This window comes from Arvicola amphibius, chromosome 1 (genome assembly GCF_903992535.2).
Source record: "Arvicola amphibius chromosome 1, mArvAmp1.2, whole genome shotgun sequence".
In the NCBI taxonomy this organism is placed as follows: Eukaryota; Metazoa; Chordata; class Mammalia; order Rodentia; family Cricetidae; genus Arvicola; species Arvicola amphibius.
In genome coordinates this window covers 68,325,816-68,395,655 of record NC_052047.1, presented here as the reverse complement: position 1 = coordinate 68,395,655, position 69,840 = coordinate 68,325,816, and the positions used below count along the sequence as shown (strand labels likewise).

The following is a 69,840-nucleotide window of genomic DNA, read 5'->3' as shown; positions in this document are numbered from 1 at the left end:
TATTTCAAAAAAAAAGGAAGAAAGGAAGGAAGGAAGGAAGGAAGGAAGGAAGGAAGGAAGGAAGGAAGGAAGGAAGGAAGGAAGTGGATTGGGGCTGGAGTGATGGCTCAGTGGTTAAGAGCATTTGGTGCTCTTGTGGAGGGTTCAGGTTCAGTCCCCGGCACCCATGTGGTGGCTCACGTAACTCCAGTTCCAGGGAATACATCATCTTCCAGCATTCAAGGGCAGCAGGTGCACAAACATACACACGGGGGAAACGCAAAACCTGTAAAATAAAACAAATCTGAAAAGAATGATAATAAAGTGGAGGAACTGGAGAGATGGCTCGGTGGTTGAAGAGTAGGAACTCCTTTGCAGAGAACCCAAGTTCATTTCCCAGAACCTAGGTCAGGTGGCTCACAGCTGCCTGTAATCCAACAACTCCTCTGGCCCTGCAGACACGTGTACTCACGTGCACATACACACATATAAAAAAATTTAAAATAGATGACAGACAGACAGACAGACAGACAGACATATAGATACAACAATCCTGCTGTTCTGGAACTTGCTCTTTGTAGACCAGGTTGGCCTCAAACTTCACAGAGATCCTCCTGCCCCTGCCAGGTCCCAAGTGCTGGGATTAATAACTGTGCCACAACCAATCCCCACAAATAATTCCTTAAAAATATTTAAAAAGGTGGATAACTGTTAAGGAAGGAAACATCCTCACACCAACCTCTGCTGTCCACACATGACCTATGCAGAAACCACACCACGCGCGCGCGCACACACACACACACACACACACGTTTAGGTGGAAGCCCTACTATCATCCATACATACCCAGAAAGGTTGGGATGTTGGGGCCTCCAGCTAGGGGCCGCACACCATGCTCTGGTCTCACTCCCCCCATTCCAAACCCTTCCCCTGAGAAGGTCCACCAAAAGTCAGCCCCTCCCTGGGAATGCTCAAGACAGCATCTACAATCTGTATAAGACTTGGAAGCCATATTTGCCATGTGATTCCTCTTCTGCCTTCCCAAGGGTCACCCACGAGTTGCTTTGCTCTGCTTAGATTAAACCTGGATTTACTAATTCAGCCTGATCTGACTTATTACATCAGTGGTGACGTTACTACCAGGGGATTTAAACTTTTTAACACACACATTTTTTTTAATCTGAGAAAGCCAGTGTGGTGGTATGCCCCTGTCATCTAGGAGAATGGTAAATTCAAGGCCAGCTGAGAATTATTGAGACCCCACATACAACAAACAAAACAAACGCAACAACCCTGAGGGAGGGCCCTTGCCTACCTGTTCAGATGCTGAGCCCATCTTCCTTCTTCCTTCCTTCCTCTCTCTCTCTCTCTCTCTCTCTCTCTCTCCCTCTTCTTTCTTAATTTCTTTCTTTCATTTTGTTTTTTATTTATTTTTTTGGTTTTTTCGAGACAGGGTTTCTCTGCAGCTTTAGAGCCTGTCCTGGAACTAGCTCTTGTAGACCAGGCTGGTCTCGAACTCACAGAGATCCGCCTGCCTCTGCCTCCCGAGTGCTAGGATTAAAGGCGTGCGCCACTACCGCCTGGCTTTCATTTGTTTTTTTGAGTCAGAGTTTCTCTGATCTGTGGACCAGGCTGGCCTCAAACTCACAGAGATCCTCCTGCCTCTGTCTCCTGAGTACTGGGATCAAAGACGGGCACCACCACTGCCTGACTAACGCCCATGTTTCTTTTCCCAGCATCCAAACAAAGACAGCTGGAACAATGAGCTCAGAAGCCCTGGGTGCTCACGTGGGCTCTGTTGTGTCCAGGATGAGTGTTCAGACTGTGGGATCATTGGAACATAAATTGCATCCACTAGGACCCCTTCTCCGACCATAGGGCCTCTTATCCCAGAGAACTTTTAAATTTTATTTTCTTACTTATTTTTAGGATATCATATATAGAGTGCTTGGTTCCCACCGCGGCCATAAGAGTGTCAGATACCCTAGAGCTGGAGTTCCAGGCTGCCGTGAGCAGCCATTGAGTACTAGGATTCCAGAGCAGCAACTGCTCTCAACAGCTGACCCTTCCTGCAGGCTCAGCTTTTAACTGTGTGAGGGATATCAATGGCTGGGTCAGCGACCAACACCCCATCCCACACACAAAAAACAAACCTCAGTTTCAAACGGGCTGGGGTCCTGTCTTCCTGGAGTACGGTGACCCCTCTGTCCCTTCACAGGACTATGGAGAGAACCTGGTTTATTTATGTAAGCCTGCTTGTGGGACCTCACACCCTGGGGCTCAGAAGCAGCTGCCTAGAGTCCTGTCTCAGCAGGTCGTCTTGAGTGTCCCTGCATGCGTCCCTGAGCTAGTGCAATCTGCACACACTACACTCTGAGAGCTGCTGCCATCAACAGGGAAGCCCCACAGTCCTTCTCTTGGGGAGACGGAGGAGATGGGGGGGTACTTGAGAGGCAGCAAGGCCATGTAAGCGGTTGGAATTGGGGGAGGGGACAGAGAGGACAGCTGCAGGGCTGTGCTGGGCCTGAGAGGAGGGGCCAGGCTGCACAAGGATGTTGTGCTTTCAATGAGAATGGTCCCATAGGCTCATATATTTGAATGCTTAGTCACCAGGGAGTGGACCTATTTGGGGAAGGATGAGGAGGCGTGGCCTTGGAAAGGGTGTGTCACTAGAGGTGGGCTTTGAGGTTTCAAAAGCCCACGCCAGGCCCCGTCTCTGCTAGCTGTCTGTGGATCAGGATGTAAAGCTCTCAGGACCATGCCTGCCTGCTTCCTACCATGATGATAAGGGACTAACTCTGGAAACATTAAGCACACCCCCAGTGAATAGAACAGCAACTAAAACAGATGTGCTGGGCCTGAGAGGTGGCTCGGCTGCCGGCAGGGACGTGTGGAATGGAAGCTTCCAGCTAGAAGGCAGGAAGGTATTGTGTATATTTTGTGAGTGGAAAAAGACATCTAATATGTGTTGAGAGAACTAGACTCTGGCTGGGGATGGGGAAAAGAGGCTGGACATGGAGCAAGATGAGGCATGAGCCCTTCAGGATGGGGGAGGGGCAGGAGCATTAGAGAAACAGTGGAGAGTTTGGGGCTGGGCTGGGATTCCACAACATTGTGGGTGGAGCAAACAGAACGCAGACAGTGGATGGGGCTGGCCAAGAAGACAGTGAACTTGATTTAAACACCTTCAGTCTTATGGCGCTGAGGAGGAGGAGGAGGAGCAGGAGCCAGCCTTGGGAGACACTGGTCGACTTGGGTGATACACCTAAGACTCTTCCACAGAGCAGGGAACATCCTCAACTACTTCCTCGGATGACTGCTGCTCCAGGCCAGAGGCAGCTCACACAGCCTCCTGTGTGCGGAACTCAGCCAGGGCGGGACAGCCACAGGCCTCCCTGCCCGGCCTCTGCAGACCAACCTCTGCCCTCTCTGTGGGCAACCTCAGCGCCTGCCGCAGCCCCGGCTCCCCTTCTGCTTCAGGAAGCTGGGGGTGCCTGTCTTTCTGTGGGTATCACCTCCCACCCACAGCTTCCCAGCAGCCCGAGCCAAGGAAAACCCCTTCTTCACTGTGGTCAGGGCAGCCGTGAGAGAGAGCCATCCTCTGATTTGGCAGACCCGGTGCTCCAGCTGAGGGGACGTTGGGATGGGTAGAGTGAATTCTCCTCCGGTGGGCTCAGGATCAGTCATCCTCGTCAGCTCTGGGCTGAGGGCGGGGCCTATCCCGAGGGCGGGGAATATCCCACCTCCTTCCCGTTTAGCTCCTTGTGTGTGTCAGACAGTGTGCTAGGCTGAGACAAAATAAAGGCATAGAGGGTGGTTCTGTCCTCTGAGGCCATAGGCCTACTGGGAAGGTAGTCAGGGATGCAAACCTCACAGAGAGAATGTTCCCACAGGAACAGTTTTTGAGAAAACGCACAGACCACTTGATCTCAGTTTTTGAGATTTAGTTTATTTTTAATTAGGTATGTGGTTCTTGAGTGCAGGTGCCTGTGGGGGCCAGAGCATTGGATCCCTCTATAGCTTGAGTTACAGGCCGTGCAAACCACCTGGCATGGTTGTTGGGAGCCAAACTTTGGCCTTCCATGAGAACAGCGTGTGCACTCTTAACCTGGGAACCATTGCTCCAGCCCTGTGCCCTTGAGAGGACAGCTGAAAACAAGGAAGGTTAACTTAGCAAAAATAAATAAATAACAAAAAGACTCCCCCAAAACAAGGAGCAGCATTCAAGATAGTGTGGCTATCACAGGCAAAGACAGCAGTATGGTAGGAGGGAGCCCCGAGGACAGCCAGCGTGGTTAGTGAACCTCCCCAACTCCATACTTGGCAAATAGGCAGCCGGCCTCCACCACTGCTGCGTGGAAGCCCTGGGCCTGGAGTTCTGGCTCTTGCCTTTGCTCAAGCGCTCTGGGAGCTTGTGCGCGGGGCTCTTCCTTCTGGAGCGCTCTGGGAGTTTGTGCACGGCTCTTCCTTCCGGAGCTCTTGGAATAAGCACATCCCTCCACTCACTCACCTCTGACCCTTAAACACCGGGGGCCTTTGCCCTAGCTGTCCCCATCACACCTGCGTCATTCAGACCACAGCGAGGACGTCACCTCTCCAGACTCTAGCCTGACCACCCACATCTCCCGATTCTCACTCTCCGTGTTACATCATCTACCGCGTTGGCCTGGTCCGTGCAATCGCAGATGCCCTCATTGGCTTCTTCGCTTGTCTGCTGTCTGTCTGCCCCTTGCCCCGGAGCTCTTTGTCTCTAGGGACTCTTGCGATTGTCAGCCAAGCTGCAGAGGCAGGAGAAAGGCTCAGAAAGATGCCCCTGCCTCGGGGCCCAGTGGGCCTGAATGCTAACCATGCCGCCCACAGCTACTTGCTGGAGAGCCTGTGTAGGACTCTCAAGCATCTTCGCAGCAGCCTAACATCCATTGCTGACTCCCCACTAGTTCCATCTTGGCCCCTGTTTCAGGAAGTGGGGGAAATGGGGACTGATTGAGTCATGTTCATCTGTTCCTATTTTCTTTCTAGTAATGCTAGGGTTGAGACTGGGACCTTGCTCATGCTGGGCAAGTGCCCCACCACTGAGCTACGTACCCACCGCCCCATTTTATAGGTAAAAGAACACACAAATTTTCTACATGCCTAAAGCATGTTAAAAGCCAAGTTCAAAGTCTTGCCCACATGACTGTCCAAACTGAACAAGGATGACACCAACGAACGAGCCAAACTGGATGGTGCAAAAAGCCCATGAGGCCTTGCATAGAACTATAGGCAACAGAGGGACGCTAGAGGGGGAGATGTGGCCTTCCCCCGGGAAAAGCACACCAATTAATTGTCCAGGGCCAAATGGTCAGCCCTGAAAATACACATGCAAATAACACTATACAGGCTGAATAGGTTATAGTTAAAAATATACTTATATACACAAATACATATATGTGTGCAATAACAGCTACAAAAAAGAAACCATGAATATGAAGGAGGGTGGGGGATGTGGGAGGATTCAGAGGGAGGAAAAGGAAGGGAGAAATTTTGTAATTAAATTATAACCTCAAAAGGAAAAGAGAAAAAACCAATCTCTTGACATTTGTTGGTAGTTCCCCTGCCTTGCCTACAGGCATGTCCCTCTACGAAGGGAGGACCTGCGGGCTGCAGGGACCAATCCCCTGGGCTTCTGATATAAACTCTAATGCAAGGTTCATCAGGAAGTGAGTTAACACCATCAAGTCATTAGCTCTGCCCAGTGCAGCACACAGATGAGGAAGGCGGGGCTCAGAGCCTTAATCTTCCTAGTGTCCTCCAGACAGAAGGGGCCTGGAAGGAGAACAAGGCAGCCAGGCCTGCTCGTCTCTGCTGTGCTGTCTTCCTGACCTGCCACAGAGATAGCAGGGTGTTGGCTGGCAGGGGTGTGGCTGTGATTCATTCCAGGAACGCTGACAGCACTTACTGTGGTCCAAACAGCAGGCAGACCTGTGCCCTCTGTTCCTACACACATGAGGGTGGTACACCTGGTGTGTGCACATGACCACCCAGCCTAGAAACACACCCTAGTCCCACATATGTTATCATAAAACATACCAGCATTTCTAAGTGTCTGTTTCAATATTCAGGCTTCAAAATGAAGCCAGAAAAACACACAGCCATATTAGCAAGCCAACTTAACAACACACATGCACCCATCGTATTTCGCCGTCAGCACACAGCCTCATCATGCATCCTCCGTCAGTGCGCAAATCCATCAAACACACCCTATACACACCCATCATCTGTACCACAAGCACACAGACACACCATCCCAGAAAGACGTTACACCTTCAAGTTGAAACTACCTCTCTGGTATTTCTCCTAATGTATTTGAAAAGTGTCTTATTTATGACTTTCAAAAGATTTATTGTTATTATTTAAAATTATGTGCATGTGTAGGTCAGAGAGGCCAGAGGAGTGAGACTTCCCCCTGGAACTGGGTCCTCTGGATGAAAATGCCTGTTCTGTTGAGCCAGCTCTCCAGCTCCAATTTGTGATATTCTTTATCCTGCTTGTTAGAAAACTTCCTGGAACAACTTCCACATTGGAACATGGAATTTGGAGTGCCCTAAGTCTGTGCTCCATGGCCATGGTCACACATACTCGGCTCCAGAATAAGCCGTCTCTCAACCCGTTTGAGGTAAGAGCTGTGTTTCTGCATGAACTGTTATGGCACCAAACATGGGGCTATGAAAATAGTCTACTTTTTACCGGAGGAGTCACCTGGGTGGACACAATCTAACCCCTGAACCAATGGAAAGCCGGTCCCACATGGCCTGACCCAGCCACCCCACTCGGATTGGAGGCTTGGAGTGGGACACCACAACCTGACTACCCCTGCAGTCCAGTCGTGGTGGAAGGGGCCCTCCCAACGCAGGAGCATCTCTGAAAGCCTCTGAGAGGCAACATCCTGCATCTACAGATTGCAGGAGGCGCTTTCCCAGGTTCTCTCAGACCTCCTTTGGTTTGGTCAATGTCCATTTGTTTATTCTGCGCTGGTTTTTTAAGCATCCTGTTTGGTAGACCCCTTGCTGTTTCCAACATATCTGGTGTAAGGCATCTGTTTTGTTTGTTGTTATTGCTTGTTTTGGTTTTTTAAGACAGGGTTTCTCTGTGTAGCCTGGCTGACCTTGAACTCAGAGATCCACCTGCCTCTGTCTCCCTAAAGGCATGAGCCACCGCTGCCTGGCTCCCCAAGTCTTGACACTGCTCTCTGCTTTCCTACCTGTCTGAGCTGTCTGAAAAGCCAGCAGCTTCAGCAGGGAGGAGTCCACTGGCTTCCTCCCTCACAGTGTTTTGAACCAGAGGTTGACTTATTTAGCTTTTAAGATTGAAATAAGTACATTTAATCTGCACATGTTGCCTCTTTATAAGACGTTTAAAAAGGTAGCTGTGGAAACAGCTATATGGGACAAGTCTGTGTTCCCTAATGCAAGAGAAGAGGTTGGCCAGCATAACCAAATCTAGGAAAGGGTACCAAAGTCCAGATGTATGCTTAATCCAAAAGTTAAGTTACATGTCTTTCATTTCTTTCCTTTCCTTTTTCTTTCATATACAAATACAATCATGAGGAATATGATTTACCTTCACTGTAAATTAAAAAATACATGCATATATATGTGCACGTGTACACACACACACACACACACACACACACAAACACACACCTGGCTTAAAACGACATTGAGGAAAACATTTTCATTGGTAAAAGCATCTCCCTCTGGGCTGTGCAGCTCTTGAAGGAGGAAGCGATAATATCTTCAGTCGGCATGACAAGTGCCATCTTTTGATCTTTTAAGCTACTATCTTATTTTGGGTTTCTATTGTTGTGATAAAACACAAAAACCAAAAACAACTTGGGGAGGAAAGGGTTTTTTCAGCTTACACTCAAGTCACACTTCTTCACTGAAGAAAATCAGGCCAGGAACTCGCGGCAGGAGCTGATGCAGAGGCCATGGAAGGTGCTGCTAACTGACTTGTTCCTCATGGCTTGCTCAGCCTGCTTTCTTATCGAACCTAGGACCCCTGCCCAAGGGTGACACCATCTGCAATGGTCAGCGTCCTGCATCAGTTATCTATCAAGAAAATGCTCTACGGGGCCGGGCGGTGGTGGCGCACGCCTTTAATCCCAGCACTCGGGAGGCAGAGGCAGGCGGATCTCTGCGAGTTCGAGGCCAGCCTGGTCTACAAGAGCTAGTTCCAGGACAGGCTCTAAAGCTGCAGAGAAACCCTGTCTCGAAAAACCAAAAAAAAAAAGAAAAGAAAAGAAAAGAAAATGCTCTTCGGGCTTGCCCACAGGCAGTCCAACAGAGGCATCTTCTCAATTGATGCTCTTTCTTCCCAGATACCCTAGCTTGTGTCCAGGTGACAAAAAACTAAGCAGTACAGCTACGAACCCTTCCTCACATCCAGTGCTGGGGATCGAACCCGGGTCCTCTGGAAGGGCAGCCATCAGCCAGTGCTCTCAACCTGTGGGGCAGATCTCCAGCTCCTGCCTCACATATCTTTGTCTGTTTGCTCTAGCTGTCCTGGAACTCCTCTGTAGACCAGGCTGGCCTCGAACTCGCAGAGATCCGCCTGCCTCTGCCTCCCAAGTGCTGGGATTAAAGGAGTGTGCCAACACCACCCGGCATCTCGTTTTAAAGATACAGGGATATAAACTTTCTACTTTTTAAATGAGTGCCCCTAGATTCCATGTAATTATGTCATGTGTGTCTATGCTAATTGTTTTCATGCATTGTTTGTGTGAAAAGCAATTTTAAAAACTCTGACTACTTCATTTTTTAAATTTATTTTTATCATGTGCTAAAATTGCCATTTTTATTTTTGGTATTCCTAGTTAAAATATACATGTATGGATTTACAGCTGTACTTTGGTGACGTATTAACCTGATAATGCCAGGGCTGGTGGTGCATGCCTTTAATCCCAGCAGAGGCAGAAGCAGATGGAGCTCGGTGAGGTCCGACTAGCCAGGGCTATACAGAGAAACTCTATCTCAGAAACCTAAAAAGGGGCTGGAGAGATGGTTCAGTACTTAAGAACACTGACTGCTCTTCCACAGGACCCAGGGTTGATTCCCAGCACCCATGTGGCAACTCCAAACATCGGTAACTCCTCCTTCAATGGATCTGACACCCTCTTCAGGCCTCCTCAGGTACCAGGCACACAGGTGTGGTACAGACATACTTGCAGGCAAAACACTCCTTCACACAAAATAAACATGATACATATAATAATAATAATAATAATAATAATAATAATAATAATAAACTTAAAGGCCTAATAAACACATGCTACCTTATAAACTTGAGCTCTCTGAACATCTTAAAATCTATTAAAATGATGTCTTTGAGTCTATTAAGGATTTTATAAAATCTTATAATACTAATTAGATGAAGCAACATTCATTAGAGTCATAACATAAAGATTTTATTTATCTATAAAATTTAGCATTTTATGTGTGTGTGTTTATATCTATATAGAGAGATAAAGATTACATTCCAAACAGGTCCCAAGTAACTTCATTAATTTAATTTAAAATTTCATTTCATTTCATTTGTATAATAGTCATAGGCTCATAAAAATAATATCAAAATATTCTTTTTTAAAAAGAAATCTGATTTTTATTATCTGTTTTTATTTCATGTGCATTGGTGTTTTTGCCTGCATGTGTGTCCATATGAGGGTGTCAGATCCTCTGGAACTGGAGTTATAGACAGTTGTGAGCTGCCATGTGGGTGCTAGGAATTGAATCTGGGTCTTCTGGAAAAGCAGCCAATGATCTTAACTGCTGAGCCATCTCTCCAGCCCCCAAATACTCTTAGTATAAAACTGTCTCCAATCGCAAAAAAGACAGCCATAGGGTACACATGACTGTCAGTAGGGGAGTACATCTAGCTTTTTTTTTTAATGTGTAAATTTGTGGGGCTGGAGAAATAGCTAAGCAATTAAAAGCACAGGCTGCTCTTCCAGAGGTCTTGGGTTCAATTCCTAGCACCCACATGGTGACTCACAACTGTCTATAACTATAGTCTTGTGGGATCTGATGACCTCTTCTAGCATGCAAATAAAATACACATATACATACATACAGACAGACAGACAGACATCTTTTTTAGAAAATGTAAATTTTGGGGTTAGAGAGATGGCTCAGCAGTTAAGAGCACTGGCTGCTCTTCCAGAGGTCCTGAGTTCAATTTCCCAGCCCCTACATGGTGGCTCACAGCCATCTGTAATAGGACCTGATGCCCTCTTCCAGCATAAAGGTGTGCATGCAGAGCACTCTGCATGTATAAATAAATAATTTTTTTAAAAAAAGTGATGTAAATTTTGGTTGGTTAAAATTTGTGTGCCCAGAGCTGGGGAGCTAGCTCGGCAGTTAAGAACACTTACTGCTCTTGTAGAGGACTTGAGTTTGGGTCCCATCACCCAATGCCCCCACAGCTTTCTGTAACTTTAGTCCCGAGAGATATGATGCCCTCTCTTGGCCTCCACCAGCACTGCACTCATGTGCGCAGACCCACAGATAAAATCTTTAAAGGGAGGGTGGTTTGTAACCCCCAGGTTGCAGAGGGAGAGGCACATGGCCTAGCAAACAGGGGGCTCCAGGTTTCGTGACAATTTCCTCAAAACTGAAACCCTGTCCAGGAGACAGGAGGCTCGAGAACCTCGGGAAGTAAACCAAAGTCCATAGGTCTGGAAGAACAGAAACTTGCAAGAGTCCGAAGGCTCCCTCCCCAGAAAATAAGGAGGAGGAGGTGCTGGAGAAGGGTGCTGAGCTGATGATGCTTCAGAGAGGGACACTGGGTTGTCAGCGGACTGCACAGTGCTCAGAGACCCTGCTGCTGCCGCCACCTGCGCTGGGTGGGCTTTTCAGGAAGATCTGCTTCTGAGTCATCCCTCCCGAGTAACCCTTCGCCACACTCCTGTGTGTAACACCGATAAAACGAGCTGCTTCACTAACCCGGCCTTGAACTGTAGTTATGGGCTCCCGTTCTGGGATGAGATGTGTGGATGTTGTATCTCCCCAGGAAAAGCCTAATCACACACACGCTGCTAAGGAAAAGGAGATGCTCCAGTGTGTGACACAGCTGTGGCCATAGGATTTCCCTTTCTGAGTGATGCTCAGACCTCTAATCTAGAGCACAGACATCTTTGGCCTTGGCACCTAAAGGCCTCCCCCAAGGCAGGTCCCCAAACCTTCTCCCATAAGTAAAGACTGACAGCAACTTTAGAAACTCGGCAAGTTTTAAATATGTTAGCAAAATATTAACATTAAATATACATTATAAATAAGCCTTATAAATATAAAAGTGATTAAAAACTGATAAAAAATCAATAAATTAGTCATGTCTCTCCAAGTAATTAATTACTCATCAGCCTTTGAGTCCCCTTCCGGGAGCACCGGTTCAGCGTGTGAAAATTCCACAACACACCACCAGAGGGAGCAACAAGCAGCGAGGACCGGAGACGGGGTTTACAGGCGCTGGGAGAGCTCCCATAAACCCACCCTATGACCGTTTGCGCCCTATGTTTCCATTTACAGAGACTTTGATGTCCGCCCTGTGTCACAGAGTCCAGCAGCTGACAGGCGGTGAGAGTCTTAAATAAGGACCCAAACACACACACACACACACACACACACACACACACACACACAGCTTTACATAGAGAAAGCTGACACTCAGATATATAAAGTGTCCTGTCCACAGTCATACAGAAACTCAGGGAACAAGCCAGGGCTCTGAGCTCTCTTCCCCTGAACTTCTCGATCAGTATTCCTTTTAGGATACCCTGCCCCTGTTGCAACAGGCAAATGTGAGGTCTCCCAGACGTCCAGGTATCTGGTCTGGGTGGGATGAGACACAGGAGGGAGCCTGACCTCCCGTTTGGAACTCAGCCACAGGGAAAGGAGGAAGTCTGGAGGCAACAGCTTCAAGTCATGAGAGGAAAGGACCAACAGCCTGGGGGTTTCAGCCCAGCTGTGAGTCAGCGTGTGTCATCAGACCCCTGAATCAATGGAAAGCCGGCCCCACGTGGCCTGACCCAGCCGCCCCACTCGGATTGGAGGCTTGGAGTGGGGCACCACAACCTGACTACCCTTGCAGTCCAATCGTGGTGGGAGGGGCCACCGACGCCACACTTTAAAGTGCTGTTCTTCATAGCTCTGAATGCAGGAGCATCCCTGAAAGCCTCTGAGAGGCGACATCCCGCATCCACAGACTGTGCTGTGTCCGTCAGTGTATCCTCGGGCTACCGGGGCACCCGCACCCTGGATTTAGAGCTCCGGCTGCTCCTCGAGGGTCTGATTCTGCGGGCTCCTTTGCTCCAGCCCCGGAGCGGGCTGTGTCGCGGACTATGTCTCCGTCTGCGACTAGAGCCATCTCCCCACTCCCTGATGACCCTCCCTACTGAGCCCATGAAGCTGTGGTAGCCCCACAGGTAGCGGCAGCTGTCTAGCTTGGCCTGGAATATGCTTGGTGTCGTGGTAGTGGACGGCAAGGCCCCAGAGCCTGCCTGTGTGGGCTCAGGTATTTCCAGGTGATGGTGGAGCAGCTGGGCCAAACAGTAGACATTGTTCCTGATGCCTTGGATGTTCCCCCTGGCCCTCTCCAGCTCTGGAAAATTCTTAATGTTTAGAAATTGCTGTCTTAAAGCACCCAGTTGGTGCCAGGCTCTGCCCAGTGTGGCGTGGACAGTGTTCAGGAAACGAGGCTTGCTCAGTGCCCGTAGGATGTCCTCACTTGGGAAAGTCTCAGGGTGCTCGGTGCAGGCAGCTCTCAGGGTAGTTGTGTTCAGGCCTTGGAGGAGGAGCTGAAGAAGGAAGAGAGTGAGGGATGCGTGCCAAAACCCCGCAAATACACACAGATAAACCTGCCTTTGCTGCCTTTGAAACCCTAGATCTTGTGTGATCTTGCCAGCAAAGAGATACAAAAGCCAACGTAGAAGAGATAAGTCTGAGCAGCAGAAACGGGACGGGAGGGCTGCCAGGGCCGTGGGGGTCACTGTGGGCAGTGGGTGGGGTGAGGGTCCTGGGGTGAGGGTCCCTAGGTGCGGTCGGGGATGCAGAGACGGGAGGGGAATGCTGCTGGGGCCTGGGCCTGGGGTCACTGTGGGCAGTGGGTGGGGTGAGGGTCCCTAGGTGCGGTGGGGGCTGCAGAAACACGGGACTAGTTCACTCACTGCCACATCTGGGAACCTAGAACATGTGCCAAACCATCAGGTGTCAGCAGGTGGTCACCGAGGGATGGAGCTGGGAGCCAGGCAGCTCCACTGTCCCTAGCAGAACGCAGCAGTTCCCCCACCTGTCCCTAACGGGACCTCCATGTGTTCAATCTCTCACTAGTCCCTAAGGTTCTCTGGGGCTCAGGTGCCCTGAGGGCTGGCTGGGGCTTACATAGGGCTCCACGAGTGATTCCGTGTTCCCCGTGATGTTCGCCTGATTCTGCAGCTGGCGGAGGAGCTGTGCAGAAGAGCTGGGGCAGCCGCGTGTGGCCCGTGCCATGCTCAGGAACAGGAGACTGAGGGCCAGACCTGGGGTGGACAGGAAGAGTATGGTTACCCGCTGGTGGCATGGACAACCCTCATGCCTGGTTGTGCAGCTCAGAGCAAGAGCTGGGCATGGAGCAGGCACTGATCTGCACAGGAACCCTCACTGAGGCCACCACCTTCCCAGTGAGTCACCACAGAGACCAAACAGGGTGAGGAGGCGGCTGCAATTACCAAGCATGGAAGCTGGGCGTTTGCACAAGCATCCCCGTTGGCCTTGGGTCCACTAGGAGACGGCAAGACTGACTGGTCAAGTCCCTGACTCCCGTACAGACCTTAACATCCCATGTAGGCTGAATGAAGTAGTGGACCTGGGTGCACCCCCTCCCAGGGCAGCGGCTCACCTGAGTTCTGTTCACTCTCCACGTAAGGGACACCAGGTCTACTGAAAGGTGAATTAGGTGCAAGAGAAAATCCTGCCCAGGTCACACATGCCCACAACTCTCTCCTCGACCTCCCTGCCCTTCCGTCAAGAAAGCCCCACGCATACACACACCAGGGGTCCTGGGAGTCCCCGAGAAGGTCGTGGGGGTGAGGGTAGGACTAGCATAGTTCCAGTTCGCTGGCCCCCACCCTCAGGCACCGGCAGCCACGTGGTCGGAAGGGGCCTGTGGTGCAATGGCCCGGAAGGCTGTGACACCATCCTTCCCTTCCTACAAACCGACCAGCCCCTTGGGGAGGGCCAGCTGCTGGGGAGAGTCAGGAGCCCAGGCGTGCCAACCACAAGTCCCCTCCCCAACTTCCCCAGGTGTCTATAGCTACACTGCCAGGGAGGGCCCACGGTGAGCATGTAACCAGTGCACGTGGGCCAGAGCCTGTAGGGGTGTGCCCGCAGGCTGCGTGAAGCGCTGGGGGTACCCTCCCCTGTTCATGGGGGTCCTGGCCTGCAGGTAAGCCTTCCTGTATCAGAGTGCGAGAAGCCCCTCACCCACACTGGTGGCTTTGTTTGCTTGTCTCCGTGGGGGTGTGGCTGTGCATGCAGCATGATGATCTGAGGCCCTCAGACTTCGCCTGAGTTTCCATCTACCCTGGACCCTGGGAATTGAATCAGGGCAAGAAGGAGGCCCCATCCCAGGACTTGCCCCACTTCCTCACAGGTCTCCTGCAACTTCCTTTTCTGCGCCTCTCCCATCTGCCCCCCGCTTCTCCAGCTTCTTTCTGCTCTATCCTCTTTCCTCATGCCCTGGTCCCCAACACAGTCTATCTCATCCCCCTCGGGAAGCCTTCCAGGAATATCACATCTGCACCTGTGGGGATACTGGGGTCTCAACGGACCCCTGGCCTTCTAGTTCTCCCTCTCATCAGCATCCTTCTTCACCTGATGCTAGATCTGCAGCTCCCAAAGGGCAGAAGGTGCCCCACAGCCGCCGGTTGGCACAGCTGTGCCCTGGGCTAGCAGAAAGGAAGGAAGTACTTACTGAGCAGTGTTCTCTGTAGAAGCTGTGTCCACATGCTGGGTGCTGGTGATTCGGCCCGTGCAGCTCTGGGTTGACACGGCTCGGCTGGGTGTCCTGCGGGCTGGCAGCCACTTTATGCCCGACAGGGCGATTGGCCAACACCTCGTGAGGTGGGTGGGGAGGGGGAGGGGGAAGGGCAGGCCTTCTGGGAACATGACCCCAAAAACCAAAGTCTCCACAGGCGGCCAATGGGTGCTGGGCGCCATGACAAGCCCGCTCCTCCTCCCGTTTTCTTCGAATTCGTTCTTCGAGGTCAGCCCCACGCCCAAGGATGATGTAAACCGCAGCCCCAGCCTTCTTGGTGTGAGCGGGCAGCACGGGGGTCCATGCCATCTTCCGGGAGTCAGTTCAGGGGTCAGAGTAGGAGCTGCAAAGCCAGGCCTCTGGAAGCCCACGCATCTGGAAGTCCAGGAACCAGCAACCTCACAGGACACCGAGGTTTAGGGCTAAAGGGGAGCTAGACATCTTCCTCGTTGAGTGCCCTTCCCACCCTCTCGCTTGGGCTGTCGGGACATCTGTGAGCGGAAACCACCAGGCTCTGGGCACAGAGCCAGACTCAGGCCCCAAGATTGTGGCTCTAATCCTAGACCAGCATCCTCTAGCCCAACTCCTCATTTCCATTTCCCCCAGTCGCTCTCCCTTACATCCTTCCCAATCGCAGGTCCCCTCTCTGTAGACAGGATCACCTAAGGAGACTTGGGCACTCAGAACAAGAGAGAGTAGAGACTAGATCTCCAACCACTTAACCACTCTGTGCCTCACCTGTGAAATGAAGAGGAGAAAAGCATTTCTTGGTTCACCTTACAAGGCCCACTGCCAACATGGACATAAAAGGAAAAGACAAAACTCGAATTCCAAGTACTAGTTTTCGGGGGACGGGATACAGGGGGGCGGAGGAGATGGGGAAGCCGTGAGCTCAGAAGGGAAGCTGGAGGGGGGGGGGCTGCTGCGGTGGCAGTTGGAGACCAGGTTTCACTTTCTCTGAAAGATAGTGATCCATCATGGGTGGGTCTCCTGTTTCTCAGCACTGGCTGAACGTGACCATTTATGGCCCTGGAGACAATGTCTCCCAGTTGGTGAGCTGCTTTACTGTGGTAAACTGAGACCCAGGGTGACCCAGGTCCACAGGCCATGCTTGGAGGCTCCAGCATGTCTACCAAGCTAGAATGAGCATCCTCAGGCTGTAACCTCAGGGACCAGAGGTAGCCTGAGGAGGCTGGGTGCAGGCCCTGGGACTCGGGGAAGGGGGGGGCTGAGCTGCTTCAGCTGCGGGGACCCTGCAGAAAGAGCCCAGCCCCAGCTATACCCCCTGCCGCTGGTCCTCATGTATCCATTGAACAAATGTCTTCACCCCCACTCCTCATCCAGAGGCAGCTGTGTCTCACCTACCCACTCCCTGTGCCCACCAGGCTGGCCCAGTCTAGACCCCTCCTCCTGAGGCCTTCATTTCCTCCCACTGAGTTTCTCCCCTCTGCCCACCCCAGGGTGCTGTTCCCTAAGGGCTCTGGCCAGGGCTCCTTCTGCGTTTCACATCCCTGATGTCATCCTGGGACAGCTCCTTTGCCCCCTACACCCAGACCCTGTGGGAGCTGCCTCATCTCACTGTGGCAGGGACACAGAGGGAAGCTCTGAGCAGCCAGGTCTGGCTGGAGAACATGTTGTGTTGTGTTGGCAAGAGGCCCTCCTTCACCTCAGCATTCCTTTCTCCCACCGTGGACTCTACACTAGCTCCTCCATTGAAAGCAAAGGCAGAGAGAGGTGCAGTTGCCCCCCTGGAGGCCACCCTGCAGAGTTGAGAGGGCACCCAAACCTGGCCTGGTGGAACACATTTGTAAACACAGCTTCTCAGGAGGCTGAGGCCAGAGTGTGAACCAGAGGCCAGCCTGGGATAGACAGGGAGACCCAATCTCAAAATAAAATCACCAGCTGGGCATATGGTCCCAACACTCGGGAGTCAGTCGCTCACTCACTGCAAGTTCCAGGCCACCCAGGGAGACTCTGTCTCAAACAAATAAATTCAATTAAATCAAGTAAAAGGGGCTGCCAGTGTCCGTCAATGCTAGGTGCTGGCCTGGACGCTTGATGTCCATAGCATCCTATTACTAAAGAAAAGAAAAGGAAGGAAGCCGGGCGGTGGTGATGCACTCCTTTAATCCCAGCACTCAGAGGCAGAGGCAGGCGAATCTCTGTGAGTTCAAGGCCAGCCTGGGCTACAGAGCAAGTTCCAGGACAGTCACCAAAGAAACCCTGTCTCAAATAAGCCAAAATTAAATAAATGTTGGAGAGGCCGCTTGTTGGTTTGGTTCCTGGCCGCCCAGCTAGGTTTGACCCGAAATAATCACACAGAAACTGTATTAATTAAAACACTGCTTGGCCCATTAGTTCTAGCTTCTTATTGGCTAACTCTTACATCTTAATTTAGCCCATTTCTATTAATCTGTGTATCACCGTGAGGTTGTGGCCTACCAGCAAAGTTTCAGCACGTCTGTCTCCGGCGGCAGACCCATGGCGTGTCTCTCTCTCTCTCTCTCTCTCTCTCTCTCTGCCTTCTTTCTCCCAGCATTCAGTCCAGTTTCTCCCCCCCCCCCCCCCCCCCCCCCCCCCCCCCCCCCTACCTATGCTCTGCCCTATCAACAGGCCAAGGCAGTTTCTTTATTCATTAACCAATAAAAGCAACACACAGACAGAAGGACCTTCTACACCAAATAATAAACAAACAAACAAACAAACAAATAACTAGAAAAGGAAGGGAAGAAGAGCATTTCCCCCCATGTTCTTAGCCCGGGGCCAATCTGAGTATTTTGTGTACAGAACTGTCACCCAGGGCAAGGTCTGTGTGTACGTATTCTTCCCTGGAACTGTCATCATCAGTACAACTAACCCTTGGTACACACAAGTGACTGATTTGGGGGTCTCCTTCCTAAAGGTACCAAAGTCTACAGAAGCCTCAGACCCTTTTAAAAATGGTGTACTGTGTGCACGGAACCTCCACACGCCCTCCTGTAGACAGAAACTTTCCCTAGATGGCATATAGTTCCCAGAAGAAGGCAAATGCTTCGTGCACACAACAGTGTCACTAGGGAACCACAGCAAAGAATGTCTGCACACATTCATTGCCGAGGGGCCATCTCAGTCCAGCCTCCTTTTTTGTGCACACCATACTGAAGCCTCCGGTAAGGAGCCTACAGACAGACGTGTGTCCCTCAGGCTGAGCAGCCGCAACAGAAAGTGTAGGCCCTACCACTGTAGAGCCAGACATCTGAGTTAAGCCGTCTCTGGAGCTGGTTCTTTCCCAGCGACAGCTCCTTAGCTGTTGATTTATTTAGGACAGTTCTCAGCTGCGTAGCCCAGGCTGGCCTCTGACTCACCCTGTAGTCCCGATTGGCCTCAGATTCTCATTCCTCTTGCTCTGACCTCTCTAGTGTTGGGATTGTTGGAATATGCCACACCACGTGGCTGCTCCGTGGCTTATGGGTGGCCATGTTTTCCCGGTGTCCTTATATAGTCGTCTGCTTCTGTATTTTCTGTGTCCTGACCTCTTTGTACATGGTACATGCATGCCTGTGTACATGCGAGGACAGGTTCAACTTGTGTCTGCGCTTGTGGAGGCCAGAGCTCACAGCTAAGCATAGTTAAGTGTCTTCATTTGTTACTCTCCACATTTGTATATAAGGGTGTGTGTTTGTTTGTGTGTGTGTATATGTGTGCATGTATATGCTGTGTGTGATAGTAGTGTGTGGATGTGTGGGAGTATGCGTGTGCACACGGAAGCCATAGGAGGACACTGTGCATCCTGTCTTACCCCTTGAGGTGGGACCTAGCATCCGACTCTAGAGCTAGGCTAGCAGTTGAAAACTCCAGGCATTTCTGTTTCTATTCCTTACACAGTGCTGGGGTTGCAGGCCTGCATGACCACATCTGGCTTTTTACAAAGATTCCAGGGATTTGAACTCAGGCCCTCATGCTTGCGAAGCAAGCCCTTTACTGGTGGAGCTGTCTCCCAGCCCCTAATTTCTTTCCTAATCCAGCCATACTGACTCAAAGCCCCCCAATGACTCTTTTTGGTTTATCACTTGAAGGACCCCATTTCCAAATACAGTCCCATCTGAGATACTGTGAGTTAGGATTTACATTGTGACTCCAGGAACAGGCTCCAGTCCATAACAGATTACAAGAGGAGTTAGGATTAGAGGATGGGGACACAGTAGAGGGTCCTTGGGCTACACAGGAGCAGTGGGAGTGGCCCAGAGGCCCAGAGGCGGGAACTCACTACCAGCCAGGCAAAGCGTGAGGGAAGATGCGTCAGCAATTCTGGTGAGGTCAGCTCCTAGTGACGTCGCTATCGCCAGCAGGAAAGGCTTGCAACAGCCAGTATAAATAGGATCTTCAACCACAGGGCCCGGGCTGTCCCCTCTTCCTGGGCCACGTCAGTTAGGTCCTCGTGATGCAGAGAGGAAGAGAGGGTGGGTTTGTTTCCTCAGAACTATTATCTCCCAGTCTTTCTGGCTGCGAGGGCTCTGCCCCTTTAAATGCACGGCCAGGACCTGCCGCGGCCTGGGGTGGGGTGCAGGAGGTTGGTCCATTGGGCAGAGTGGGTGGACCCCCACTTGCTGGGTCAGAGGTAGACACAGATTCAAGTTGCAGTCCCTATGGCTCATAAGCCCCTTCTCAACTGAGTCACGCCCTCACAGGGCCTTGGTTTCTCTTCCCTGTAAACCTCAGTGGCACAATTCAACAACAAGATACATGAACAATCCAATTAAAAATGGGCAAAAGATGTGGTAGCACAGGCCTGTGATCTGAACACTTGGAAAGGTAGAAGCAGGAGGATCAGGAGTTCAAGGTCAGCCTCAGCTATCCGGGGAGCTCAAGGTCAACCTCAGCACACAGTGAGACCAAGGTCAGCCTCAGCTACACAGTGAGATCAAAGTCAACCTCAGCACACAGTGAGTTCAAGATCAGCCTCAGCACACAGAGAGACCAAGGTCAGCCTCAACTACACGGTGAGATCAAGGCAGTCTGTGCTTCAGGAGATCCTGGGGATGGATGGGTGGGGTAATGAAACTGGGCAGAGTGTGTTGGAGATGGTACAGTCAATGAAGCCCTGGCCTGAATTCCATCCCCAGAACCCACAGAAAAATGCCAAGCATGGTGGCCTATTCCTGTGATAGCAGGGTGACAAAAATGGCATCCCAGAGGGTCACTAGCCAACCTGACTGGTGAGCTCTGGGCTAAGAACAGACCCTATCTCAAAGGAGGTTGCTGGCATTCCTAAGGATGACATCCAAGCTTGTCTCTAGCTTCTGTGCACACACACACACACACACACACACACACACACCCTTGACAAAGGATTTGATCAGACATTTCCTACTGAAGAAAAACATACAGGAATGCCCTAGAAGTGTCTGAAAGGTTGGTCAAAATCAGGAGATATAGAGAGGTACAGAGCCCCCACTGTACCACACCATTATGGGCTGAGTAGGAGACAGACAGTAGCAAGCATTGGTGACAATACAGGGACACTAGAAGCCTTGTACAATGCTGGCAGGAAGGTAAGACATTGCCTGGAAAACAGACAAACACAAAGAATTAGGCCAGCAAGTCTGCTCCTGATGTGGGATTCCCTTCTGCATGCTGTGAATACCACTGATGAATAAAGTAACTGCCTTGGCCTGTTGATAGGGTAGACTAGAGCTAGGCGAGGTGGGGGAGAAACTAAACTGAATGCTGGGAGAAAGAAGGAGTTGAAGAGAAGCCATGTAGCCCCACTGGACACAGACACTGGAACTTTTCCTGATAAGCCACAGCCTTGTGGCAATACACAGATTAATAGAGATGGGCTAAATTAAGATGTAAGAGTTAGCCAATAAGAAGCCAGAGTTAGCCAGGCAATGGTGGCGCACGCCTTTAATCCCAGCACTCAGGAGGCAGAGGCAGGTGGATCTCTGTGAGTTCAAGACCAGCCTGGTCTACAGAGCTAGTTCCAGGACAGGCTCCAAAGCCACAGAGAAACCCTGTCTCGAAAAAAAAAAAAAAGAAGAAGAAGAAGAAGCTAGAGTTAATGGGCCAAGCAGTGATTTGATTAATACAGTTTCTGTGTGGTTATTTTGGGGCTGAGCTGCCGAGAACTAACTAGCAGCCTCTTATTACACACTCCTCCTAAACTCACACCCCAAAACACATCCAAACTGTACCACAGGCTAGTCCTCACTCTGTACCCCAGGCTAGTCTGCAATTCACTATATAGTCAAGATTGGCCTCAAACTCATGGCAATCTTTCTGCCTTAGCCTTCCAAGCATAAAGATTACAGGTGTGCACCACCACCTCAGGACAAAAACACTTGTTCTAATAAAAAGCAAAATCAGAAAACACATACCAACACACAAACCTGCAGGAATCAGAGGAGAGGTTATTTGCATTCCCCCAAAAGCATCAGTCCAATGGCCAGAGGAAATGGATAAACAAAGTACAGATAAACAACACAATGCAATATCAAGTCACAAAGACAGGTGAAGTGCCGACACGTGCCACAGCATGGACAAGCCTTGAGAAGCTTCCGTCCAAGGAAGCACTGGCACTGTGTGATGAAGATGATGCTCCCACACGAGGTCAGGGAGGGCAGCAGGAGTGCGGGAACTCAGGGATGGGAATGACTGCCAGCAGAACCAGGGGAGGAATGGCGGACTATTCTAGAACTGGATAGTGGCCATGACCGTGTAACCCTGAATGAAGGAAACACACAGACCTGCATAAGCCCGATACTATGAGGGCTGTACCTGCCGTGGCAATGCAGGCCTCCTCTTCATCTAGTTAGTGTCACTCAAGGGCTGAGCCTGGCCCTCAGTGGGAACTTGGTAAACATGTACCTGGCACTTCGTGGGGCAGACGAAGGCACACATTGGTTTATGTCACTGGGTGGCTTTGGGGTGGTTGAGAAAGGCATTGTTACGTAAGCCCCAGTGGCGGGGACAAGCGGGTCAGAGAGGTCATGGGGCCCCGGGGATCCCTTGTTCTCCAGTTACCACAGAGTCTTCCTGGGCCCTCGCCTGCCGACAAGTGTGCTCTCTGCCTCCTAAAATGAGTAACTGACCCCCAGGGTTCTGAAGCCTTATTCAGAAGAGGGGAAGGAAAGACAAGAGTTCCTCCAGCTCTGTGCCTCTCTCTGACACACCAGCCACCATCACCACAGCTCCTGTGACCAGACCAGCCTCAGGGAAACCCAGACTGAAGGGAACCCAGGGACAGTGATGACAGGTGTACCGGCAAGCTGGTAACCGAGGAGAGGTTGCCCAGCCGTCCACTGGCTGGTTACCCCAGGATGACCTCACCACCCACTATGAGCCCAGATCAAACCTGTAGGGTAAGAGAAGCCCAATGGCCACAGAAGGTCCAGGGCCCCCACAGGGCTGTGTCCCTCCAAGGGAACCACCATGTCCAACAGTGACAAGGTAGGAATTCAGCTGTGCATCACATTGCTTGTGACGACAATGTAGAATACACTGCCCACTTTTTGAGACAGGCTCTCATGGATCCCAGGCTGGCCTTGAGCCATTATGAGGCTGACCCTGAACATGTGACCCCACCTCCTCCACTAGTGTCTGCCACTACAAAGACCTGCAAGGTGTGGGGCTTGAATCCAGGGCTTCGTGCATGGTAGGCAAGGAGTCTACTAACTGATCTACCTCTCCGGCCTTTGGAACACCTATTTAAATTCAGATTCTTGCTAAAATATTTGGGTTCCCTGGCCCCTCAAAACTAGGTAGGTTTCTACATTTTTTTCATGGTCCAGGCTTGGCATTACACACTTTTGCAGGGCACACCACCAGATTCTCATAATCAGTTTAGGAGTCAGCTTCATTTTGCAGATGGAGAAACTGAGGCATAGAAGGCAGGATCCTGAAAGGGGAGAAAATGCAGGCTGGAGCTCAGATAGCCTTCCTAGGCCAAGAGACCTAGGCCAAGCATGTTCAATGGATTGTCCAGAGCTGATGCTGCCAAGTGACAAAAATGACAGTCTCCGCAGGGGCAGAGGTAAGTGGCACAGGACCAGGTAGGTGTGACCGAGAGTCCAATAGGGAAGGAGGAAAACGAGGAAGGAAAGTGTGTCCCGTGCTCAGGATGCAGACAGGGCCCAGGATACAGGAGGGGCTGAAGAGACCTCCGTGGGCATCTGCATGGACATCCAGATGTGGCCATCTGGAGAAGCTGCAGTGCAGAGGAGTCATGGCTGCCAACCTGCAGGACCCAGACACGCTCGGCTGGCACATATGCACCCATGCATCCGTGACCAGGCTTCTGGAGGGGCAGCACCCTGAGCGCTGGCTGGAGCAGCTGATCTCAGGCAGCCCAGCTGCTTAGGTCCCTTTCCAAAGGAATCAAGTCTCTGTCACCCTTGTCACACCGGAGCACGTGACCTTGTTTCTGGGCAGCCTTGAAAACATGCTGACTCTTTTATAGCATGTTCAAAAATTTGCTTTTTAGACTGCTCTAGATTGCAACACTTTTCCAGGAAAGCCAGCTGAAAGAAAAGAGTGCCACCCGTCCCCTCCTTTAGACAATTCACTTGGCACCCATTCCACAAAAGTGGTACCTGCTGGTCTCACAAAGGGAGGTGCCGTGGAAGGCTGACTCCTTTATGTGTGTGTGTTTGTGTGTGCATGTGTGGTGTGCATGGGTGTGCAGGATAGAGGCCAATGCCCAGTGTCTTTCTCAATCACTCTCTACCTTATTTATTTATATTTACTTATTTATTTATTTTGAGGCAGGATCTCTCCCTGAACCTGGGTCTCGCCAGCCTGACTGGACTGGCTGGCTATCCAGCAAGCTCTATGGATCTACCTGTCTCTGTCCCCTTCCCCCCACCCCCCGTACTGGGGTTATACCTGCACCACAGGCCCTGGATTTTGCGAGGATATTGGGCATCTGAACACAGATCCTCATACAGGCAAGGCAGGCACATTACTGATTCTTTATTCTTAGGAATTGAACTCCAGAGACAAACTATCAAGAAAGAGAAGTTATGGATGGGTGTGGTGGCGCACGCCTTTATTCCCAGCATTCAGGAGGCAGAGGCAGAGGCAGGTGGGTCTTTAAATTTCAGGTCAGTCTGGTTTACATAGCAGGTTCCCCGACAGCTAGAGGAAGATGTGGGAGAAGGACTCCGGGGCCCACAGCAAGAGCACTGGGTAAATGACTTGGGAGATGCAGTGAAGTCACCGTCTTCCATGTATGTTCTTGGGGAGATCCCAGGGAAAGTCCACATGATTACATGATATAAGAAAGAAATTTATCCTGTGCCCAAGGAAAGAATTCATCACGCTGTTTCCAAGCACCTCCTGGTGGCCATGCAATGGAGGGGAGGGTGTTAAGGGGTTGCTGATCCCCGTGTTCTAGAATGAACTTAAAATCAGGATGGAGGAACCATACCAGCTTACTCAGACTCTGAGTCTAATAGGCTCAAGTGGGCAATCCCCAAATTTCTTCAAAAGATAATGAACAAACAAAACGCAGCATGCAGTAGGTATTGCATGCAATGGGGTATTAGCACCCATGAGGAGGACATACTGACACATGCCACAGTGCAGATGACACTCAAGAACATTGAGCTAAGTGGGAGCAATGACACACAAGTCACACTGTACGGGTGTGTGGTTCCATGAATAGGAACCAGGGAGGAAAATGCAGAGAGAATGTGGAGCGGTGGTGAGCACAGAAGGAGCAATGGGTGTGGCTGCTCATGTGTGCACGGCCTCCTCTTGGGTTGTGAAAAGGTTTGGAAGTCAATGTGCCAAACACCATGGAATCACTCGATTGAAAACAGCTGTCAGCACACCTGTAATCCTAGCACTGGGGAGGCTGAGGCAGGATTGTGAGTTCTTGGCCAGCCTGGCATGCAAACAAGACCCTGTCTCAAGAGAGAAAGGAAAAATAGTAAAATTATGCAAATTTTATGCCAATTTAAAAATTGGCCAGGCGGTGGTGGTGCACACCTTTAATCCCAGCACGTGGGAGGCAAAGGCAGAAAGGATCTCTGTGAGTTCAAGGCCAACCTGGTCTACAAGAACTAGTTCCAGGACAGGCTCCAAAGCTATAGAGAAACCCTGTCTTGAAAAAAAAGGAAAGAAAAGAAAAAAATTGGGGAAGAAGCTGGAAGCTGGAGAGATGGCTCAACAGCTCAGCAGTTAAGAGCACTTGTTCCTCATGCAGAGGACCCGAATTCAGTTCCCAGCATCCACGGTTCACTCACAACTGTCTGTAACTCCAGTTCCTGAGGCTCCCACCCCCTCTTCTGACATCTGCAGGCACTGCACATACGTGATACATATACACGCAGGCAAAACACTCATACACATGAAATGAGAAACTTTTTTTTTTTAGTTGGGGAACTGGGGAGATGGTCGTGGGTAAAGAAAGAGCTTGGTGCACCAGCACGAGAACCTGAGTTCAGGTCCCCAGCACCATGTAAAAGCCGGGCACGGTGGTGGGCACTGGGGGTCAGGGACAGGTGTGCCCCACGGGCTCACTGGCCAGTCAGTCTAGCAGGAACGTGGAGCTCTGGGTTCATTGAGACCTGACCTCAAAAACGAGGTGGCAAGCCATAGAGAAAGACACGTGGCTTTGACTACTGGCCTCCACAGACATGCATCCTTGCATCCACATACCCATGTGTCCCTGCATGCACACACCATGCAAACACTAGGAAAAAAATTAAAGAAGAGCTTAAAAGCATGCAAGGGCTTGGGGTGTTACTCAGTATGTGAGGGGCCCCTCAGTATGAAGAGGGGAGGAAGGAGATGGGTGAAGAGAAAGATGCAGGACAGAGGGAGGAAGGGAGACAGACATACAGCCACCTCGGGAAAGCCAAGGGGTTTCCAAGGTTACATGAGTGAGTGGGAGGCCCAGGGTCTGCTTGAGAAGGAGCACAGCTGTGGCGCCGTGCTCTCTAGGGACGTGCTGGGCGACAACTCACTTGTGCAGTGACAGGAAAGGGAACTGAGTCACTAAGACAGCAGAGACCAGGGCCAAGACCAGGAATAAGAACACCCATAAGGTGCTGTGTGCTGATGAGGAGGCCCCGGGAGAGGCAGGGGCTGGAGGACAGGTCGTATCTGGGGTCTAGGCAGGAAGCTGTCCATGTTTGCTTTGGGGGCAGCAGGCAAGGGAACAGAGAGTGGGGTGAAGTGCGAGCACCTAGGAGAGCTGGAATGGAGGAAAGCAAGGAGGCAACCTCGTCCTTGGGGAAACAGGGACCCTGGGAAGAAGCAACAGGGGCAGAGGGCACCTGTGATCATGTAAACACCAAAGATGCCCCCAATTCCTACACACATGCAGAGATGGAGTCAGCGCACAGAGGACATTCATACAACACAGACACGTACACAGACAGACGTTCACATGCTCACCAAAGAGGATTGGGTAATGACCACACCAGGACACTGTCCCTTCTCCATGTGTATAGGTGACTAGCAAAAATACACACACACACACACACACACACACACACACAGCACCAGTATCCATATGATGCCACAGCTAATCCCCTGGAAAGAAGTTCTAGGCTTCACTATGACAGGCACCCATGGCTCAGAACCCCAGCACCATGACCCTCTTGGGAAAGTGACAGACAGGGGCCATTGCTCAATATCTCCACCCTATTCAGCTCAGGGTCAGGGAGGAGCTAGGGCCAGACCTCGCGTGCCTGCCCACACAGCCGCTCTCAGCTGTCACCAGCAGCAGACACCCGGCCACCAACGCAGACAGCTTGGATTACAAGGGATCTGACAAAATCTTTCCCATCCTTCAGGGCTCCTCTAAAGTCTCAGTCTCTCTCTCTCTCTCTCTCTCTCTCTCTCTCTCTCTCACACACACACACACACACACACACACACACACACACACACTTCTCAGGCCCGGTGGGCACATGGACCCTTTTAGAACCCTGATTTTGTCAGCCCTAACTGTGTGGCCTTGAGCAAGCCGCTTCAGCTTTTGCTTCATTTCCATCCACGTGAACTGAGGATGAGAAAGACCGTATGGGATGTGAACCAACAAGCACACCCCCTAACAGCCCTTCCCCACAGAGGAGGGCACTGCACACCCCCTAACAGCCCTTCCCCACAGAGGAGGGCACTGCACACCCCCTAACAGCCCTTCCCCACAGAGGAGGGCACTGCACACCCCCTAACAGCCCTTCCCCACAGAGGAGGGCACCGAGATCAATGGGAGAAGCAGCCTCCTTATGGGCATGCAGAGCCAGCTGCAGACAATTTCACCTCCCGCTCCTGCCTCCTGGCTGGGTTTCCTGCAGGGCAGGATCCTGGTATTATATGGTGGCTAGCACATTCTTTTCTCACTCCTACAGAGGAGCAGGAGCCCAACTGTGAGGGCTGGAGAGACAGCTCAGTGGTTAAGAGCACTGGCTGCTCTTACAGAGGACCAGGGTTCAGTTTCCAGCAGCAACATGGGGGCTCACAACAATCCATAACTCCACTTCCAGGGGTCCGATGCCCTCTCCTGACCTCTGTGGGCACTAGGCATGCATGTGCAGGCAACACACACACATAAAATAAATAAATCTTTAAAAATTAAGAAAAACACCCAACTGTGATGCAATTTGGCACACACAGGACCAGGCAATCCTGAATTTCTGTTCCTATCCTTGAGGATGACCTGAGATGGATTCCTGCGTATTGACAAGATGGGAGAGGAATGGGCCCTAGCTGAGGTTTGCTCCTGTCCCATCTCCACTTGTCCAGGCCCACATCTCAGCCAGAGCTGGACCCTGGGCTCTATGATGGAAGGCTAAGCATACCTTCCATTGCCTCTAGGACAGACCTGCTGACCCAGCCCAGGCTGACCACACTGATTGCCCTGAGACCCCCCAAAGAGACCTATGGAGAACAAACAGGTTGGGTCTCAGCCCCTACCTCAGCCTGGAGACTGCTAGGCCCAACAGCTAGGCCCAACAGTGAAGATCAGCCTCCAGAGAGGACACAGGCTGAAGTGGAAGCCCCTCTCTGAGGCACCAGGCTGGGCTGGAAACCCTCTCCCTGGGGCACCTTCTAAGTCCTGTGTCTGTGCCACCCAAATGTCTGAGGCCCCTTGGAACTTAGTAGACCTGCTAGAGGCTAGAACCCCAGCCCTGGGACCCCAAGGATCCCAGTACCTTGAGAGCCAAGACCCTCCTCACAGACAAGTCAGATGCAGACAGAGAAAGAAGTGAGCACACAGATACACTCACCCAGCTGTGCACACCACCAACTAGGCTCATTGCATCTGCAGCCGGAGGCCCCAGCCTTGGGGTGCTCCTGACCAGACTTCTGGGCCAGGGTTCTGGGCCCCATCTGGATCAGACAGTGGGAAGCCCTGGCAGGCAGCTGGGACCGGTAAGAACCTGGCTGAGGCCTGAGGCTTTTGAGAACCAGAACAACAAAAGCACCCAAACCTGAGAGTGACTCACAAGCAGACCTCCCAAGAGGCACAGGGCCAGCTGGGTATAGGAGAGGCAGCCCTGAGCATCTTCACCCCTCTCTAGGGCAGTCTGCCCACCGCCCCAGCCCGAGATTACACTATTCCTCAATTGCAGGACACAGGAGTTCTCCAACCCATTCCCCAACTCAGCCAAACGCCAAGAAAATGCTCCCTCCTAGGGTCCCAGAAGGAACTGATTCCTGGGCAGGAGAAACTGAGGCTGAGGAAGAGGACTGGCCAAGGTCTCTCACCACTCACTCACCATGCCGGGCTGTGCTCTAGGCTCGGATCTGCAGCCTGAGGCCCCAGCCTCGGGGTCCCCAGAGCCAGGTGGGCATACTGCCAGAAGCCTAGCCCGTGTGTTGGCTTTTCTGGGGAGTCACTGTGACCTGGGTACACAGAAGTCACACCCTTCTTAACCTCCTGAGCATGGGTGGGTCTGAGCTGAAGGCATCTGATAACCTCCCAGGGCATGTGTGGGGCCCTGGCCGCTGCAATGGAGTCCTGGTCCTACTGAGCAGGAGGCCCCACGACAGAAAAACCCAGGTTTGGATGTGCCCAGACATATAGTCCTGGAGGACAAAGAGGGCACCAAGTGGCCTCTAGAATTCTGCTCTGTCTGCTTAGCTCTGCACCTCAGCAGGAAAAGGCCTGGCCACCATCTCAAGTGTCATAAACCATGTGATTTCTCCACAAGAGGGGCATAAGAATTCGGGCAAGACCCATAGGAATGTAGGCAGTGGCCTGGGAGGAAGGTGTTTTGGGGCCTCCTGGATAGTTTCCCAGTGTCCAGCTGGGGAATTCAGGTAAGAGGGACAGACTAGCGTTGGCTGGGAACCACGTGACCTCGTCACAAATGCGTTAGATGTTTCAGTTATTCATCGGTCACACATACATACTGCTCGAAAAGTCACGGAGGTGGGAGAAATCTGGGAGACCAAGACCTGACACTGGCTGTCACTCAGAACCTGAAGGCCCAGCTCAGAAAGTCTTTTATTTATTTAAACAGTCATAAAAATAAGAATGAGATGTAAAAACCCTTTCCTTGGGAGCCCCAAGAAGGGAAGGCACTGTTGGAGCTCACCTGGCCAGGAAGGCAACCCAAGCTGGAGAAGCTGGAGATCAGAGTCCAGCTCAGGGCAGAAGGACCCAGGCAGGTGAGACGGGGATGGCTCGAGCCTCACGCAGGGACTGTGCAAACGCTGAGGTCATGTAGAAAGTGATGGTCTGGGGGTCTAAGCCCCAAGCACCAAGGTGTCCCTCTGGGCAAATACCTGGAGGCAGCATTGCCCACAGTGCCTAGGGGTGCACACATGTCCACGACGGTCAGCTCCATGCAGCTTACATACAGACAGCAGAACCAGGGTCCCTTGGTGGGATCAGAGGCTCATTCTGCAGCTTTAGGAAAGAGCTCAGAAAAGTCTCTGAGAGCCCCGTGGTAAGGGAATTCTGGGAGCCTTGTGTTCCTATGGATCCGTGGAAGTCTGCCCGTCTCGCCTTTGCTGGAGCACACCGATGACACTGCCAATCCCATCTTCAGGAACCTGGGGTGAGGGCACAGCGTGAAATGCCAGGGCTGAGTCTGGCCAGGGACGCCCAACTCCCTAAATCAGCTGGAATTTCTTCCCGTCCCCACCTCTGGGACCTTGCAGTCTAGGCACTCACCAGGGCGTGGTCAAAGTTGAAGGTGCTGATGTAATAAGCAGAGATGTCCGCAGCCGCGAGGGGACCCGCGATCTGGGCCACAATCCCACATTCATCTGAGGGTTGGAGACACGGGTGGCTCAGGGTAGGTGCTGTGGATACCCATAGGCTTGCCCTAACCCCCAATTCGGGGTGTGTGTGGTCCTCACCAAAACCCAGGGGCTGTCCCCCGATGCGCACCATCCTCCACAGCTCTCCAGAGGAACTGGTCAGCAGGAGGTCACTGGGGAACCTAGGGAGGCAGGTGGGTGATGGAAAGGGCACCCAAGCATCCCTAACTACCCTGACCCCTGGGGCATATCCTCCTGCCAATCACAGAGTCTGGCACCCCACCTTCCCCTTCCCTGAGGCTGGCTGAGGGGTCAGGGAAGGGTTACATACTTTTTCTGGGTCTCCGCATCCATAACAATGGAGATGTAACCCTCAATGAGGGAGAAAGCGAAGAACGGGATGGAGCTTGACTCCGGACCACTTGAGGCTGCCTCCCTAGGGACACTGGAGAGGGATGACAGGGTCAAGGGCTCTGCCAGGCACATGGCCCTCTCCATTTCCTGAATACCAGACTTCAGAGGAGCCAGAAGAATGGCTCTGGAAAGGGCCTCGTGAGAGAATCCTGATTTCCTAAGGGACAAGCCCTAACTGCCAAAAAAACAAGGGCCTTGGGCAGAGGGCCTGACTGGGGTGTATGTGGTTTGGAGTGGCTCTGTCAACACCTCTGGCTGAGGGCTATTGGGCTGTCAGGAACCCTAAAGGCACTGAGAAGGACACAGAGTGACAGAAGGGATGGATGAGACAAAGGTCAGAGTGCACGGAGCACTAGTGAGGCCAGAGATCAAGTGTACGCATGGCCCACCTGTGTGAGTAGAAGAGGACATCGATGAGGGTGGTGGCAATAGCCGGCAATGTCTCAGGGTCCAGTGTGAGGACACAAAATCGGTTCTGCGGGCTCTGAATGGGATGCACTGTGGGGCTGGGCCCTGCACGAGACACAGGGGCCATAAAGTAAAAAGGCAATCCTGGGCTGGGGCGACCCCTGGTGGCTGGGCAGGGAAGGGCTTGGGTGTACCTATCCCATCTCACACATTGAGAAACACCCATCCCAGCCCTTCGAAAGATAAGCCCTCCTGTGGGGAAAGGTCCCACCGAAATCTGAGTGTTGGCGGGCAGACTTTACCGTGCTGGGCTCGGGGAAAGCCGTTGCTCGAATCATCCTTGGCAACCGGAACAGGCTCCCCACCTACTTCCCGGTAGATTTGGAACTCCTGGGCCAGTGTGTGGATCACTACAGACAGGTCCTGCTCCCGAACCTGGGTCAAGGCAAACGGCAAACATTACGCAGACCCAGGCACCTCGGCTCCCGCCCTGTCACAGCACCTGCCCGAACCCACCAGGATGAAGTCTGTCTGGTACGTGGACAGCATCAATACAGACACGTGGTGCTCGGCCAGGGGGGCAATGACAGACCGGGCAATCTTGGTAACGCCAGCAGCCTGCATCACCGCCCCGCTGTGAGAGGATACGTTCATCACCAGCCATGTGGCCTCGGCCACTTGCAGGAACTCGGATGGGGGTAGCTCTGTGGGTAGGAGGTACATGAACCTTAGTGAGTTCTAGCAAGGCAGGTCAGGACTGGAGCTCATGGCTGTCTCTCCTCAGTTCTGCCTCCGTGAGCATGAAGGCATTCTCAAACTCAGAACTAGGGTGACGACCCAGATTTTTGCTGTGAGACTTGAGACAAGTGGTTGCTCATTGCTTGTTTCCTGTGAGACCTTGTCTTACGATGTAGATTAGGCTGGGCTTGAACTCAAACCGATCCTCTTGCCATAGCCTCCTAAGTGCTGGGATCCCAAGCCCTGTTTAGTCTCAGTTTCCTATCTGCGAAATGGGATATCGTCAGGATTTTTGTGGCCTGATTGACTTCATAGCACCACCAGAGGGCGCCAAGCGACCTACTGATGGGGAGATGCTCCCCTGCAGGCAAGCGCTTTCCCTGCAGAACAGGGAAACTAAGTCCTTCGGGAGGGCGGCTAGGCCAAGCTCCAGGTGGCTGGCTTGAGACTCCAGGCCTTAGAGGTCAGGACAGGCAGGCAGAAGTCAGCTCCTGCAGCTCTTTTAAGATGTCCTGCTACAAAACACTTCCCTGCTACAAGCTCCCAGGTTCCAGTACTGAACAGGGACAAGGGCCAGGGTGACTGTTGTTCACCCAAGCACAGCCAGGAGGCTTCAGGACCTTGCTCTGGGCTTGCTGCCTGTTCCTGCATTCCTTCCCCAACCCTCAGACTCCTAGACTTCCCAGGCCAGTAAAGGAGAAGCTGGCTTTCACTGGGAAGCTAATTCCAAGAAGAAACAATGACCAGGGGTTAAAACAGCTACAGGTGTTTTAGCTACAGCTAAATCACCTTAATCTGGCCTAAAACTGTGAGAACTCCCCCCACCCTTGCTGGCCTGGAACGCATATCCAGCCCTTTATAAAGCTCTCATAAATACTGTTAAACTGCCATGACTACATCTTAGATATGAGAAAATAGTACTTAAGTGAGGGGTGGAGGTTCGAATCCAGATCCATATGACTTTAAGTCCTAAGCTCTCTGGAAGCTGTGACTGGTAAGAATAGGGCTTAGAGGTGAGCAAGGGGTCAGTTCCCACCTTTAAAGCCCTCCTCATCCACCATGATTGTGTAATCTTCCGGGGTCTCCGTCAGGCTGAAGAACTTGCACCTAGTGGGGAAGGAAGGGGTGGGAAGACTTTCAGGCTGGAGAGGACAAAGTGAACTTTGCTCCAGCAGCACTAAAGGACCCCCCGCCGGCGCCTTCCTGACCCGCCCTCAGGTCTCAACTTCTTCCTCGGAGCAATGTGGTCTGGGTCCAACGTCTGGGATCTCGTGCTGTTTTCCAACTCCAGAACTCCCCTCCATTCCACACCCTAGAGGTGTCGGGCTTTGGGTTCCCCTAGACAACTCTTACACTTTACGTGAGGAGTCTGGGAAAGGGCTAAGGCAAGGCTAGAAGGCACGCTCCACTACACTGCCTATCCCAGGCAGTTTGCACCTTGACAAGTCCTGCAAGAGGACCGCTCCAGGCCGGATAGGCGGCACCTCAGAAAGGGTAATCCCCGGCCAGATGGCGGCCAGAGAGGACAGCGTCCCCACCCCGTACATGCCGCTTCCCCGCGGCGACCCTAATCCTCTGCCCCTGGCCTGGAGTGACAGAGGAGCCCCCACCCGTCTGACCTGCGCCCCTGAACCCGGTTGCGCACCGGCTGCGATGGGGCAGGAAGAGCAGCTTGATGAGAGGGTGGGTGTAGAGCCAGAGGCCCGGGCGGGCGAGGCTCAGTACCCGCACCCGGTGCTCTAGGATGTGGAGTTCCATCGCAGATCGCGCGGCCACTGCCCCGCCGCCAGCAAGACCCAGGCAGTGGCGGGGCGGTGCCCGGCTTAAAGGAGCCGCGCTGAGAGGCTCCACACCGCCCGCTACGCCGCGGGCCCGCCCAACCAGCGACCCACTCTCCGAAGGCCACGCCCCACAGCCGCTACGAAGTGGCCTTGCCTCCTCCCGAGCCCCGCCTTCCCGGCGCTGCAGGCTGCCCTCGAACCCTGCCTTGGTCTGCTGTCCATTCCTCTAGCCTCATCTGGGTATCCCTGCCTGCTCCCACCCCTCGGCGGCCTCCAGGCCACGCCCCGGCCACGCCCTTTCCGCTGGCCGCCGGCTGTGTTGGGTTTGGAAACGTGCCGGAAGCTCAGGGTCCTGTCTGAACTCCAGGCTTGCACGTGGGCTTTACAGTTGAGGCAATTAAGACGCAAGAAGGCTTCAAGACTTGCCGGGTTCGGCTAGGGCTGGAATGCTGTCCACAGATATCCGGAGTGTGGAGACTGGAGACCGGTGCGCGGTACAGCTGGGTGGCGCCTTTGTCCTTCCTTTTATTGCTGGGGACAGGGACTGCAGAGCTGACAGGGCTGATCGTACTAAAGCTCACTAGGCAAGGGCCGCCCTGAGCTGGTATTGATAATACTGCATCCTCAACCCGGCCATCGTTCTGACCAGCTGTCCTAGGTTTTAATCACCCGACTTCCAGAGTAGAATGCTCCTCTCTAAGGGGAAGCACAGAAAAAGCATCCTATCACCTAGCTAAGCAAAGCTTGGGGTTATTCCGGGGAAACGACCCATAAGTACCTGAGTTGGGACCGCCCAGGGCTCAGGCATTGAGGGGACAGGCCTTTGCAGTTGAGGCCCCCTGGGTATCCAGACCAGAGACTTAAGCCCCATAGAAGTCTCCTCAAAGCTTGCCACCCTCAGCAGCACGCAACGGGTCTGAGCACATCTAGGTTTGCTTCAGATCCAAGAAGGCCCCAAGCGCTGGCAGACACCCCAGGTGTGATCCAGTTTAAGAAGACCCCAAGGCTGCGCAGGAATGAGCAGGCACAGGTTGGTTCCATGGCAGGACACAGCATGCTCCATGGGGCCTCCATTTGGCCCAGGCACTCAAGCCTCAGCTTGAAGGCGTTGAACAAGGTAGGTTAAAGTCGGCCTCAGGCACGACTGGGACCCAGCAGGTCCATGCAGGACTTCGTGTTCTGGACCCAGTACCACAGGCAGACGGAAGCTGGCTCAGCCCTGTTCCTGGCTTTTCTAGCTCCAGATGATTCTCATGAAACACAGTGCAGCCACCACATCCGGGCTGGTCCTCTGGAGAACTGGGGGTGGGGTGGGAGCACTTCCCAAAGGCTGAGTCCATCTCACCATGGCAGGTGTGGAGAGTGGGAAAGCAGAGGGTGAGAGGCAGGAGCAGAGAGCGAGTGAGCTGCCCAGGGCCTCTGGTGTCCGCTCACTTCTCGAGCCTCTGTATCCTCAGCTGTGCCAGAACAACATGTTCTAGGCCCAGGCTGTGTCTGAAGCTCCCAGCGAGAGTCTGCTTCTCCCTCCCTGTTTCCTCCTATGGTCTGGCCCAGCTTGGTCTCAGGCCAGGAACAGCCACTATTGTTTGACTAGAAAAGCTGCTTCCTCAGCAGAAGGGGGGAACCCTCTCCCAGGGACACCCTGTTCTCGCCATTGCCAGTTATCAGGTTGTCACTGAGCACCTGCCTGCCCCTCCATGGCAGTCTGCTCACTTGGGTGAGTGAGGGCCTCGGGGTCCAAATATGGCTCTTGGAGGGGGAGGACACAGAACTCCTTTTCTGTCAGGCACAAGCCCAGCCTAGCAAGAGGACCATGTCAGCAAATGGGAAGTAGCATCATCCTGGTGGCAGCCCCTGACAGTGTGAAGTGCTCAGAAGTTAATGGGATCTGAAGTGGCATCGAGGCCTGGCTCTGGAGGAGGAACAGCACTAGGCTACCTCACAGGGATCCACCTCCAATCCCCACGCCCAATAAAAAGACAGGGACCAGGCCAGCACATGCCTTTAATCCCAGCACTCAGGTGGATCTCTGTGAGTTCAAGACCATCCTGGTCTACAAAGTGAGTTCCAGGACACCCAGGGCTACAACAGAGAAACCCAGGGACCTCGGGGATTATTTCCTGCTCTGCCCCAGTGGTGGGCTTCAGCTCTCTAGTGACTCATTTAGGTCATCAGAGAGAACAGAGCCTACAACAGCAGCTGGCCTTGGACTTGGGGCCTCGTGTATCAAAGGTATGTTTCAGAGGGGTTCCTGCCAGGCTGGGGGCCCAGGATGAAGGGTGATACCCCTTTTGGGTCCCTAGCTGCACACCAGCTCTCTATACAAGCCTGTTTATTTTCGTACAAAACCATATTTCTATTTTACACAAGAGTACCCCCTGCTTCCCCTCACGTCAGCACCCTAGCCCTGAAGAATATCCCCCAGAAGGCCGGGGCTGGGTGAGACCCAACCCATTTGGCCATAGCTTCTGCCTGTGCTGGCTGGGCCAGCTTGACTCAAGAGAAAATAAATAAGGAGGCTTGGGCAGAATCTGTACTGGGCCAGCCAGATTCTATCCCAGCCCAATGGCCAAGCAGTTGGGCCTTCAGGTACACAGGACCTGGAGTGTTGTCAGTCTCTGAACCGTGTAAGATATGTGGAGACCCCACCTGGAGGCCTGAACTCCCTGGGTTACAAGTACGTGTCCTCACTCTCCTGGGAGGTCAGGCTCTCCTGGGAACGGTGGTAGGCTAAGTCCTGGGGAGCAGAGTCTTGGGGGACTGGGTCCTTTGGAGGCACATCCTGAGGAGGACATGCATCTCCTGAAGCAGTCACCACTGTGGCTTGATTGGGGCCTGGGGATTTGTCCAGCTGTCCACTGGCCTTTGTCCTCCTCTGCTCCTTCTGGACCTGCTTGGGTGGCTTTGCTTTGGAAGTGAGGAGGGTTGCATCTGGGGGTAGGCGGATGGATGGTGAAGGTTGCAGGGCAGGTCGGGGACCAGGCTCTGCATCCAGGATGGCTTTGGCACCGTGCATCCTGGGTGGAGAGCGACACTCCAGCTCACCACGGGTCTCTTGCCAGCGCCGCAGCTGGATGAGATGTTCCCGCTCAATCTGGCGCTCTGTCACAGGCAACTCTATTACCTTTGGGACAACAAGGGGCAAGTGAGCACCAGAAAGAGTGACCTTTCCCTTCTGTCTCCAATCCTAGGCTCTCCCACCCACCAGCAACCCCTAACTGTGTCTGCTAAAAGCTGAACCCAGGAAGGATGTGACTGTGGTTTGAGTGCCAAACATGAGAGACCCATTGTCTCAGAGGACAAACTTGCCTACAGCTCACAGGCCCACCCAGCTTCCATCTTGGACAGAAGGGGCAGGGCTAGGCAATCCCAGTCTCAGCCAGTATTGTCCCCTACTGACCAGGGCAGCCTGGCTGTCCAGGCTCCACTACTTTTCAGCTGGAATTGAAATCTGCCTCTGAGCCTCTATTTCCTCAAACGTAAAATGGGGACACTGCCAGAAGTGGCATATGCTGAAGATGGCCTTGTATGTCTGCCCAGTAACATGAACTAGCATTGACTGGCCTTGGTCTGCGCCCCCCCCCCCACCCCAATAGAAGTTGGCCGTGCCTATGTCTCTTAATTTGTAGCCTCCGAAAAACAAGTACCCACAAGAGAAATGAGAGGGCAGTAGATCACAGCTCTGCTCTACCCACAAAGCAGACTTGCTAAGGAAGGCACTACACAGCTGGGCCCCACTTGCCTAGCAAAAGGATTAGGTCCATCAGTCCTGACCTGGGCTGACCAACCCTTGGAGCAGGGCCATATAAGGCCTCCTCTAAAACCAGCTCCCTTCCCTCCAATAACAAGTGGGAGGTCTGGGCCGCACCTCCTGGACCAAGAAGGCTTCCTGCATGATCTTGGGGCTGAGGCTCCGCAGCTGCTCGATGGTTTCATACTGGCCCTGGCAGGCTTTGAGCTTCTCAGGAGAACCTAGTGCATGCTTCAGCAGTACCAGCCCCACACGGAAGATGATCTTGACGCCTGTATGGGGCAGGTGATGAGTCCAAGGGAGGTTTGTGGGCTTCTTTTGCACCCCCCACAATCCAGCACTGCCTGGTACCTTCACAAAAGAACATGTCCCAGACTCGCAGCACGGAGCTCCAGGGCAGGGTGCGGGCAAAGGCACACATGAACCACTCTGTCATGTACAGCAGGGGGTCAATCTTCTGCCTGCTAAGGTGTTTGTGAGCCACAGGGGACACCTTTTGTAGCAGTGAGAAGAGGATCTCACCATCCAGCTGGATTGCCTCCTGGAGAAACAGCAAGGCCACACAGCATGACCACAGCCCATACTGGGTCAGCATTAATTCATCAGGTAGCTAGAGCCTATAGAGTACTGGAAGACAGAGGTAAGCAAACCAGATACAGAATGGGAGAGGAAACACTGGGGCTGAGTTTTCCAAACAAGGAAGGAACAGGTGCAGCCTGTCAAGGTCAGGTAAGGGCCACGCCTGGGCTGAAGGATGAGGGAAAGGCATTCTGGGTGAACAGAATGGAGCTGCAAGCAGAAGCTCTCCCCTCCCCCCTGCAACACAGGGGTTTGTCCTGGAACTCACTTTGTAGACCAGGCTAGCACTGGACTCAAAAGATCGCCTGCCTCTGCCTCCCAAGTGCTGGGATTAAAGGTGTGTACCACACCGCTTGGTTCTTAAACCTGGGTCAAGGTCAAGGAGGGAGGGACCAGAATTTTGATCCTGTCCCACTGCCTCAGAGAACATCAAATGGCCAGAGGCACAGGTGGACATATAACTGATGAAGCTGGTGCCTGTGTGGCCTCTATCAGGTTTTGGGACTTTAGCCTAGAGTGGCTATGAGAAAGTGAGAGGGCCCTGGAGTGGCCACATAAGGCACCCAAGTCAGCAGGTACTCACCAGTTTCTCACTGTAGTAGCCAGGCAGGTACTTCTCACAGACTTGTACCAGACACCAGAAGGCTTGCTGTGGGTGAGAGGGGCATGAGCCTTGTGGCTGACGTCAGGTCCCCAGCCCGCCCACCCGGGTCCTGGGTACCTCCGCAGGCATGTGCATGAGCAGCACAGCAGCAATGGGGGCCTGGGCCTGGCAGTAGCCCTCCTCAGGACGGTACAGCGTGTAGGCCTTCAGCACACGGAACAGGTCCTGCTGGCTGTGGAGAGGACAAACAGGATAGGATGGCAGGCATGGCTACTGCCCACTACCTCCCCTGTACCTCACTGAACCAGACCTGCCTCAGGACCTGCTCTTCCCTGGAAAGGATGTGCTGTGATCACCGCGGGTCAGTCTCCCACTGGGATCCAAGGACAGGGTTTAAAGAGAAAGCAGGGGTTGGGGCAGGGCTGTATAGCAGATAGAAAGACTGAAGAGGGGCTAGAGAGGGCTACCTTGCTAGGCAGCTCTGTTCCCTTGCCCAATATATCACTCCCCTCCTGCCTACTGTATTGGTCTACCAGCCTCCCTTTCCTCTTTCCCTACATCAAGAAGGCCTAACCAGGAAAGTTCTAACAGTCTAGAGAGGAAAGAGTCACAAGTGGGTCAGTACACCAAACCAGAAGGTAAAGGCTAACAGCAGGGTTTTGAGCACATGCCCTCAAGCTCAATGCACCTTTCCTGACAGTCGAAGAGACATCCCAGAATCACTCCCAGCCCACATGCTTAGCCTGCTTACCCATGGCCTCCTCGGGACACAAACATCTCATGGAAAGGGAACTGCCGGTGCAGGTCACGTTCAATCACATCTAGCCACTTGGGGTCCCCAGGAGACATATCCAGCTCCTGGAAGCAAGGACATAATGTCAGGAAGCAGTGTGTATGTGGGGGGGTGGCACTTCTGGTAGAAGATAACTGTCTTGGGTATCAGATTAGGTGCCAGAGGCACCCAATTGCATCATAGAACCAGGCCGTCCTGAAGATAAAACCCACAGAGGCAAGAATAGCAGAACCCTGGGAAACCTGAGAGGAATCCTAGTGCTCAGTAGTTTTGTTTTTTGAAACAGGGTTTTGCTCTGTAGACCAGGCTGGCCTCAAATTCAGAGATCCATCTGCCTCTGCATCCCGAGTATTGGGATCAAAGGTGTGCACCACCATCAACTAGGCTCTCAGAATATTCTTATGAGCAAGAATCTATCCTAGCTGTTTATCTTTTTTTTAAAACCTTATTTAACTTTATTTTATGCACATTGGTATAATGATGTCAGATTCTCTGGAACTGGAGTTACAGACAGCTGTGAGCTGCCATGTGGGTCTGGGAATTGAACCCAGGTCCTCTGGAAGAGCAGTCAGTGCTCTTAACCACTAAACCATCTAGCCAGCCCCTCCTAGCTGTTTATCTAGGGATAATATTGTGTCCTTCAGATAGAAGGCTTCTTTTTAATAGCTACAGGTGTTACCATTGCTCAGAGCCAAAGACAACGCTGAGTGTAGAACACACAGGACTCACTGGCCCCCTTTCTACCCCAAAACAGATCCTGACATAACACCATGTTCACAGATGAGAGAACTGAAGGGTCAAAAAAGAGTCGGTTACCCAAGGCCTTGAGACTAGAAAAACGATGGAGCTGAGACATGAAAGTAGGTGTGACTCAGAGCCACCAAACCCAGACTCTCTGCTGCTTGCATCCCGTGTTACAGGTATCCCCTGTTCAGGAAGGGACTGTGACATCCGTCAGCTTTAAGTGCTTGTCTAGGTACTGAGGGTTCAACAGTGTGCCTTTCTTCTTCAAACCCTGACTGTGTACTTTTGAAAAGCCATTAGGCTCAACAGAATAAAAGTCCCACAGTCATTGGAAATGTCTCCATCTGAGCGCTGGCAACATGCGCATGTTTTCTCAGGCTCACAGCTCTATGCTCCAGTCTGCCCATCTTACTCTAGGTGAATCCATACATCCATTTTCAGAAAAGGAAATCCAGAGGGATGGGCCGGGAGGTCAAGCAAGTACTAGTTGCCTGCGGGGTGGAGCAGCATCTGGAAAAGTCCTGTAAAGTGAAGCTTTGGCAAACATACCAGATGGGTGCAGGGGGGGGCTTTGGCCCTGGCAGACAGTGACTGCATACAGGCCCCTTTCTCTCCTGGCCCGAGGTAGTGGTATTCAGAATACCAAAGAACTAGTGTGTTCTTCAACACACTTCTCTCTCGTCAGACCTGTTTTCTGTGGAGAGGGCTTGAGCTATTTGTTGGCAACACTCGGACTTGAAGGACAGAGAGTCTGAAGGGGTGGCAGCATCATACTAGAAAGCATTGCCCAGTCAGTGAACCACATCTCCTGGGGCTGTTGTTCATCTAAGATTCTACCCTTAGCAGGCCTAGTGGAATGAACTTCATTACAGCTCTGCGCCCTATTCTAGCCCTTTCTTCAGCAGTTACTCAGGTTTGCTTTTATAGTTGAGCTCAGTGCGTTACTTCACAGCTCCTGGTCATCAGGAAGTGACCCTCAGACCACATCCCTTCCTGGTGCCTCTAACATGTGCCGTAGTCTTTAGGAGTCTTCACATTTCTTGGCCCCAATCTCTATTCTGTCTCCTGTCTCTAGTATGTCAGAAACCGGGCTAGAAAGCAAACAATGAGGTGAGGCTCATGGAGTGTTGAAGGTTGCAGGGCAGAGAAAGGGGCTGAGATTTTTTCAGTGGAAGGAATGGGCATCACCCCCTCAAGTTAGTGTCCTGTGTACTCCCCTGTATCACCTGAGTACAATGTAGGCTTGCTTTTCTCAGGAAGAAAGGTTCACATCAATTCTTCTAGTGGTTCCTGAGAACCCCAAAAGTCAGCTCCTTGGATGTGGGATCGGGTACCTCAGCAGCCCAATGTGCACAATCACACATGGACAGCTAAGGAAGGAAAGGGGTAGCTGCAGGGCCTCCAGGGAAAAGGATGCTGAATCCCACAGGCAGGTGCAGCTGCCAGCAGACCAGTGCGTGCTGCAATCGTTAGGCCTGCAGCCTCTGTGAACCTAAGTGGTGTTTGAGGTGCTTCAGGAGATGAAGTCAGAGAAAACCAAAACCAAAAAAAGAGCAGGAAGATTCTGCCAAGGAAGAGGCAAGAAAGAGCAAGTACTGGAGAAAATGGAGCCACCAGATGCTGTGGTGTGTGCAGAAGCCACCAGATGCTGTAGTGTGTGCAGAGCCCCGAGCTCGAGAACAGGTAAGAGCACTGACACCGCAGGTCGGCTCTGTGCTCCCCATGGCTCAGGCACTCACAGCAGAAGAGAACACCCCACCCTCACTACTTCCTCTAGGTCTTTCCCAGGTAAGTCTTTTCCAGGTGTGCTTGGAAACACTGGGGCCCCAGTATTGCCATGATGACCCACCATACATCTTCAGGGTTCCAAGACAAATCTACCTCTTTATATAAGCAACCTACAGCCATCTCAGGGGTGGCCATTTCCTCTCTGGGCACTAATCTAGGCACACATATACAAAGTTCTGTGCTTCTGCTGGGTGGTGGTACACACCTTTAATCCCAGTATTCAGGAGGCAGAGGCAGACAGATCTCTGAATTTGAACCAGCCTGGTCTACAAAGTGAGGACTGTCAGGACTACACAGAGAAACCCTGTCTTAAAAAACTAAACAAAAAACAACCAAATCCTCCCCCCCCCAAAAAAAAAAACCAAAACTCTGTGTTTTACTGCACTGTGGACACACTCCTTCTAGACCATGCACCAGGAGGCTAGCTACTCACAGCCTGCCTTTGCGTTTATGTCTGGGCCCATCCTCACGCTGCCAGCTCTGGCCAGGATGGAGCCCCTGGAATACAGGAGACATTACTACTAGAGGGAAGATTAGAGAATCAAGTTGTTCTTGTGGGACCTGGTCTCGGTGTTGTATGGGAAGATCCACTCACCCTTTCTTTTAATGAAACAGTTGAGAACACAGTTCTAGCTCTGAGCCTAAAAGGCACCCTTGGCACTATCAAACCCAATTCACAGCTGCCCTCCTAGCCAAGTGCTTGCCACCCCATCAGGCCTCTCTGTCCTCCCAGGACCAATGCCTGCCAACAAATAGCTCGAGCCCTCTTCAGGGCCATACAGTGTGAGCTCCAGAGCTGCCTGCTCTGCCAATGACCACTCTTCACATGAGAAACAGGTACTGGCACCAAGAGAGAAGTGATATTTTACGTGAAGTACTGAAATCATATCAATGAAGAGGTTGGTGGCTAGCAGCTCTGTCGTCTCACTGCCTATATGTTAGTCCCAATGGCCTGGAGGGACCGTCCCTAATGCCTGGAGCTAGTCTGGAGGTAAGCCTGGGTCAACGGTTGACGCATGGTATTTCTCCAAGGTAAACAGGCTCTGCAGTTCACTTCAATGAATGGAAGAGTATTATGCCATGGAGCCATGGGGAGAGAGCTGGGGAGCAGGATGGTGGGGGCAAGTGACTACAGAAGGCACTGTCCACTGACCACTGACCGGACTGGCTTCTGACCCCAAGTAGCTGTGAATACCACCTAGTGGACCATGTCTCTCTAGGCTTAGAGACAGGAAGACAGAGTAGAGGATGGGGGCCAAGAAATGTTGAAGGCTCTTGTGATCCTAACAGGCAAGCTTCTAGAGACTACAGCACATGTTTAGAGGCACCAGGAAGGGATGTGGTCTGAGGGTCACTTCCTGATGACCAGGAGCTGTGAAGTACGCACTGAGCTCAAACCATAAAAGCAAACCTGAGTAACTGCTTGACAGAAAGGGCTAGAATAGGGCGTAGAACTGTAATGAAGTTCATTCCCTAGGCCTGCTAAGGGTAGAATCTTAGATGAGCAACAGCCCCAGGAGATGTGGTTCACTCACTGAGCCAATCTGGGTCTTGAGCAGTCAGGTTGTGAGTAGAAGTCCTGCCAATTGTCCATCTTGCTGAAGTCTAGGACAGCACATGGGAGATCCACTGCCAGGGGAGATGCTCAATCCAGAGACACGACAGGCAGATGAAGTAAAGGAAAGAAAACTCACACATCGAATTTTTCCAGGGTTCTGCTGAAGTTTCACCTTGCCTCCTGACAGGTACTGCCAAGCCCGTCCCCGCAGAGAAGGTGGGATGCCCTTCTGGCACCGAAGACGAATCTGAAAGTCAAAAAGACAGCTGTGCCCAAGCATCCACCCTGGCAGCTCCTCTGCCAAGGCTTGGTGGGCCTTCAGTGAGCATACACACAAGAGCAGAAAGGGACTGAGGGCTTTCCTACCCTGCAATTCAGAGCCCATGGCGGGGATGGGGACTGCAATTAGACATGCTGCCACCAGGTAACGGCAAAGTACACATTCTCTAATGACAACACAGGAACTTCTGAGGTCAGTCACAGAATTCTGGACCCCAGAACTACAGGCAACTGTTAGTAGCCATGGGAAACTGGTTCTGGGATCCCCTGCAGACATCAACCCACTTAAATACCTCTTACAAAGAAGAAGCCAAGCATAGTGGGACATACTGTTAGGTCTCAAAGATCTGGGACAAATGGCTAACTGTGGTGCCTATTAGCCTATCAAAGCGAATGCAGGGCTCCAGGCTCACTCAGTACCTGTCTGTGGCTCTCTTAGCTCTTCTCACCACGCCCCTACCTTCTCCAGTCCAAGGCATCTCTTCTCTTCCCCCAGCTTCTCTTTCCTGTGCAATCCTGTCATTTCAGTCCTCTGCTCTTGGTTCCTGGTCTCCTCTCTAGGTCGTCCTCCCTCTCACTGCCAGTCCAGTCTGCTGGCCATGTTCAGTCTCTTTTCTCCCTGTTCTGGACCTCTTCCAGATGCCTCTGGCTGTTCTCTCCCTCATATCTACAATAAGAACCTCCCTCAACCATACCTTGAAGTGTCATGTTTTCATTTTCACTTGTACACCTTGAATCCCAACACTTGGGAGGTAGAGGGAGGCTAGCCAGGAACTTGCTGTGTAGACCAGGCTGGCCTTGAACTCACAGTGATCTACAGAGTAACACATGTGCTACCAAGGCCAGCCTACTATCATGCCTTTTAAGAAGACACAGAACTGTTTAAGGGAACAAAGGATATTCAAGGGAAGGAGAGAGAAAAGGTATACAGATAGGAATATGCTCAATGTACAATAAATATATACTTACATGAAAAATTGAAAACAAAGAACAACATCTTTCCTCAGAACAGGGAAAACTCTTATTAGCACAGGCTCAGAAACCCTACCACCTCTACACTGTGCCACACAGGCTGGAGGGACCCAGCCCTGTGTACTTCCTACCCCACTGGTCCTTCAGAAATCTACAGGCGAAAGGAAATAGGCTTCTCCTGGGCTTGATCCCCAAAAGAAGTTTTCAGGGTAGCTGTCTGACCTATATCAGGCGGGTGAGCGCAAAGGAGCAAAGAGGGCCTGAGTTTGTGGGGTGATGGCAGAAAGGATAGGGTCGAGAGGCAGTGACCCTCCTTCACCCTTGCACTAAGCAGCCTGGCCTGAGATCAAGGGGACCAGTGCTTGTGGCATGAGAACACCTAATACGAGTTTGAATCCTGCACTATCCTTGGACCAGCCACTTCTCATCTGCTTTAAGATCTGAATGACATTACATGTTACTGTGGAAGCTTGACAAATTTCCTTTAGAGGAGAAATGTGCTTAGTGTGGGGCTTTCTCTCCACCACCATCCCAGAATGGCACTTGGCACAGAAACGCCAAGGGATTCAGCTGCTCAAATAGTCCCATTTAAAGCCTCACAAGAGGGGTGCAAAGTGGCTGGCCTTCCTGATGATGAGCATAAGTAAAAGGAAAGTTTCTAAAGTTAAGAGCAACTTAAGGACCAGGAAGGAGACAGACACCAGGCTGTAGAATGCAGTCAGTAAGGAATAGCAGCTGGCTACTCAAAAGAGCCAAGCTGGGGCTTCTGACCGCTTGAAAACTGGGAGAGAAGGGAGCGGAAGAAAACTGCATAGACACTGGGGACAATTTCCTGTTGCTGTGGGACAAGGGTCACCTTAAGGAAGCCACTTTTGGCAGGCTTTGGCAGTGGGACATAGGACAGTGCAGAACCACAGGTCCTTCAAGCTTCTACACTTGGGCAAGGTCAGCATAAGACAACCTTCTCTCAGCCCATCACACATGCCTGCTGCAGGACAGTCCTGGACGCACTGTGATGCTCCCATGGACACCAGGGCGGGGGCAGGAAATGGAGAGTCAAGCGCACATCCAGCCTTTTCCAGATCCCTACTCTTTAGCAAAAAGGTACTGGAGATGGTCATCAGCCTGCCTTAGGGAGGACGGACAGAATGAGTTAGGATAACACTCGAGGAAGCATGGCCATAATACTCAAAAGATTACCAGTCTCTATGGCAAACTTGAAGGGGGTTATCAATGACAGCTAAGTGAAGTCACACCCTTGCCTGCTGAACTCTGGGAGGGCAGAGTCCTGACTCCCTGTAGGCCTTCACTTCTGTCCTGAGCACAACTGGGAGGTGGAGGAAGGCATCCTCCTAGCAGGACTAAGGATAAATCCAGGAGAAATGCTAGGTCTGAGCCCACTTCCCAGAATGGTTATTGCCCTTCCTGTGACATGACTTCCTGAGTGGAAGAATCCATGCTTCCAGAGTTACCCAAGCAGAGCCAGATGTGGCCACAGCTCAAGAAGCAGTCTTGGTTTGGGTTTCTGAGGACCATGGGCTAAAGCATATCTCTGAAGGCCTCTGCTGGGCAAAGGCAGCCCTTGGCTCTACCCATAGTGCCAGGGAAGTCAAAGGGAAAAGGAAGGGTTGCAGGGTGATCTACTAGAGGAGCTCCTCACAGCTACAAAAGAGAGGTACAGAGCTAGCTACAGCTCAGGGTAAGAAACTGCAGGGAAGATAAGGTAGTGCCCCAAAGTTAGCCAGGGACAACTGGAGAATAGTGTCCTAAAAATACTGTTTATCAGGTATGGTGGCACATGCCTATAATCCCAGCACTTAGGAGGGCAGAAGAACTAGAGCAAGTTGGAGACTAGCCTGGTTTATAGAGCAAACACACACACACACACACACTGGGGGTGGGGGGAGAAGGGAGGGTGAAAGAAGGAGAGAAGGGAGGGGAAGATTATTTCTTTCCTTGCACATGCCAAGCACATATTCTATCAACTGAACTCTACTCCCACCCTACACAGATAGCAAAAAAAGGAGCCCCAGCCTGGATGAGCTCTCCCGCTTTGGCAGCATGTGAAGCACTTCCTGTTACTACCTTGTAAGGATCCTCATAAAAAGGTTTAGCACTCCCACTAGACTAAGGGCTCTGAGTCTGAGGAGAGGGAGACGACTTGTCCTAAATTACATAGCTCACGCATGAGGACACACGTGAGACTGAGCCCACACTCACTCCAGACTTGCAGCTCTGGGCCAGCAGACAAGTGTGTCAGCTGATGACAGGAAGCAATGAGCTAACTTTGTAGATTGGAAATTTGTGCACAGACTGTGGTCATGAGAGGCCAGGCAGAGATTAAACTCTGCAAAGGGCTCCCAAAAACATTGACACACACACTTCAGAAAGGTAACTGAGTATGATGTTCCCATAGGTGGACCAAGTCTATACCTAAGGACAGTCTAAGTAGACAGAATGGGTATTCTCATTTCTGTAACACTACTTGTAAATTGTAGGGTTACTTTTCTTTCTTTTTACTCTGGCCAGGAGACAAGAGGAAAATCATCAACTTGTCTAGGTGATGAAGAAGGCCCTTACTGTGGGGGTCAATAGTGCAGACACTAAAGCTTGCTGCCTGGCTTCAAATCTTGACTCTTAGGTCATTGGTAAAGCAAGCGTGTTGCTACTACTAACTTCATCAGGGTGTCAGCTAGATTACTGCAGTCAAGACGTGAACCCTAAAAATGCTCCCACAAGTTAGCTGCATTAAAATTAGGAAGCTCTTCAGCCCTTCTTCGGCCAGGTGTAAAGCAAAATTACCAATGAAGGCTGTTGGCTACAGAGAGGTTCTGAGGTTTAACTCCAGGACAAAGTTCTATGCAGCTCTTCGCTGAAGTCAGATGCCAGGTCCTAACTCTGTCACAGTCCTAAAGCCAGGTTTACTCCCCACCTGACCAATAGAAGACACCTAAGGCAGTCTGGCAGTTGGAGAAGCCCCATTTTGCTATAAAGATGAAATTCATCCCCCTTTTCCCTCCCCCGCGGACTGCACAAGGCCAGGCCCCTTACCTTTTTGTGCTTCTTGGCCATCCATTTGTCCCAGTTGTTGAGCATGTCCAGCCACTTGGACTCCCTCTGCCTCAGCACCTCCAGGGGCACTTCCTCCAGCCTGTGGATGCAGGGCAGGGTATCAGATGTGTCAAGACAAACAAAGGCCCTGGCTCTGGCCAGCCCTGTAGTCCACTGCACTCTGCCTCTATACCTCCTTCAGGTCTGCAGACTCATGATGCCCTGCTACAGATGAGCATAAACGTCACAGGCCAGATACAACAGGTGCAACTGCCTACTCTCCCGATGTGTCAAGGGATCAGGGACACCTTGCCTCTCTGGGTCAAAGGCTGATTGTGTGCCTCTGTGCACTGAAGTCAAACATTCCTGTCTCAGGCCTGCCTTAGTAAATAAGCCTCTTCAGGGGCCAGCATGCTAAGAGTGGGGTTGGATGCAAAACTAGTCAAGCAAGTACAGAAATATCATGCTCACCTTTTCACCTGAGCCAAACTCATTACTCAGACTTTTCCCAATTATACGCTCGCTCTTTCCCACCTCTCAACCTCTACTCAGGCCAACCCCTTGGCAGGAATGTTCCCCAAGTGGTCTCCACCTATTAAAATCATACAGACACTTCAAAGTCCTTCAAATGCCACCTTCTATATTTGTGCACCTACTGACTGAGCAGCTGTTGTCAGTTCTGGGCAGGCTAAGCAGACTCCTGTTCCCAGACCCCTTGTAGAGTTGACATTTGATGGGTGCTGAGGCTCAGCCCAAGCAGATCAACACCCAAAGCAGGCAGAGGTGGGTTGGGGGAGGAATCCCTGTCTTAGTGGAGAGCAGTCACTGAGTAAGCTTCCTCAAGAATAAGCCCTGGAGACCCACAAGTTCACAGAACTCTCAAAAACAGAGAAAGCAGGAAACTACATTTATAATACAAGGCATTCTACATATGATTTCTTATCTGGCCTTACAGAGTCATGGCAAAGCAGACAAACATGTAACACAAATGTAACATGTACAACTGTCAACGCACACAGTTTCCTTAAGTGCATTTTTTTTTTTTTTTTTTTTTTGGTTTTTCGAGACAGGGTTTTCTCTGCAGCTTTTTTAGAGCCTGTCCTGGAACTAGCTCTTGTAGACCAGGCTGGCCTCGAACTCACAGAGATCCTCCTGCTCTGCCTCCCGAGTGCTGGGATTAAAGGCGTGCGCCACCACCGCCCGGCCTTAAGTGCATTTTAAAGTACTGCTTATTAAATCTTACATTTCTTTGTTGTGTTTTGTGAAGTTCCCCCCAATTCCCCCAAGTAAGAAAGTAGTAGTACTTGGCCTGATGATTTGTAGCTCAGTGACAAAGTGGATGCCTAGCATGTGCCAGGCACTGTGTTCAATTCTCAGTACCTCCAGAAAAAAAAAAAAAAAAAGTAGTATTTTATAAACTGGGCATAATCCTGGCCCTCTTGAGGTAGTGGCAGGAGTTTAAGGCCAGCCTAGGAAACATGACATCCTGTCCAAAACAAAACAAAACAAACAAAAACAAAAACAAAAACTGAAAGTACTTAGGGGCTGGAGAGATGGCTCAGCCAGTGGTTAAGAGCACTTTCTGCTCTTCCAGAGGACCCAGATTCATTCCCAGCACCCATATGGCAGTTCACACTCTCTGTAGTTCCAGTTCCAGGGGATCCAACACCCTCACACAGGACATACAGGCAAGCAAAACACCAGTGCACATAAAATAAAATTAAAAAAATCATTAAAAAAATTAAGTACTTTTACAGTATTAAGAAAGGATTAAATACAGACAAGGAAACCAGGCACAGAGAAGTAACATACCCAGGGAGGGTATCCTGCTCAGAGTCAGACAGAAAATCAGTAAGGAACCTGGACTCAATTCCAAGTCAGACCCTATATAGCCCAAAGCGGGCATTCAGTCCTATTTGACTTCCCTGAAAGGGCACAGGGTGGAGGCATTGAGGCAGCTCTGGGGAAGCTCTCAGAAACAGGACATGGTAGAGCTGGGCCTGGCCCAGAGTTGGAGTTTCTGATCCTCTATGCCGGAAGGAAATATGTTGCTGTGACTTTTACTGGTTGCAAGTGCAGAGGGAGGGGCCCTGGCAGAGCTGAGGCCTCCAGGATGCCAAAAGGCAAATCCTCTTGTTTAGTGCACTTTATCTGGGGAACTGTGCCTGAACTCAGCCTTGGAATAGAATTCGCCTAGGATTAAAAACAAAAAACTGGGCCTCTTAACACACGGACACTAGTCACTGTGCCTTAAACTATCTCTCCAACCTAGGGCAGGTCCAAAGCACAAAGTTACTTTCTTTCTCTCTTGGGCAAAAACAAAGCAGTGTCAAGGTGGTGGCGCACACCTTTAATCCCAGCACTTGGGAGGCAGGGCCACGTGGATCTCTGTGAGTTCAAGGCCAGCCTGGGCTACAGAGTGAGTTCCAGGACAGGCTCCAAAGTTACAGAGAAAACCTGTCTCAAGAAAAAAAGAGAAAGAGAGAGGGAGAGAGAGAAACAAAGCTATCTAATAATTAACAAGAAGATACACATGTTCAGGCAAACCCCAAATACCTAAGAAGCAAAAAGCAAAGGTCCCTACACCCCATGCCACGATGATGTGTATACCAACAACAGTATTCACTTAGGCAACAAGTCAGTGATGAGCCTTCTAGTTAACTAAACCGAGGGTAGGGTGCCCATGAGAAAACAGGAAGTTCTAGCAGTAATGGATGTGATAACATCTGATTCAGTTCTCTGTTCAGATAGGAAACTAAGGTTCAAAGAAGATGAGACTTACAACTGAAACTGCTAGTTGCCAAAGAATCCCCCTGAGATGAAATCCCTGCCTATATGCCAGCTTAACCCCGGGGTCTGGTTTTTGTTGGTAAAATGAGACTGTAGGGCCTCAGGGACACCTATTCTCCCAACTGCAAACACAGGCAAACACGCTGAAAGTTCTGTCAGCTGATACCAGATGATACCTTTGGCAGTTTCAAAGCCCCAGTGCCAAACAGCAACGCAGAATTCAAACAGGGCACAAAACAAAAGGTCATGTTTCCTGGATTCTAAGACACCCCTGATTCTAGGCTGTACCAACGAAGAGACAAGTTTCCAGAAAGAAAAACAGCTATTGCTCTCAATGTGCCTATCAAATAGAAGATTTGTTTTAAATTTAAAACCTTAAACTGGGGAATTTTGAGGAAATATACTCATTTAAATGGCTTCTCTTCCAGTAAAAGAACTTAATCTGGAGGTTGGGAAGGCAGACACTGAGGCCTGGCTGTCCCTAGCACTCAACACGGTTTCTAACTACAGGTGGGTATGTCTTCCCACACAGGATGTCCATTTTTTATTTTTTTATTTTTATTTTTATTTTATTTATTTATTTATTTATTTATTTATTTTTGGTTTTTCGAGACAGGGTTTCTCTGCAGCTTTAGAGCCTGTCCTGGAGCTAGCTCTTGTAGACCAGGCTGGTCTCGAACTCACAGAGATCCGCCTGCCTCTGCCTCCCGAGTCCTGGAATTAAAGGCGTGCGCCACCACCGCCCGGCGATGTCCATTTTTTAAAAATCAGGTTAAAGGATCCTTCAGTAGTGTTAGTCAGGATCCTAGAAAGCATGTCTGGTTTCTACAACAACCAAGTCCTACCGGGGCTGGAGAGATGGCTCAACAGTTAAGAATACTGAGTGCTCTTCCAGCACGCACATGACACTGACCAGGTGTCTATAATTCCAGTTCCAGAGGATCCGATGCCCTCTTCTGACCTCCACATAGACATACATGCAGGCAAAACATTCATACACAGTAAATAAAACTAAAAACAAAACAAACACAAAAGCCAATAAGTTAGCCCCCTTCCTTTTCTGTGCTTGTTTTCTTCGATATGTGTACAGGCAATACTGTAAATTGACTTTAAAAGGATGCCAAGAGGGGAGCTGAGGGATGAAGCTGGGAGGATGTGAGTGCTTTAAACAGCATGGTGGTATAAAGGCCCTAAGGTGGCTTCCTCCTGACAGTGCGGAGGAACTAGCCAATTGCTAGTAGTGAGAGAGAAACTGACCAAATGATCTGTGGGGGCGCCTCAGGTCAGGAGCACACTCACTTTCCAGAAAACCCTCTGGTGTAGGAGGTCCTTATGTTTGTGTTGCTTTCATTGGTTAATGAATAAAGACACTGCCTTGGCCTAGTTGATAGGGCAGAACCTAGGTAGGCGGGGAAGACAGAACTGAATGCTGAGAGGAAGAGAGGCGGAGTAGGAGACACCATGGAGCCGCCAGAGACAGACATGCCAAATCTTCCCTGGTAAGCCACTGCCACACAGCGATACACAGATTAATAGAAATGGGTTAAACTGAGATGTCAGAGTTAGCCAATAAGAAATTAGAGCTAATGGGCCAAGCAGTGTTTTAATTAATGCAGTTTTTGTGTGGTTATTTTAGTTTTGGGCAGCCGAAACAAACAAGTGGCCGCCCCCTGCAACAATCCTCTTTCTTGAAGGTGGTCTGAGGGGTTTCTATACCCAGAGAGCCTACTAAGAGCAATCTCTGGGGTCAGCCTTTACTGGAACGGCACAGGCTAGTGCTTATCTCCATGGCAGCCATCCTATTGCTGAACAGGTTCTACTGCTAAATGTGCTTTCCCAAGCTAGGACAAAAATTTCCTGGTATCTTCTCCCTATAATTTCAACACCACCTTCTGGGGCTACAGACACATACAGCTTATCCCTTGTCAACCACTCACCCACTCTTGTCTGATGTGCTCTTTCTTCTCCCTTCTCTGTCAGCACCAGGGCCTCATATACCATCAAAACCCCCAACAACAACAGTAGTTAGCATTTATACATCACTTACTACTTAACTAATTCTGTCTCAAGATTTCATGTGTGTATCACATGTACCCCAGGATGATGTCACTCTGCACATTAACAACAGAATACCAGACCTACATGCACAACTCTAAGAAGTAAAGCCGAAAGGAAACAAAGGGCGGTGACTCCACAGCCGTGTTCTTGACCTTTATGCTACAGTCCTGCATCTCTAGAGGCCAAATCCTCAGTAGCCTCACAGCCTGACCATCCGCGTGTGCAACTTGCAGACCTTCATCTGGCCTGCAACACTGTTTCTCAGACTTTAAACTGAGGCCCACGGTAAGACCCACATTCTATACTAAGTATACATTCATATAACTGAAATGTTTTATGAAATAAGTTTCCCTTACATGTAGAAATATGCACTCTGATTTTCAAATCAATTTCATACAGTTTTTTTTTTTTTAAGTTAGGTAGGCTGGGCATAGTGGCATACATCCCAGCACCTGGAAAGTTGAGACAGGAGGAGTGTCGTGAGTTTGACGCTAGCCTGGACTACAGACTAAGACTCACACAATCAAAAAGCTACTTATAAGACAGTGAGATGATTCAGTGGCTGAAGGTACTTGCCTCCAAGCTTGAAAACCAGAGTTTGATCCCTGAGGCCTATTTTCCTTAGACCTCTGCACACATGTAAGTGTGTGCACGTGCACACACAAAGTAAGTATTAATAAAAGAATCATTTATTTATTTTTGAGTTTTTGAGATACGTTTTCTCTGTGTAATCCTGGTTGTCCTGGAACTTATTCTGTAGACTAGGCTGGCTTGAACTGCCTCCTGAGTTAAAAAAAAAATCGTTTTGTTTTTGAGACAGTTTCTTGTAGCTTTGGAGCCAATCCTGGAACTTGCTCTGTCAACCAGACTGGCATCAAACTCACAGAGATCCACAGGCCTCTGCCTCCCAAGTACTGGGATTAAAGGCATGTGCCACCACCACCTGGCTCAAAAAAAGACTCTTTAAAGTTACATATAATCCTCTGGAACTGACTCCAGTAACTACATGAATGGATGGAGACATTCCATCTGAAAAGAATGTTCATTACAGTGTGGGTTTGCTCAGACTGTTTAGTGTTACCCACTGCCGGTTGAATCAGGTCTCACTTATGCAGTAACTCCTATTCCTGATTTTCTCTGACATCATAACTTCCATATATATTATATTCAGGCATACAAGGCACTTCTACCTACAGTAATTGTCTTTGTCTCTCTAATGTTCAACGAAAGGGAGCCCTAACAGATTAACTATAATTTCCATTTGGGCAATAAAGAGAGTGGACCAGATCAGAGAAGCTTAGGTAAAGTCACAAAGGTAGAAAGTAGATGGCTGACCAGAGCTTTTCCGCCACCGTAACTCACGCACTGACGCTGACTCCCTATGGGAGTCTATGGGGAAACTAGACCCTGTTCCAGATGGTGCATGGTTTTATCTGGCCCACAGGCCCCTGGAGAAGTCCATCTCCTGCCTGTGTTCTTACAGCAATAGTGAGTAGTCAGTCAGCCTATGTGTAACACTGCCCAGCAAGGTGAATAGGATAGACAAGCATTGCTGACAAGTACAACCTCAGCAGGAGATGCTATGCTTAGGCGATTTGCTGTTTGCCAACAGGAGGAGGGCAGCTCAGAGACTGACTACAGATCCTGCCAGGCTCCTAGACTCCCAGACCTAGCTGTGCTGTGCCATCCTATGGTCCACGGTGGCAGTGACACTTCACATACCCTACTCTCTGCAAGCCCTCCCAAAACTCAGAAGTTAGAGGCTTCCAAAAACTCAGAGCGACAAGCCCAGTTCCTAAGGTTCCTGAAGTTTCTCTCCCTAGTCCTTTTAGACTTCTGTTCTCAATCCCTTGGCCTGGCAAACTCAGTAAGGTACTGCACATGCGCAGAACCCTTATATCCTATGTGGAAGATACACCTTGGTTCCCCTCCTACAAGCTGCACTCCCTGAACCCTAAGCAGACATTCTTACTGAAGTCACATACCACAGGACTCGTGCTTTTCATCTCACTCATCAGGGATACTAAATGGGACACCCCTAAAGTCAACCCACCTAGGAATGCATTACAGTTCCTCCATCTATTCGCTGGAAACCATGAGCTGGCGCTTCCCCCAACCTGCTCATCTCCGGCTACATCACCCCTGGGCCTTGTGTATGATGTAAAAAGGCAGTCTTCGCCAAGCTGCATCCCCAGCACTACTTCATCTTTAGAGGGACCACAATACACACCTTGTATTACCAGGACTGCAATGAGGGATAAACACACACCATGGATAGTCAGAAAATGGCAGCCAGTTCACAACTTGTATCTGCAGACATAACTTTCACACTCATTTTCTCTTCTAACTAGTCCCCAAATGCAGCTCCTGAATGTAGGCAGGACAAGATCATCCTCATTTTATGTAGAAAGTCACAGAGGTCCACGAGATGATGTCATTTATTCTATGACACATGAACTATAGTTCTTGGCATCTATCACTTTATTTTGGGGGATGGGGACTCAAGGCAGGGTTACTCTGTGAAACAGTCTTGGCTATCCTGGAACTCACTCTGTAAAACAGGCTGGCCTCGAACTCACAGAGATCCACCTGCTCTTGCCTCCCGAGTACTGGAATTAATGGTATGTGTCACCACGGGTTGCATCTATCACGTTTCAGCTATGAGAAAGAAAGAAGGGCTCTGCTTCTCCATCTTCTAAGCTCCAGGTTTCTCATTTCTAATAAGGTGGCTAATGTCACCTGCCCAGGGAGCAACTGTAAAGATGTCTCAAGAGCTGCCCATGTACTAACTCTGCTGAGCCACTACAGGGTTACATTTCCCCCTGGAAATGGTTCTTATTACCTCCATTCAGCATGGTTAAGCAATCTGCCCACATTAGATAGCCTGTAAGTGGAGACTGTCACTCAGACACTAACCTAATAGATATAAGTACCCCACACAAAACACAGATTCTGTCTTCGTCAACTCCCTTTCCCTACTCTTCCCTACCTTCTAAGTTAAGAAAGAGAAGAACATGAAACAGCTTTCACACCTGCACCTCTAGGATACAGACAAGGTCACATGAGGAAATCCCAATCAAAGTGTGGGAAATTAGAAATATGCAGAGAAATATGGTTAACCATGAGTCCAGTGAGGAGAGGGGAGCTGGGAAGATATATGATAAAGAGGATGCCCGGCTCTACACACTGGGTGATAACTTCTAGAGTTCATACTCTAAAAGGTAGTAATGCCTGAAGGTACACATAGCTTTACAGCCAGTTTCATAGCAAGGGAGGGGAAACCAGAGTATGGGAGAAGGTAGGTAAGGGTGTGCAAATGGCTGACAGTCAAGCCCGACAGAATACACAGTTAAGAATACCCTTTCCAGGTGGCACATGCCTTTAATCCCAGAGGCAGAGGCAGGTGGATGGATCTCTGTGAGTTCAAGGCCAGCCTGGTCTACAAAGTGAGTTCCAGGACAGCCAGCATTGTTGGACAGAGAAACACTGTAACAAAACCAAAACAAAACAGCAACAAACAAAACAAAAAGAATACCCTTCCCAGACAGCTGGGGAGGTCTGGTGGCCAGAGGGTAAGTGACTTGCCCAAGGACATGCTGTGGGTGGCAGGAAAAAGGTGATGTCTGTGGCAGTCTAGTGCTCCCTCCTGTGGCCTGGCCTCTCTGCCTTGGAGCTGGCTGGCAGTGGTTCCTGTCTGGATGAGTCTGGCTTGCTTTACTCTCCCTCACTCCCAGTGGCAGTGAGTTCTGGGCCAACCTCTCTATCCCATGAGGCACTTACTGGCTCTGCTCCTTCCGGCTCTGGGTCAGTGCACAATGGTAAACAGGTTCTCTCCACCCTTCACTGGCCTCGGCATCCTGGCCTCTGCCCAGCTCTCCACTCTACTCAGCTCCACCCTGTTCTGTTTTGCAGACTCCAAAACTCAAGGAATCATCTTTTAGTCCACTAAGCTGGGGAGGGCACAGATAGCAGAATGCCCAGGGCAGCTCTCCCTGACAACTACAGGAAGCTGTGGAAGCTCTTCCTAACAGAAGCCACCACTTTCCCAAAACCTAGCTGTGCTCAGGCAGAGTGGTGTTGGACATTTTCTGCTTGTGACTGAGCACTTAGCTCACAATTCCCTTGTAGACGCCCAGAGTTGATCCTGATCCATGTGTGACTCCCTAGACCATCCTTACCAAACTGTTAGCTCTCACCTACTGTCCTGACTCACTGTGTTCACAAGGGCCCTCCTTCTGAAACTTCCTGGCTCCCTATTGCCCCCCATCTACAACAAAAATTGTAGGCCCTGGTTCTCCCATTCTCCTGTCCATTGCACATTACTCCTCTCTCTCCTAGTTTTACCTTTAGGTGCCCCCTCCCTGAGCCACTTCTCTCAGCCTCCCTCCACTTCTACCTGGCTCCTACTGACCACTGAAGATCTCATCCAAAACTGCCTCTCATTTCTATATCGCCTCTAACTGCTCCAGGCACAGCACAATCAGCACATTTCATTCCACACATTTCTCTCCAGAGCCTTACAGTAAAGATGAATAAAATACAGACCCTGCCTTTGAAGAAGCCAATGGTGCAGAAGCAGCTGGGTGGATAAATAACTCATACACACTGAAAAGCAGGCACAAAGCATGTGAAAGGTGCTAGGAATCTGAAAGAAGCCCCAGGGTGACGGTGGAGATGTTTGGGGAGCTGACTTTTAAACTGAGGTTTGAAGGCTGACAGGAAGTGGCTAGGCTGAGAAAGGGGGAAAGAACATAGCAGGCAGAAGGCCCAGTATGCACAAGCGCAAGTTAACAGGAAGGGCATGGCTTGTGTGGGGAATGTGAGCAGTCCAGCAGAGCAGGTCCAGCTTCCCCACCTGACCTCTGCTCTGCTGAGGCAGCATTCCTTGAGGAGGTATGCTCCTAGAGAGCCCATCAGGTCATTCTCTACAGTGTGGATCAGGCTAAGACTATTACCTACTACCTAGCTGGCACTTACTTGATCAACACATGGTGAACAATTTGCTTTGTGACCTCAGGACTGAGTTCTCAGCAGTAAGCTGGGAAAACTGACTGCCTTAAGAACAGACAGATGCACAGTAGGAGTATGCCCTCTCCAGCCTAACACAGCTCTGGATCTTGAAGGATCTTGAAGGCTAGCATAGGACTGAGCTCAGATCTGCTTGAAGATGGCCTTTTACAACATTATAGTTCTATTCAATTAACTTGACTGAAGTCTGTAATAACACTTACCAGGCACTTGCTAAGCACCAGACACCGCTCAGCATCCAATTGACATCATTTCATTTAACCCTGATAACAAAGCCCATGAGATGCATTCTCCAATTACCAGCCCCACTGGGCAGATGAGAAAACTCAGATTTTCAACAAGCTAATCACTGCCCAGGGTATATGGCAAGCAATCCCTGGCAGGTGAGGACAGGCCTTCTGCTCTTCTCTGACTATGCCACCCCACTGCACCACTCGATGAAATGCACACAAACTTTGACTGGCCCCAGGAAATTAGCGCTCAATGAACTCCAACTCACAAGCAGTGCAACACTTTGCCAGTCACTTTAGCTCTCTGGGGTGAGGCTTCTGCCGATGTAAAATCGGGGTTATAATGATAACCACATCTCCCAGAGTTAAGTCAGAAGAGACAGTGACAAGGCTACCACGCAAGCTCCTTTGTGAGATGGCATCAGATAACAATGGCGAGAGAATTGGAGGGGTCACCTAGGCATGCCAGAAAGCCAGGACAAAAGTCCACAAGGCACAAAGAGGGAGAGTGCTGATGGCAATTATGAGGCAAACCTGGACTCTTCCTCAGGCGACTACTGGGTGACCCTAGGACGACACAGGACCCAGGCAGCCCTCTGGCCACACACTGGCCCTGAAGTTATCAGTAAGCCTACCTCCTCTCTCACTTCTGTTTTTTTCTTCACAGGCCACATAGAAGGAAAAGCAGACCTAGAGTCAGGGCTGTCAGAGGGCCTTGCTGCAAACGACTCAATAAGGAACTAATGGGGGAATTCCCAACCTGCCCTGGTTGGTCAGGGAACTCCTGACCTCAAGCTGAGTAGAACTGGCTCCTGCCTTACCCCCAAGACCATGGACGAGTGAGCAGAGCACACGAGGGAAGCAGAGTCTTCATGCCTTCATTGCCTTACTTCCTTACAATTGTACGAAAATCCCATGAGAGAGGGACGGGAAGAGAGCAGAGACTGTTTTGTGTATTTACGTATCTCAAGATGGCCTCACTATGCAGAACAGGTTGGACTCAAACTCACAGAGATCTGCTTGGCTCTTAAATCTCACACTTGATGTGTGAAAGTCAGCAGGGCAGTGGTGGCACACACCTTTAATCCCAGTGTTTCGGAGACAGGGGCAGACAGAGCTCTGAGTTCAAGGTCAGCTTGGTCTACAGAGTGAAGGCCAGGGCTACAAAAAAAAAAAAACCCGTCTTGAAAAACCAAAAATAGATAAATAAACATGAAGCATCAAAGCCATCATGCATTGAGGACACATGTGCTGGGTGCTTTTTAAACATCATCCTCCTAAGATCCTCTTCCACTGCCACCAATGTCCAGAGAAGTCACATGGCTGGAAAGTGTCAGAAGGAGGCCTGAAAGCTAAGTCTGCTGGTGTCTTGAACTTGGGCTCTTTCAGATCCGAGTCTAGGTTGCCCTTCCCTGTGAGTCAAGACAGGGAGGAAAAAGAAAAAAATAGCATCTTCCCGAGGGCAGACTAGGAAGACTGTTCTGTGCACACAGTGTCCAGGGCCAGATGCACTGAGAATGAGCAAGAGCTCCTGGAACCTATGTTGCCCCCTTGGTTCCCTCACACCCAGCTTTTCTGTCTCATTTCAGGGTGCAAGTAAGAAAGTGTGTGTGCAGATATGGGACAGGAGTTGTACTATTCCTTGTAACAACTCAGTTACAAAACAACACAGGAGACCTGTTAGGAAGAGTAAACATTTAGGGCTGGGCTGAAGTCCTAAGACTGTGGCAGGAAGAAGAGCCATAAGGCGATCACCAGCTTTAGTAGGATAGAAAACTGAAATCCCCAGATAGCAGGCCCAGTTCCATCCCTTGCTCAGCCAGTTTCCCTGCCTGTAAACAAGGCAATTTCCATTACTCCATCAATTTCCCATTGCTCCCGTAATGGTTACCAGAGACTAAAAAGATAAAGCTCAGCATAGTGACACAGGCCCTTAAACCCAGCATTTAGGAGGCAGAATCAGGCCGATCTCCCTGAGCTCAATACTGGCCTGGTTTACCTAAGGGTTCAGGCCGGCCAGAGCTACATAGGGAGACACTGTCTCAAAAATAAATAAATACACCCAGAAAGTCTCACCAACATGCTGCCTAAACATGACCTGAACTAGGCTGGTACTGACACTAACAGACATGCTAACGTGGAAGAAGGAAAGCACACAGTGACCCATCCCTAAACAAAAAGCCACAGACAATTAAGGATGAGAGTTGAAGACTGGGAGAAATAGTCTTCCCCTGGCAAGAGCTCATCTGTTGGTTATCCAATACCAAATGATCAGCCCTGAAAACATATATATATATATATATATATATATATATATATACAAGTAACATTATACTGACTGTGTAGGCCGTATTTATATATTTAGGAATAAACACACACACACGACTACACATGAGGGACAACTAAAGAAGAGGCCATAACCAGGCAGTGGTGGCGCATACCTTTAATCCGAGCATTTGCGAGACAGAGGCAGGAGGATCTCTGTGAGTTCAAAGCCAGCCTGGTCTATAGACCAAGTTCCAGGACAGGCTCCAAAGATACACACAAACACCCTGTCTTGAGTTGAGCAATGGTGATGCATGCCTTTAATCCCAGTACTCAGGAGGCAGAAGCAGGTAGATCTCTGAGTTCGAGGCCAGCTTGGTCTACAGAGTGAGTTCCAGGACAGCCAAGGATATTATATAGAGAAACTCTGTCTTGAAAAACAAAACAAAACAAAAAAGAGGCCATAAATTTGAGCAAAGAGTGGGTGTGTGTGTGAGGGTTTGGAGGGAAGGAAAAGAGAAATGATATATTATAACCTCAAAGACTAAAAGCTCTTTCTAAAATTAAAAAAGAGATAAATCTGATTTTAAAAAAAGAAATAAAGCTTCCTTCCATCTAAATACATCTCCACATACATGAGGACCATTGGTTCAGTGCACAAAGCTCATCCAAGAGGAACAAAGTATGCTGGAAGTGCTGGCTTGTGTGGAATGTGCCACAATGATCCCTGGTGTTGATGGTACCTACCAAAGCATTTTTCCAAGGCCATTTCTCAGAATGTTTGAGATAGATGAGCTCTATTTTCTCTGCGGGGAAACTGAGGTTTAGAAAGACCAAGCAGCTGATAATATGACAGTTTACATAAGCGACCCCAAAAATTCTACCAAGGAACTTCTACAACTCATAAACACTTTCAGTAATGTAGCAGGATACAAGATTAACTTAAAAAAATCAGTAGCCCTCCTGTACACAGATGATAAATGGGCTGAGAAAGAAACCAGAGAAATATCACCCTTCACAATAGCCACAAATAGCATAAAATATCTCGGAGTAACTCTAACCAAACAAGTGGAAGACTTGTGTGACAAGAACTTTAAATCTTTGAAGAAAGAAATTGAAGAAGACGCCAGAAAGTGGAAAGATCTCCCATGCTCTTGGGTAGGCAGAATTAACATAGTAAAAATGGCAATCTTACAAAAAGCAATCTACAGATTCAATGCAATACCCAGAAAAATTCCAGCAAAATTCTTCACAGACCTTGAAAGAACGGTACTCAACTTCATATGGAAAAGCAAAAAATCCAGGATAGCCAAAACAATCCTGTACAATGAAAGAATTTCTGGGGCATCACAATTCCTGACTTCAAACTCTACTACAGAGCTACAGTACTGAAAACAGCCTGATATTGGCATAAAAACAGGCAGGAGGACCAATGGAACTGAATTGAAGACCTGGATATTAATCTACACACTTTCGAACACCTGATTTTTTACAAAAAAGCAAAAAATATCGAATGGAAAAATGAAAGCATATTTAATAAATGGTGCTGCCAAACTGGAAGAATGAAAATAGATCCATATCTATCACCATGAAAAAACTCAAGTCCAAATGGATCAAAGACCTCAACATAAAGCCAGCCACACTGAAAACCTCATAGAAGAGAAAGTGGAAAGTACACTTGAACACATTGGCACAGGAGACCACTTCCTAAATATAACCCCAGGAGCACAGATATTGAGAGAAACAATTAATAAACGGGACCTCCTGAAACTGAAAAGCTTCTGTAAAGCAAAGGACACAGTCAACAAGACAAAACAACAGCCTACAGAATGGGAAAAGATCTTTATCAATCCCACATTAGACAGAAGTCTGATTTCCAAAATACACAAAGAATTCAAGAAATTGGTCATTAAAAGAACAAATAATCCAATAAAGAATAGCGTACAGACCTAAACAGAGAACTCTCAACAGAGGAATCTAAAATGGCTGAAAGATATTTAAGGAAATGCTCAACATCCTTAGCCATCAGAGAAATGCAAATCAAAACAACTCTGAGATTCCATCTTACACTTGTAAGAATGGCCAAGATCAAAAACACTGATGACAACTTATGCTGGAGAGGTTGTGGGGAAAAGGGAACACGCCTGCATTGCTAGTGGGAATGCAAGCTGGTACAGCCCCTTTGGATATCAGTGTGGTGATTTCTCAGAAAATTAGGAAACAACCTTCCTCAAGACCCAGCAATACCACTTTTGGGTATATATCCAAAGGATGCTCAACCGTGCCAAAAGGACATGTGCTCAACTATGTTCACAGCAATTTTGTTTGTCATAGCAAGAACACGGAAACAACCTAAATGATCCTCGACCGAAGAATGGATAAGAAAAATGTGGTACATTTACACAATGGAGTACTACACAGTAGAAAAAAATAACAACATCTTGAAATTTGCAGGCAAATGGATGGAGCTAGAAAACATCATTTTGAGTGAGGTAACCCAGATCCAAAAAGACAATTATCATATGGACTCATTCAAAGTACAAAAAAAACATAAAGCAAAGAAAATCAGCCTACAAACCACAATTCCAGAGAACCTAGACAACAATGAGAACGCTAAGAGAGACATACATGGATCTAATCTATCTGGGAAGTAGAAAAAGACAAGATATCCTGAGTAAATTGGGAGCACGGGGACCTTGGGAGAGGGTTGAAGGGGAGGGGAGAGGCAGGGAAGGGAGCAGAGAAAAATGTAGAACTCAATAAAAATCAATAAAAAAGAAAAAGACCAAGCAGCCTTCTTAAGGCCACACAGCTACTTAGTAACTCAGGGAGGACCAGGACTTAGGTCTTTTGAGCCCTGTTCAGAAGCCTTTGCACTGTGTTCCTAACCCAGTTATTTTATTTGAGCCTCACAAGCCTTTGCACAGCTGCACCTGTAACCACTTGTCTAATGTACAACTTCCCTGTTAGACTATAAGTCATTTGAAAGTAAGACTGGTTTCTATCTGGAAGCTGACACAGGGCTATACATACAGTAAATGCTGGATAAAAAGCAGAGAACTAGCCTGTGATTGAATGAGGAAACATGCTTAAGCCATAAACCACAGAAATCAATTGGAAAGCTGGCACCAGCACCCTCATACACCTGTGCTGAGTTAAGAGCACTTTCCCCATTCCGTAGCCTTATGCTTCCAGCCAGAATCTCTGATCTCTAAGACTGCCTCTCATAGACACTGGACTCACCTGTCCCAGCTAGGGCACCAGCTGGAAGAAAATCAAGATACTCCATAAAATCAGACTAACCCCTGGCTGTCATCCTCCTCCCCTTGATCAGTTTACACTAGGCCGAAAGCCCCAAGTCCCCTGTCCCAGCTGCCATGCTACTTCTCTGTCCTCAGCCTCATTCCTAGCTCCTTGGAGAGAAGCTTGGCTCTCCTTGTAGCTTTTCATACCATCCAATTTGTTTACCAGGCAGCAACTATAAAGCTCAGTGTTACTCACCCTCCCGCCTCCTCCAGCCAGGTCAGCCAACTCTCTGTCCTGCTAGAAAGAGACAAAGAGCCCCTTGATGTGCCCTGGGCATTCCAGCCAAGCTATGCACCTTGGGGATATGACAAAGGCAAATCAGCAGCAGGCCACTGCCAAGGCTCCAGAATAGGCCGTGTGAGAGGCCTTTCTACCTCTGTCACTCTCAGGGGTAGCTACAGTCCAAGCGCTAATGACTTGCCAGTCTCTCCCTCCCTCTTCCAAGTCCCACCATAGATCCTTTGGCCTATCTTGGATTCTCATGACAATTTCATCACTTGTGATCCAGATCCTCTTTCTGTCATCTTCAACAACCTCTGAAACACAGGAGGACTCAGGCTGGCATTCAAGGCTAACTTAACTGTCTGTCTAACCTCTTTTCTAGCCTAACCCAGCTTCTATCTTGCCTGCCACCACTGCTCTGAGCACATTATATACTTCTCAAAGAGCTGGCTTTTGGGTGGAATGTTGCATATAAGTCCTTTCCATCCAATGAAAAGACCCTGTTTGTCCCTTCTGAGTGCTGGGATCAAAGGGCACTTCTTCATAGGCTCCTGTAGGCAAAGCTGCCGCTTCCTCCTGTAGATACTAACAACAGCTGCACACCTCAATTACAGTCTTTATCACTCAACATTGCAAAGATTTGTTTGTGGTTCTGTCTTTCAACCAGTCTGAATTCCTTGAGGGCAACAAGACAGAGATGTCTTGTTCAGTTCTTTATCCAATCACAGCATCTGGCAGAGCAAGTATTCAAGAGTGTCTGGGAAATAAGCTCACTGCTAAAGTGGCTAAGCTAGCAAAATGAAGCCTTTAGCTGACTCCCCAGGCTGCTGCATGGGCTGACTACCTCACTACTTAAGCAGAAATAAAGAGCTAATCTGTGCTGGCCTTTGCAGGGCTAGACAAGGAGTAGGGAAGTGTGAGGCAGGAGAGGTGGAGAAAGGAAGATGAAACAGAGAAACCCAAGCTGGCAGCTGCCCTAAAGTCCTGGCTAAGGGAGCTTTTAAGCAGGAGTTCTGGTTTGCCAGTGGGGCAGCCAGGCCAATTTTCTCCCTTGTAGGATTCCCCCCAAGGAACCCACCTGGAGGAAGAAAACTGGTCTGGCTGCTTCAGGATTTGTCATGTGATGAATTTGGGGCACTCTTTTCTGAGGTCTTCAGGTGCTTGTGTTCAGAATGGGCACTACTACCCCTTTAAGGGAAGTGAAGTTCACCTGATTAGGACTTTCTCTTGCCCACAGGGCAGGGCCTCACTATGACCTGAGGAAAGAATATTACTGAGCACCTACTCTGTCCCAGGCTCTTTTCACACAGTAGTTCATTTAAACCTCACAGCAATCCCCAGATGTCAGCACTAGCATAATCTTTTCATGGGTAAGACTGACGTTCAGAAATGAGGCGGCAAGTTCAAGGTCACACAGACAGCCAGACTTCAAAGGTTGTATTAGGAGAGGGTCCAGGACTACCTTCTTCCCCCATCCTGATGTAAACAGACTGAGTGACTGAGCCTCAGTTAGGTATTGTTGTCCCCTACTCCCAGGTTCTGTTTCAGGCCAGATGCTGGGAAGACAAAACATCAAGCAGGCTCCACCGCTTATCTCTTTCCCACAGCTTAGGATTTCTAGTGAGTGGACACATAGGCACCTTCCCAGGACAGCACCTGGTGAGCTGCCTCCTCCTTTAGCCTTTACCAAGTCAGATCTTGTTTGAGGCTCTAGAACAGGACCATTAAACGGGATTTTCCTAAGAGGCTGAGAAAAGGAAATGAGAAACAAATGGGAAGGCTCATGGTCAGGAGTCAAAGAGCTGGGCCACACATGTACAGTCGTATTCTTTCAAATGGATGACCCAGGGACCACTCACTGCCAGCTCCATGCTCTCCTGGGACCTAGACTAGCTCAAGAGAAGTGGAGAGTCCGAGCTTACACACTAAAAAAGGCAGTGGAGGCAGTACAGCAAAGAGGCAGGCTCTGGCTTGCCAGGAGGGCCCTGGCCCCACCTCAACAAAAACTGGCATAGACCGATCTGTAAGGATGCCAATTAAGCCAGTTCTATGGCTTCCAAAGTCATTAGGCTGATATAATTGGCTAGAAGTAGAGGGAACCAAGGGATTAAAGAAGACAATACTGCTGTTCCAGATGTTTCTCCCTGAGCTCAGCTCAAATCATTTGCTCCCCTAACAGGAAGCCCATGCCCACAGGATCCCAAAGAGTGTAACTCCTGACTCATCTGGCCTACATACTGAGCAGACGGAGGCAGGGTGGGACGCTCCAGCCTCAGGCTAGTGCTAACAATCACTTGGGAAAAGGAGGGAAGGTTAGGGATTTACTTCTCCAGCTACCAGGGATTTAATTTACGCCTTTTCCCCCTCCTGACCAACTTTCAGCTGCAGAAGGACCATCAGACAGGTCACTCTTCCCCCTCAAGAGATGGAAGGATAATGTCACTCCTCCCTTCCCACTCTTCCCTGCTTAGAACACCAGGTCTTCCTAGGGTTTTACTACCCAGCTAAGTCTTGGGCTAACCCAGAACTAATGCTGCCAGGGCCTGTCTGTGGTTGTGCCACCCACAGGGTCATTCATGGGCTAGTTGCTTTCTTCCTTTTGGCTACTGCTCAAGAGAAGACAGGGAACAATTCAGTCCCACTAACGGTTCCCTCCAGAGCAGGCTGAATGACAAGCTGGAAAAGTGGAACAGCACAGGGAACTCTGGTTCAGGCCCCAGCTTCTCTCCTAACAGACGGAAAAAGCAGGGCTAATACTTGTTTCACATTTATCTGTACGACAGTGGCCACCTCTAAGTTCACGTCTAGTTTTCTGACTTGGTACATCTATCAGTAAAGCATTTAATTAATAAATATTGAGCACTTATTCCCCTGCAGACCTGAGGAGAGAAAGAGGTGAGCAAGGCTGGCTGGTCCAGTCCTAACCCAATCAGACTAATGACAACACACTCTGTGCCTCCTACACTGTTGAGGGTGTAAGAAGTGTGGAGGAAGCAAGGAAAGGTGATGGCAGGCAGATTCCTGTGAGTTATCTTCAGTTTTACCTGCCTGCCTGCCAACCGATTTCTTGCTGGGGATGAAGGGCCACAGTTACGGATGGTGAAGCCGATCCTGACCTTGGATTCTAACATCCTGGATCCAAATTCTGGTTCTGCTGTAATATGCTAAGTGAACTTAAGCAAGTTTTTGCTTCTCTAGCATCTGTTTTATCTTCTGGACACAGGCTATACTGGACAATCTCTTAAGATCCATTCCAGCTTAGCCTACAATTTTATTATATCCTTTAGGCCAATGCAACAGACATCAGAATGAGATAGCCTCTGAGTTCTTTCCCATTCCCACAGCCCTTGGCAACTACCAAAACTGACCTATATTGAGGCAACCTTTGACCCATAGTGTCTGAAATGGACCTTTAATCTGGAGACAGAGTCCCCATCATCTCCGCTGCAGGACATTTGTGCTAATGTTTCACTTCTCTGGGATGGCACATGGACTCCTAGCCCTCAACCACGAGACTAGGTTCAGGGCGGTCACCCTGAAACTTCCCACAACTTCCCCTCTATGGCCTTGGGCAGGGACTTACTTTTGGCTTTTTTAGAACCACAGTATAAACTAAACAAGGAAGATCCAAGCTTTCTGATACCAGAGATCTTGCTAACCGACAAGCTGAAGAGAATGAGGCAGGGAGACAGAAGTAGATCTGGGCTTTCACTCAGCCTTGGCCTCCCAGACACTGGAGATGTGGAGGGCATCTGCAGAGTCACATCCCAGGTTTGTAGTCAGAGGGTGGAGAAGATAGACATCTGGCTGCCTGGTTGGGGATGAGAGCCAAAGGGAGGTGCTCCCGTTGGGCGACTCTTCCCACAAATACCAGAGGTACGCCCTCATTTTTCTCTTCATTTCTCAGACCCTTAGAAGGAGAAAGAAAGCTATTTCTTGGGCTATTACTTGTGCCAGGCAGGGTGCTGGGTGATTTCATGTATTAGATTCTCATTTTTCTCAGTAGCATTTTTACCCTTGAATAAACAGGTTAGGGATTCAAGATCTGCCCAAGGTCACACAGCCAACAAGTATGACCCCTAAGTCTGGCCCTTCTTCACTTTATGCATCGCCCTGTACCCTGAAATCTGGTTAAATGTTCAATAAGCATGGAAGAAGAATCCTCATGCTTTACAATTTATCAGCAAATCTAAGCTGTTACTTCCAAGACCCCACAAATAAAACTGAATCCCTTCCTACCCCAAGACCTCACCACTGCAGGCGCCTGATCCCTGATGCCTGTACCCTAAATATCCTCTACATGACGCTCACACCAAGGAAACTAGGACAGAGTCAGGGTGAAGGGTGAGAATCAGGGGTTCTCCTAGTTTTGGACTGGATGAGGCTTAGCCTAATGTGAGCAAGTCTAGAGGGGGTGGTGGAGACAGATCCAGTAGGTGGGAGGAAACTCCTTCTAGGGCAGAAGCCTGGATTTGTAAGATTTTCCTCCTAAGGAGGAGGCCTGGGGAATAAGAGACTCTTGGAGGGGAGGGGAGTTGTGATAATACGGAACTGACATTTATATGGGACAGCTTTACAGAATGGGTTTCTTAAGATAGTCAAGTACTTCTGTAAGTCCCAGAAATAGCTGGGGACACCTTGGGCAGTCACACCTAGTCAGAGGAGGGGGAGGCTAGATTCTGGAGTAAGGCTCTCCTGGTGACAGTCTCTAGAAACTGGGAAGCACACTCACTATGGGAGGAGGCTTGTCAGCTCTCTGTATGGCACTAGTCTCACACTACAGGCCAACTGGGATGAAAGTGGGATCTAGAGGCCATCTTCCTGAGGGGCCCACCACATCAGACTCTCAAGTCTCTGACAGGACTGACTTCCAGAGGTTCTGTGGGGCAGAGGGCTGAATAGTCCAGCATGCTCATCTTGGAGGGAAGGTGCTACTCCACTGTCTCACCTTTTCCTAATGGTCGGTGGGGTGCCTGGGTGCTCAAGGGTGGTGAGGTGCGCCATGAGTGGGGATCCTGCTGTGTCCCTCCTTCTCCTGTCCTAGATCTGGAGTTGGGAAGGAAGTATGCATGCACACAGCAGCCTGGGAGTCTGACGCTGACAGGGAGTCCTAGTGCTGAGGGGCTGTCACCCTAAAATTACTAGGAAGGGGGAGTGTCTGCTCACCTGTTGCCTGTGACAATGGACAAAGATGCCTTTGGCAGAAGGTCTGTGTGTGTGAGAGAAACAGACACTCTTTGACCTTTCCGTGATGGAAAGAAACTGTAGGTGATAAGACGGGTCTGTCTGAGAGGGAGCTGGTCAGTGTCAACGTGTCTATGTATCGTGATATAAGGTTAGTGTGACCTGGGGTGGGGCCAGTCGGGAGTCCTGAAGTCGACCTAAGATTTCCTGGGGTGGGGATCCTGAGGGGGTGAGACAAGGATTCTATAGGGTAAGGGAGAGGTGGAGAACAGCTATGGGGAAAGTATGGGACAGCCATCTGTGCGCATGTCAGGGGGTGGCAAAGTCAATCAGCCTAAGGTCCAGGGTGACCTAGTGTGAGTCTGGTGGTGTTGGTGGCTATCCCCCAGTCCCTCGGAGGGGGCAGATCATTCGATCTGGGGGTTACCGGCGTGGGGGACAGGGAGGAAGGGGTTGTCTGTCTGTCAGACGTAGGTAGGAAGTAGACTCCGCTTGGGGCGGGTCCGTGGGGATGGGGCAGTGGAGACACGTTGGTGGGTCAGGCCCACGCCTGTGCTGGTCCCGCGCCCGGCCCAGACCCCAGCGCTACTCACGCGCCCTCGGCGCCCTGCGAACCCACGATGAAGCCGAACTTGTCGATGCGACGCTCGGCGAAGCCGTTGGCCTCCGAGTCGGAGCCGAGCGAGCTGAGCTCGTCGGCGGTGGCGGCATCGGGGCCCTGGGCCAGGCTTTCCCGGGTCCCGGACAGGCTCCCGCCCGCTGCGGGCGCGCGCGGCCCATTCTCTCTGCTGCTCTTCGCCATCCCGGCCGCGCCCGCCACCAGAGCGCCAGCGGCCACCTCAGCCGCCTCAGCCGCTCGGCCTCTGCCGACGCTGCCGACGCCCCGCCCACGCACCGCGCCCATTGGCTGCCGAAAAGCTGGGGGCGGCTCCCCAGGGAGCTCCCACCACGCGCCCAATGGGTGCCGAGGGTCCCGGGCCCCGCCCCTCTCCCAGGCTGGCGCCAACTGGACCGACGTGAGGGGGCGGGACAACCGTGACCACGGACCCTCCTTCCCTGGCTGCCAATC

At 50.4% G+C, this 69,840-nt stretch overlaps 3 protein-coding genes and 1 long non-coding RNA gene across 4 annotated transcripts; 1 reads left to right on the top strand and 3 right to left on the bottom strand.

The window, feature by feature from the left end:
* Positions 1-12,247: 12,247 nt before the first annotated feature.
* On the bottom strand, positions 12,248-15,030 carry Osm (oncostatin M). Its single transcript, XM_038323502.1, has 3 exons — positions 14,962-15,030; positions 13,392-13,528; positions 12,248-12,808 (listed from the first exon to the last, which is right to left on the bottom strand). The coding sequence occupies exons 1-3, from the start codon at positions 14,993-14,995 to the stop codon at positions 12,248-12,250; spliced, it is 732 nt and encodes a 243-aa protein (XP_038179430.1). The 5' UTR covers positions 14,996-15,030.
* A 14,399-nt stretch (positions 15,031-29,429) lies between these two features.
* Castor1 (cytosolic arginine sensor for mTORC1 subunit 1) lies at positions 29,430-33,817 on the bottom strand. The gene is made up of 9 exons (XM_038318808.1): positions 33,434-33,817; positions 32,825-32,895; positions 31,567-31,754; positions 31,353-31,485; positions 31,032-31,155; positions 30,560-30,673; positions 30,328-30,410; positions 30,140-30,234; positions 29,430-30,018 (listed from the first exon to the last, which is right to left on the bottom strand). Exons 1-9 carry the CDS (start codon positions 33,544-33,546, stop codon positions 29,941-29,943), a joined length of 999 nt encoding a protein of 332 aa, XP_038174736.1. The 5' UTR covers positions 33,547-33,817; the 3' UTR covers positions 29,430-29,940.
* A 1,738-nt stretch (positions 33,818-35,555) lies between these two features.
* Tbc1d10a (TBC1 domain family member 10A) lies at positions 35,556-69,633 on the bottom strand. The gene is made up of 9 exons (XM_038318822.1): positions 69,365-69,633; positions 47,689-47,788; positions 43,523-43,633; positions 39,255-39,358; positions 38,621-38,735; positions 38,483-38,548; positions 37,672-37,861; positions 37,438-37,592; positions 35,556-36,693 (listed from the first exon to the last, which is right to left on the bottom strand). Exons 1-9 carry the CDS (start codon positions 69,571-69,573, stop codon positions 36,241-36,243), a joined length of 1,503 nt encoding a protein of 500 aa, XP_038174750.1. The 5' UTR covers positions 69,574-69,633; the 3' UTR covers positions 35,556-36,240.
* On the top strand, positions 51,914-59,034 carry LOC119806807. Its single transcript, XR_005284271.1, has 2 exons — positions 51,914-51,977; positions 58,462-59,034. It is a non-coding gene; the product is annotated as an uncharacterized LOC119806807 (long non-coding RNA).
* Positions 69,634-69,840: the final 207 nt, after the last annotated feature.

What these genes read in the sequence shown, in the direction of transcription:
- Castor1 (XM_038318808.1), bottom strand. Translation starts at nt 33,546, where the DNA reads ATGGAACTCCACATCCTAGAGCACCGGGTGCGGGTACTGAGCCTCGCC. An exon ending in GGATGAGGAGGGCTTTAAAG is followed by an intron (nt 31,755 to 32,824) that starts GTGGGAACTGAC and finishes TCCTACCCACAG; the next exon opens with AGCTACCCCCATCCGAGTTC. An exon ending in TCAACTTTGACCACGCCCTG is followed by an intron (nt 30,019 to 30,139) that starts GTGAGTGCCTAG and finishes CCCTCACCCCAG; the next exon opens with GTTCCTGAAGATGGGATTGG.
- Tbc1d10a (XM_038318822.1), bottom strand. Translation starts at nt 69,573, where the DNA reads ATGGCGAAGAGCAGCAGAGAGAATGGGCCGCGCGCGCCCGCAGCGGGC. An exon ending in GTGTCCCGAGGAGGCCATGG is followed by an intron (nt 38,736 to 39,254) that starts GTAAGCAGGCTA and finishes TCCTCTCCACAG; the next exon opens with CCAGCAGGACCTGTTCCGTG. An exon ending in GGACATGTTCTTTTGTGAAG is followed by an intron (nt 37,593 to 37,671) that starts GTACCAGGCAGT and finishes TGCCCCATACAG; the next exon opens with GCGTCAAGATCATCTTCCGT.
- Osm (XM_038323502.1), bottom strand. Translation starts at nt 14,995, where the DNA reads ATGTGGACACAGCTTCTACAGAGAACACTGCTCA. An exon ending in TCTACAGAGAACACTGCTCA is followed by an intron (nt 13,529 to 14,961) that starts GTAAGTACTTCC and finishes TGTCCACCCCAG; the next exon opens with GTCTGGCCCTCAGTCTCCTG. An exon ending in AATCACTCGTGGAGCCCTAT is followed by an intron (nt 12,809 to 13,391) that starts GTAAGCCCCAGC and finishes TTCCTTCTTCAG; the next exon opens with CTCCTCCTCCAAGGCCTGAA.